At 35.9% G+C, this 72,089-nt stretch overlaps 3 protein-coding genes across 5 annotated transcripts; 1 reads left to right on the forward strand and 2 right to left on the reverse strand.

Annotated features, from left to right (window-relative positions):
- The first annotated feature begins 21,233 nt into the window (after positions 1 to 21,233).
- On the forward strand, positions 21,234 to 30,014 carry LOC107765703 (phosphatidate cytidylyltransferase 1). 3 transcript variants are annotated; one of them, XM_016584376.2, is made up of 13 exons: positions 21,234 to 21,371; positions 22,304 to 22,449; positions 22,780 to 23,033; positions 24,354 to 24,505; positions 24,909 to 25,050; positions 26,042 to 26,198; positions 26,488 to 26,535; positions 26,626 to 26,712; positions 27,911 to 28,039; positions 28,140 to 28,196; positions 29,234 to 29,317; positions 29,402 to 29,508; positions 29,662 to 30,014. In XM_016584376.2, exons 2-12 carry the CDS (start codon positions 22,375 to 22,377, stop codon positions 29,489 to 29,491), a joined length of 1,275 nt encoding a protein of 424 aa, XP_016439862.1. In that variant the 5' UTR covers positions 21,234 to 21,371; positions 22,304 to 22,374; the 3' UTR covers positions 29,492 to 29,508; positions 29,662 to 30,014. The 3 variants fall into 3 exon arrangements, with proteins under 3 accessions (XP_016439862.1, XP_016439863.1, XP_016439861.1); XM_016584377.2 differs by having other exon boundaries at positions 29,689 to 30,014; XM_016584375.2 differs by having other exon boundaries at positions 29,402 to 30,014.
- A 1,873-nt stretch (positions 30,015 to 31,887) lies between these two features.
- Positions 31,888 to 44,307, reverse strand: LOC107765702 (magnesium transporter MRS2-I). Its single transcript, XM_016584374.2, has 11 exons — positions 43,740 to 44,307; positions 42,708 to 42,737; positions 38,031 to 38,181; positions 37,771 to 37,892; positions 36,310 to 36,384; positions 33,644 to 33,868; positions 33,481 to 33,525; positions 32,691 to 32,735; positions 32,577 to 32,606; positions 32,332 to 32,451; positions 31,888 to 32,228 (listed from the first exon to the last, which is right to left on the reverse strand). The coding sequence occupies exons 1-11, from the start codon at positions 43,989 to 43,991 to the stop codon at positions 32,142 to 32,144; spliced, it is 1,182 nt and encodes a 393-aa protein (XP_016439860.2). The 5' UTR covers positions 43,992 to 44,307; the 3' UTR covers positions 31,888 to 32,141.
- An 8,296-nt stretch (positions 44,308 to 52,603) lies between these two features.
- On the reverse strand, positions 52,604 to 58,157 carry LOC107765701 (protein transport protein SEC23 G-like). The gene is made up of 2 exons (XM_016584373.2): positions 57,270 to 58,157; positions 52,604 to 54,406 (listed from the first exon to the last, which is right to left on the reverse strand). Exons 1-2 carry the CDS (start codon positions 57,936 to 57,938, stop codon positions 52,751 to 52,753), a joined length of 2,325 nt encoding a protein of 774 aa, XP_016439859.1. The 5' UTR covers positions 57,939 to 58,157; the 3' UTR covers positions 52,604 to 52,750.
- Between the last annotated feature and the right edge of the window lie 13,932 nt (positions 58,158 to 72,089).

A 72,089-nucleotide genomic window follows, 5' to 3' on the forward strand; every position in this document is an offset into this window, starting at 1 on the left:
TGCTGTCCAATCACAGCCACATGGAAGGTATCAACTTCGGGATGAACCTTACTCCTCACATAACACCTTCGAGGGTTCAGAGAGTGCCAGTCATGCTTCGGAACACTCTTCTACACATGTACCTGAGGCACCAATAGCCACTGTTGATGATAGTCTGTATGATGGCCGAAGGGGTGATACTACAGTTGCCGGCCTTGAGAGGTCGAAGAAAAAAGAGGTCTGGGAGGACCGTTTTGTGAGTCTAGCTACCTTCACTAGATTTCATGGGTGGTGGCAGGTGAGATCGCTCACTCTTGAGTGACAGTTCCAACTTAAAGATATTGGCAAGTATAATCCAGTCGTGTTAAGACCGTTCCGAAAGAGGAAGGGGTGTATGTGGTTCACCCCAGACAGTTGTGGACGCCAAGGAGTATTTGGTCCAGGAGTTCTATGCCAATGTGGCACACATCAATAAAGGGACCAAAGTGACAAAAGCGAGAAATTTAAAGGTGAGATTTGACCAAAAAAACTGAACTCCTATTTGGGGTTTGAGGATGTGGAGCCGGCACAGTACTTGGAGAAGCTGGCATTGGGTGATGCATCTCGCCCATGGCTAGCTAAGCTTCTTGCAGCCTCGGGGCCACCACCACCATGGATCACTGCAGGGGTTCCTATTCAGCGGAACACCCTAAATTTCGAGGTGAAGTGATGGCAAACCTTCGTATGTAGTAGACTAGACCTGTGCCAGAATGAAACCAACCTACCTATTCCACGGGCAATTCTAGTTGCCTCTATTATGGCCGGGTACCCGATCAATGTGGGTGTCATGATGTCGATCAACATGTCAGTGGTCGCTAGGCAAGATGATACCTTATACCCGTATCCCAACACTATCGCTGAGTACCTTACAGATACACGGATAGAGCCCAGAGATTATGACACGAAGGTTCGGGGTAAGGAGCCCTTCTCTTGGTATTCTCTGATGGATGCACACAACCGAAAGAGAAAAGGGTTAGCTGACTACCACCGTATCGGTGGTGGGTACAGAGACAACTTATATGCCATTCACTTCAGTATAGCCTGCTACCAGTGCAGCTGCCATGCCTCCACCTTCAACCTCAGTGCTTCCCACCTCGGTTTTGAAGCCGGTGCCTATGCCATCTGCTCCACTCTCTGCGCTGTGAGTCTCTCAAACACTGGCGAGCCTCAACAACTGGATGCAGACAGCTACTGCAAAGCTGACTGACATATCCATTCATGTTGCAGCACTGTCATCCTTTCCGACACTCCGGTACCCCAGATTCCCCCCCCACAGTTGATGAAACTTTGAAGAAGCTCCTGGAAAATCAAAACACGATTATGGCCACTTTAGTGCAGCATGGGGCAGTGATCGAAGAGTTGGGCAAAGAGTTCAAGAAAATGAGAAAGCGGCAGGCATCTAAGAATTCAGTGGATGAGCTTCGGAGCCGGGTTACAAAGCTTGCAGCAGGCGGAGACATTCCAATTGATATGTTGATAGAGCCGCACCACTCAGGTCTAGCTCCTACAACACCTACAGCACCAGCTGGCCAGTCTGAGGAGCCAGACACTACTGAGGCAGTCCGTCAGATGTTCACCAACCTAGCCACTCCCGGACTTGAGGATGATGAGATCCAACTGGATGAGGCTGAGGTCAGTGCCACTGCTGGGGACACAAAGATTGCCGCAGAGCCATAGGGAGTTTTCTTCACTCTCACCCTTCTCTTACTCTTAGTTTGTTAAGCATTAGGGACAATGCTTAGTTTTATTCGGGGGGGGGGAGGGGTGGAGTTTCGTTGACACATTCTGATGATTCTGTATTTTTTACATTTGGCCTGTAATAAACTTATTACTATTTTTGTCCTCTTTCTCATTATGTATATATTCCCTTTTATCTCTCATTATGTACATTAGTTTAGCCTTCAATAGTTCTTTTGTTTTATAGCTTCTTTATCTTTATGTTTGTCTTCTTTTTGAATTAGTAGTTTCTTTTTGATTTAATAGCTTCTTTTTATGTATTAGTAGATAATAAGCTTTTGGTTTTCTTAATATCACAGTTATTTCCAAAGGCGGTTTCTGTGTGAACCGGGTGGCTCTTCCCAAAGATGGATGGTGTGACAACCTTCTTAAGGGATTGAATCCGTTTTTGGTGTTTAGGTAATAATAGTGGTAGTAATGAATAAAAAAGACCTAATTGAGTCATACCTGAAGAGTCAAACATGCTTCACTTGATACCAACACACTTAACTACACGCCTATAGTTAAAAACAAGGTTTTTGGAAAGCAATAGCTCTAGTTAGTGACCTTGTGACTCTTGTGTTGACTTAAGCTATCATCGAGTGGTTTAACCGAACAATAGTGATTTTTAATCTTGAATATGGTCGTTGTGGGACCTCGACTTTATCCTTTTTAACAATCTAGTTGTGTTGAGAGGTGAGATGTTGTTGTTGCAAGTCCAATTACCCGTGTGAATGGTCTAGAACTTGTCTCGAATGTATTTCTAGGCAAAATTTTAAGTTTTGCTTGGCTTGAGAAGTAATTGTAGGCTCTCCTTGACCCGTTTGAAGTTTTCCATGGCCCACCAATGTTGTTATCCCTAGTCAACCCATTTGTGCCTAAAACCTTTCTCATTTGATAACCATGTTACAAGTCTTTACCCGTTTTGTCGTGACCCTCTCTTGGTACCCGAGCTTTCCTTAACACTCTTGTGAAACAATTGGCTAAAAACGTAAGTTTGGGGGAGAGACGAGGAATTTGAAAGAGGTATCAAGGAACAAAAAGATAAAAGAAACTATGAGAATAAAAGGCAAGAAAAGGGAAGAACAAAAAGAAAAGTGCATAAAGAAAGTGAATGGTGAAGAGTTGAAGGGATTCAAAGAAGAGTAATAAGGAAAAGAATGGAGAAATCAAAGAAGAAGAAAAATAATATCATGATCAAGAAAAAGTGATGTTAAGTCTCTCTAGTTCTCTTAAGGAAAATAAAATGCCTCAAAGAATTGGCAAAGCATGAGCCAAGAAAAGAAAATGGAGTGCTTAAGGAAAGATGAACCCGTTCTATCATACCATATCCAACCTTAGTCCAAAAGCCTTTAGTGCATTCTGAAAAAGCCCTACGTTTCAAGCCGAGTGAGCTTACATTAGTGGTGATCTGCATGATAGGCAAGACTATGGTACTTAAAGTCGTACTTGCGACATTCTTTTGAGAGAGATGAGTTAACATTTCGAAAATCTTTAGATTAAGTGCTAAATTCTTAAGTGAGATAGGCAAGCAGAGAGTAGAGGGGGAGGTTATTGGGATCCATAATGACCTACATAAAAGAGCGAGTTTCTTTGATGAATAAAGTCAACTATTGATGCTCAAGTGTCACATTAGAACTAGAGATGTGGGCCCCGCGGGCGAATTTTTAACTAATTTCGGGATCGTTTCTTAAAAATGTAGTATTTTCTTATAGAAATGATTTCTACAATATTTAGTGATTTTATCGAATTATTTTGGCTAGAATCGAGCCAGACGGAGTTGGATAATCGTGGAAAAGGCCTTATAGTGAATTAAATTGGAGCAAGACGAGGTAAGTCTCTTGTCTAATCTTGTGAGAGGGAAATTATCTCATAGGTGATTAAAATTAAATAATTGTTTCTAATTGTGGGGGGCTACGTATGCACGAGGTGACGAGAGTCCGTGCGTAGCTACTATTAATGCTAAAAGTCCGGGTAGTTTAGGACTCAAAGCATGCCTTACTTGTATAAATTGTATTCTTTGATTTATTTATATTAATTGATATCTATATGAATATATTGTGAATTGTTAGATAAAGATATTAAAGGATGAAAATCTCATAGGCTTGATTGTCTGTTTAAATCAATTAATTATTAAAAGAAATTGTTCTCCTCCCGAATTTACCTTATAATAAATATACTCTCCTTCCAGAGGCACATAAGAAAATGTCCTCCTTTCTTGTGGAGCGGGCCGAATGCCTCGGCATGATAGATGCATCTATAGATCGCGTCGCACGTCCCTCGACAGTGTACACGACACTCTGGATCCGGCCGTACGTCCTCGGCAGAAATCGTGCTTAATAATAATAATAATTACCCGATACTTTAATAATTTATTTCAGCTTGTGAAGCTAAGTAATAAATTGAAAAATCCTTGGAATTTAATGAATTATTATTCTTGCTTGTTTAGGAATTAATTGTTACTCCTGTAAATGAGATTTAATTGATATGAAGTATTTGACATTTTAAATTTGGTATTGAAGCAACGTGTTAAAGATTTTAAAATATTATTTTGCTAAATTATTTATTCCTGAATATTTTTGTAAGATTTTTGTACTCATTGTGATGGGGCCGTAGGCTCTTGATTGTGAAAAAATATTATTGATGATTTATGTTGGCATTAGTCGTGAGCTCTTTATTGTGGAAAATATCGTTGATTTATTTTGGCAAATTAAAATATTTGGGCACTTGAGGTGAAAATTGTGATATATTGTGATATTGATACGCATGCGGTGGTTTAAGGTCTTGTATTGAAACGCATGAGGTGAGATAAGGGTGGCTTGATACGTGTGGCTAGTAGGGGAACTATTAAAAGTCATACAGTGTGATAAGGATGGCTAAAACGCGGGATGCTATTTCGTAAAAAAATATTTTCTTTAAAATTAAATTGTGAAGGCTCCCGCGGTGAGATAAAGAAATGAGATATTGTGAATTTATTTATGATTTGGGACTACGAGGCGGTACCTCGGTAGTGCCTTGTTAATATTGATTTATGGCCTTAGTTGCTTTCGATTAATTATTGTGATTTTCATAAAGTTGAAAGGAATTCTGTTTTGTTTCCACGAGATATTATTTGAAATTATTTGGTGTCATTAAATGTGACATACTATTTGATTCATTTCTATAGTCATTTTATCTTATTAAATTGTTTAAACATTTTTTTTATGACATTATCTATTCTCCAGTAGGGCCTGACTTGACCTCGTCACTGCTCTACCGAGGTTAGACTTGGCACTTACTGGGTACCGCTGTGGTGTACTCATACTACGCTTTTGCACATCTTTTTGTGCAGATCCAGATACATCTTTACAGTCTAGAAGTCAGTGAGTTACCTGCGCACGGAGACTTCGAGGTATATGCGCCAGCGTCCGCAGACTCCGGAGTCCCCTTCTATCATTTTATATTGCTTCCTTATTTTTCTTTAGACCTTGACACATAGAAACATTGAGAATAAATTTTTAGAAGCTTGTAACTTATTTCTACCGGGTTTTGGGAGTTGAAATTATTTGAATTGTAGTTTATTTATTCAGATATTTATGACTATTCCGCATTGATTGACTTACCTAGTCTTAGAGACTAGGTGCCATCACGACCTCCTACGGAGGGAATTTGGGGTCGTCGCAACTTGTTCAAACAGAAGGATCTTAATTTGAGGCAGCGAAGATGGTTCGAGATGCTAAAGGACTATGATATTACTATTTTGTATCATCCCGGGAAGGCCAATGTGGTAGCCGATGCCTTGAGTAGAAAGGCGGTGAGTATGGGTAGCCTTGCTTTCATTCTTGTTGGAGAGAGGTCACTTGCATTATATGTTCAGGCCTTAGCCAACCAGATCGTGAGGTTAGATGTTTCGGAGCCCAGTCAGGTTCTAGCTTGTGTGGTTTCTCGGTCTTCCTTATATGACCGCATCAGAGAGCGACAATATGATGATCCTCATTTGCTTATCCTAAAGAACACAGTTCAGCACGGTGATGCCAAGGAGGTTACTATTGGTGATGATGGGAGAGAAAAAGCCCAAAATCATACATTATCTTTGGCTTTAGACTCAAAGTCATACATATTCTATCACATGAAGCACTAATAGTCCATTTACTTTAACAAAGTGGTGCACTTTTAGTCATAACAGTGAGAAAAAGCCCAAAAACATACATTATCTTTGGCTTTAGACTCAAAGTCATACATATTCTTCTACATGGAGTACTAATAGTCCATTTACTTTAACAAAGTGGTGCACTTTTAGTCATAACACTAAACACATTTTAATTTTTAACAGAAATCTAAGATCTGACAAAATATATGTTCCATTTATTTTCTTCTTTACTGAAAGAATGAAAGATGACCGATTTATCTAGATAGTAAATAATAAATATACATACAATTTACTTACTATTTATATATTTAATATTTATTTACTATACGTAAAATATACATTTACTAAGAAATGTTAAACACCGTTAATTTTTATTTACAATGATTGTTATCTAGATAACCTCAAATGTTATCTAGATAACCTCAAATGTTATCTAGATTTTTTTAATAAATTTTATGTATATTTACTATACGTTGACTCCCCTTAAAATAATAAAATCTAATAAATATATATTTATTTTACGTCAACGTATAGTAAATATTATGTATATAATAAAAAATCTAGATAACATTTGAGGTTATCTAGATAAAAATCATTGCAAATAAAAACTAACGGTGTTTAACATTTCTTAGTAAAATGTATATTTTAAGTATAGTAAGTAAATAGATAAATAGTAAATAAATTCTATGTATATTTACTATTTGCTATCTAGATAAATCTTTCATATTTATTTCTTTCGGTAAACAAGAAAATAAATGGAACAAATATTTTGTCAGATCTTAGATTTCTGTTAAAAATTAAAATGTGTTTAGTATTATGACTAAAAGTGCACCACTTTGTTAAAGTAAATGGACTATTAGTGGTCCATGTGGAAGAATATGTATGACTTTGAGTCTAAAGCCAAAGATAATGTATGTTTTTGGGCTTTTTCTCAGTGTTATGACTAAAAGTGCACTACTTTGTTAAAGTAAATAGACTATTAGTGCTCCATGTGAAAGAATATGTATGACTCTGAGTCTAAAGCCAAAGATAATGTATGGTTTTGGCCTTTTTCTCGATGATGGGATGTTGAGTATGTAGGGTCGGATTTGTGTGCCAAATGTAGATAGACTGCGTGAGATTGATTCTTGAAGAAGCCCATAGTTCGCGGTATTCCATTCATCCGGGTGCCGCTAAGATGTATCAGGACTTGAGACAACACTATTGGTGGATAAGGATGAAGAAATATATAGTGGGGTTTGTAGCTCGGTGTTTAAATTGTCAACAGGTGAAGTACTAAGTTTATCAGAGACCGGGCGAATTGCTTCAGAGACTTGAAATTCTAGAGTGGAAATGGGAGCTTATTACCATGGACTTCGTAGTTGGACTCCCACGGACTTCAAGGAAGTTTGATGTTGTTTGGGTGATTGTGGATCGGTTGACCAAGTCCGCGCATTTTATTCTAGTCGGTACTACTTATTCTTTGGAGTGATTGGCTGAGATCTATATCCGTGAGATTGTTAGTCTACACGGTGTGCCAGTGTCCATCATTTCAGATCGGGGCACGCGGTTTACATCACAGTTTTGGAGAGCAATGCAGCGAGAATTAGGCATACAGGTTTAGTTGAGCACATCATTTCACCCTCACACGGACGGACAATCCGAGCACACTACTCAGACATGGGAAACTATGCTACGCGCTTGTGTTATAGACTTTGGGAGTTCTTGGGATCACTTTCTTCCACTTGCAGAGTTTGCTTACAATAACATCTACCAATCGAGCATTCAGATGGCTCCGTATGAGGATTTGTATGGGAGATGGTGTCGGTCTCCGGTGGGTTGGTTTGAGCCTGGTGTGGCTAGGCTATTGGGTACTGATTTAGTTCAGGATGCTTTGGAAAAGGTTAAATTGATTCAGGATCGACTTTGCACGGTGCAGTCTAGACAGAAGAGTTATACCGACCGGAAGGTTCGCGATGTTGCTTACTTGGTAGGAGAGAAGGCACTACTCCGAGTTTCGCCTATGAAAGGTGTTATGAGATTCGAGAAGAAGGGCAAGTTGAGCTCTATGTATATTGGGTCTTTTGAAATACTTAAGAAGATTTGAGAGATGGCTTATGAACTTGCATTTCCGCCTAGTCTATCGGGTATTCATCAAGTGTTTCATGTATCCATGCTCCGGAAGTATGTCGGAGAACCGTCTAATGTTCTTGATTTCAGTACATTGTAGTTGGATGGTAATTTGACTTATGATGTGGAGTCAGTGGCCATTTTGGACTGGCAGGTTCGATAGTTGAGATCAAAGAACATAACTTTAGTGAAAGTGCAGTGGAGAGGCAGTAAGTCAGAGAAACTACTTGGGAGACTGGCGGGAGATGCGGAGCAAATATCCACATATATTTGAGACTCCGAGTATAATTCTAAACCCGTTCGAGTACGAACGTTTATTTAAGAGGGGGAGAATGTAACGACCCGGTCGGTCGTTTTGAGTATTACAACCCCATTTTTCCCATTTACTGATTATCCTGTGTTCAATTATAATTATGTGACTTGACGGGGAGGTTTCAGAATGAATTGGAACACTTAGTTTCAAGATTTAAATCTTAAGTTAAAATAGTTGACCGGATGTTGACTTATATGTAAACGACTCCGGAATGGAGTTTTGATGATTCCAATAGCTCCATATGGTGATTTGGACTTAGGAGTGTGTCCGAAAAATTATTTTGAAGTCCGTAGTTAAATTAGGCTTGAAATGGCAAAAATAGAAAATTTAAAGTTTGGAAGTATGACCGGGACTTTACTTTTTGATATCGGGGTCGGAATCCAGTTTTAAAATTTTCATAGGTCCGTTATATTATTTATGACTTGTGCAAAATTTTAGGTCAATCGGACTTGATTTGATAGGTTTCGGCATCGAATGTAGAAATTAGAATTTGTTAGTTTTCATTAGGCTTGAATTGGGGTGTGATTCATGGTTTTAGCAATGTTTGAGATGATTTGAGACCTCGACTAAGTTCGTATGATGTTTTGGGACTTATTGGTATAATTGGTTGAGGTCCCGGGGGGCCTCGGGTGAGTTTCGGATTGTTAACGGATCAAATTTAGACTTAGAACAAGCTGGAACTTGCTTCCTACTGATGCAATCGCACCTTCGGAACTTATCTCGCAGGTGCGAGCCTGGATTATGCATAAGTGGATTTGGGGCTTACCTGGGCTAGGTCGCAGGTGCATGAAGCTTTCCGCATCTGCGAGCCCGTATGTGCGAGCCAAGCGCTGCAGATGCGGAGTGAACAGGTGTAGCTAGTTTTGCAGAAGCTGTAGTGTCAACCGTAAAAGCGAGGCCGCAGAAGTGGACCTCTTGTCCACAGAAGTGAAAGAAGCCGCAGAAACGGGGAGGACCTCGCATATGCGAGACCGCATATGCGGTTAACTACTCCGCAAAAGCGGAAACGCTAGTCAGGCTAAAAAAATAGAAGGGTCTGACATTTTTGTCATTTTGGACCTTTCAAACACGGGGTTAGGCGATTTTTGAGCGAGCATTCACGGGAAAACTTAAGGTAAGTCACTTGTGATCATTGTTAGTCAATAATATTGAATTATTATTGATTATTTCGACTAGATTACGTATTTTTGAGGAGAAATTCGATGATTTGGGCCTAGGGATTTGAAAATAAGATTTGAGGATTTGAAGGTCGAGTTGATGTCGGAATTTGGTAAATTTGGTATGGTTGGACTCGTTGTTGAATGGGCGTTCATATTGTATAACTTTTGTCGGGTTCCGAGATGTGGGCCCTACTGACGATTTTTTGAGTTGAATTTCGAATTTTGTTGGAAAATTAGTATTTTCATATGGAATTGATTCCTACAATTTGTGTTGACTAGATTCGAGGCGTTCGGAGGCCGATTCGTGAGCCAAAGGCGTATTGGAATAAAGAATTTCACGGTTTGAGGTAAGTAACACTTCTAAACTTGCTTTCAAGGGTATGAATCCCTGAATTTCGTGTTATATGAACTGTTTAGAGGTGACACACATGCTAGGTGACGGGCGTGTGGGCGTGCACCATAGAAATTATGACTTAAAATAAATTTCGTAGAGTTGCATAATCAAAGAATCATGTCATTATTCACATGTTCCCCACGTGTTAGAGAAATTGAGCTGAGGCTCGTATTAAAGATCATGTTTAAGCTATGTGCCGATATTTTGGGACCCACCGGGTCATGTTGCTGTTGATATTAATTGTTTTAAAATATAAATTTCATACTCAGTCATGTTCATCCATTTGTGAGGATATTTATGGGATCGAGCTGCACGCCACAGCAGGCCATATTGGCTTTATATTTATTATTATATGGATCGGGGTTGCACGTCGCATCAGGCCTTATAGGCTTTATTATTATGGGATCGGACTACACGCAGTAGTAGGCCATATTGGCTTTATATAGCGCTTGGGCTAAAGGAGCCCCTCCGGAGTCTACACCCCCCACGGTGAGCGCAATTGATGTTTATATTTGGGATGGACTTCCCAGGGCATGTAGTTGCCTTATTTATGTACTTATATGAGGCATTGATCTTCCCTGGACTGGATTTGCCCGTAAAATACTGAGTGATTAAATACTCTTAGAGTGTGAGTACGTGAGATTTTCATTATGTTGTATCACATATGGCATGTACATTGGCATGTAGACATAGAGATGTCTTATTCTTCATATCAATAAGATTTGATCTATTTTTCTTATATTGAGTTAATTGCTCAACTTGAAAGCATGCATATATTTTTGTATTGTTATTTTTATATTGGATTGTACTTGTTGAGCTCGTCATACTTTCAGCCCAAAGATTAGTCTTGTTACTTATTGAGTTCATTGAGTCGGTTGTACTCATACTACACTCTGCACTTCAAGTGCAGATCTAAGTACTTCCGGATACGGCGGTTGCTATATTTGTGGATTTATCTGTTGGGGACTATTGAGGTAGCTGCTCGGCATCCGCAGACCTTGACTCTTTTCCCTTCAGTTATTTGTGTTGTTCTTTTTTTTTCAGACAGTATTTTTATCAGTCAGATTGTGTTGTCATTTAGATACTCATGTACCCAGTGACATTGGGTTTTGGGAGTGTATTGTATAAAGATAGTATTTTGTATCAAAAGTTTGTGGGGTTTTACTCTTAAATTTATTTATTGTGTTTTCAAACTTAAAAGAAATTGTGGTTTATCGAGGTTGTCGCCTTGCCTAGTATTAATATAGGCATTATCAGGACATGTGGGATTTTGGATCGTTACAGTGCGATGCCCGAGTCTACGGTGCCATGATCGCAAATGCAATTTTTCTCACTTCTGTGCAGTCGCATATGCGATGTGAAGGTCTGTAGATGCGGTCCTCTACCTGGCTGCCTTGGTTCGCATATGCGAGATTTTTCTCGCAAAAGCGAGCTCACAGATGCGAAAAATTTAGTCCACAGATGCGAAAATACTGGACAGAATACATAAAATCGTGTGTTTGCCATGAGTTTTAAGTCTCGGATTTGGGCGATTTCGAAGGGTTTTTTCATAAGTTCGAACTTGGTAAGTGTTTCTTATCCTATATTGATTATATTTCATGATTTTATATTTATTTACATCATGATTCCGTGAATTTAATACGAGAAAATCAGACTTTTGTAAAATCTTCCAAAAATATAAAATGAAGATTTGAAAGGCAATCCGATATCGGAATTCGATAATTTTTGTATGGTTGAACTTGTATCGGAATGGGTATTTGGATTCTGTAATTTTTCGTTGGGTTCCAAAAAGTGAGCCCCACATTGAATTTTGGTTGACATTTCCGAAAATATCCCAAATTAAGTCTCTTTTGAATTGTGAATAATTTCTAATGCTCAAATTGAATTGTTGGTAAATAAATTGCTAGGTTTGATTGGTTTGGAGAAAACTTCAAAAGGAAAAGTCGTGGTCGAGTGATCACTTGAATTGCGAAGCAAGGTAAGTGTCATGGTTAACCTTGACTTGAGGGAATAGAACCCTTTAACTATGTGTTATGTGAATTCCATGTGTAGCGACGTATAGACGAGGTAACGAGTGTCTATAAGTCATCAAATTGCTTGCTTCAGTGTTTTTACGTATTTCATTAACTATCTGATTTCATGAATTAATTGTTATGTTAATTGATTCTCTTATTTTCATTGACTACTATTTTGACTTGATTTCATGCCTTAATTGTTACCTGCTTATTTGATTTTTGTGACATAATTACTACTTGATAACTAGTATTTTATATATTAAATTGCATATCTCCTCCCTGATTCTACTCTTAATTGTTACTTGCCCATATTTGTTTCTTACATAATTTATAATTATTGTATACCTTGTTGCCTAATAATTTATTAATAATTGTGGTATTTATTGAAGTAGTCTTATGTATAAGTGTTGTTAATTTATATTGTTGGAGCAGGTTGCATGCCGCAACGGAATTTATTTGAAAGATTATATTTTTGGATCGGGTTGCACGCCGCAACAAAATTTATTTTAAGTTTATATTGATGGATCGGGTTACACGCCACAACATAATTTAATTGAAGGATTATATTGTGGGAACGGTTGCACGCCGCAACAGAATGAATAAAAGAAATAATTGGTTATGATTGCTGAATTGACCTCGATTGTTGATATGACTTTCCTCTCTTACCTATATTCCTGTTGTTATTATTATTATTATTATTATTATTACGTACAGATTAATGTAAGCGACCTTCCTTAGCCTCGTCACTACTTCATCGAGATTAGGCCCGGCACTTATAGAGTACATGGGGTCGGTTGTACTCATACTACACTCTGCACTTCTTGTGAAGATACCGGAGTTGGTTCCAGCGGCGTACTGTAGATTTGCTCAGATTCAGCTATCAGAGGAGACTTGAGGTATAGTTGCACAGTGTTTGCAGCTCTAAAGTCCCCTTCTACTTTATCTTAGATGCGTGCTTTCTTTCAGACATCTTTATTTGATGGATCGGGTTACACGCCACAACATAATTTAATTGAAGGATTATATTGTGGGAACGGGTTGCACGCCGCAACAAAATTTATTTTAAGTTTATATTGATGGATCGGGTTACACGCCACAACATAATTTAATTGAAGGATTATATTGTGGGAACGGGTTGCACGCCGCAACAGAATGAATAAAAGAAATAATTGGTTATGATTGCTGAATTGACCTCGATTGTTGATATGACTTTCCTCTCTTACCTATATTCCTGTTGTTATTATTATTATTATTATTATTACGTACAGATTAATGTAAGCGACCTTCCTTAGCCTCGTCACTACTTCATCGAGATTAGGCCCGGCACTTATAGAGTACATGGGGTCGGTTGTACTCATACTACACTCTGCACTTCTTGTGAAGATACCGGAGTTGGTTCCAGCGGCGTACTGTAGATTTGCTCAGATTCAGCTATCAGAGGAGACTTGAGGTATAGTTGCACAGTGTTTGCAGCTCTAAAGTCCCCTTCTACTTTATCTTAGATGCGTGCTTTCTTTCAGACATCTTTATTTTATTCAGACCCTTATTTGTATTATTCTAAAAGCTTGTACACTTGTGACTCCAGTTTTGGGATGGTATTTCGACATCGTTATTATTTTGATTTGTTCACTTTAATTCAGACATTAATCCGGTTGTTTGGCTTCTTTACTATTTGATTAAAATGAATTGTTAAAAAAATGATTAAAATTATTCTAACATTGGCTTGCCTAGCAAGTGAAATGTTAGGCGTCATCACGGCCCCGAAGGTGGGAATTGCGGGTCGTGATACCTAATTCCCAAACCTATTATGCTACTCCTATTGAAACTAAATTATTTCCAGCATGTTCACTAGCAAGATACAAGATATTATAGCGATTATGAGCTCTGTTTTAAAAGGCGTTTCCGGGGCGAGCCCCGGGGTGAGGCGTACCAAACACGCCCGGGGGCGATGGTGTGGGGAGAAAGTCTCAAGAGGCGTACGCTCCGCAATTTGGGGCGTACACACAAGCGTTCGGGGCACGTTTTTTTAGTAAGGAGTAAGCCCCATAGACTTTTTCAAATTAAAATAAAATTTGTTGAATTAGTCCTTCATATAATACCCAAATTTTCAAAAGTCAGTTTGGTAATTACTCAAAAGGTTTAAAAAGGAACTTAAAAGTATTAAATTTAAAAGTAAAGACCTTTTTTATTGATTTAAGCCCTAATTCATGATTTTTTTAATTTTTTATCTTGTCCGCTAGTCTGCTAATATCTCCCAAAAGCAACAAATATTTAATTTTTTTTAGAAATACAAAGAGAACTACATTCTTCTTCATAGCAGCAAATTCAAAGTTCAAATTGTAGGTTAATCATCCTTTTTGTTCCTCCATATAGAAAACTTTATTCTTTGACTCAAATTACTTGTGCTTGTAAGTAACGTATAATAGATTATTTTGATTAGTTTTTTGTAGGGATGGAGCACACATATATATAGTTTTCTTCAATATTTATGCAATTTTACCTGTTTATAAATATTTACTGACATTATATTATTTTATAAAATATTAAAAATTAAATACCTATGGGGCTTACGTCCCACGCCTCGGGGCTTAAGCCCCACTGAGGCATATGTAAAATGCCTCGCCTTACGCCCACGCCTTTTAAAACACTGATTACGAGTAGCAAACTAAAATGTATTGAATATCTTTCGTATGATTTTGATTTTTTCTTTTATAGTTAATCTTCTATAGACTTTATTCTTGAATCCCAACTTAATTAATATTTTTTCACTCGTGTGATTTATATTATTTTTGTATTTGCTTAGTTTCTTTTTCGCTGATGTGGAATAGTTGATGGATCTATACTCTAGCCATCTTTCATATTTTTTTTAATTCATCATCTTTTAAACTGTAAAAATATCTAGAGAGTTTTGCTAAGTCCTATAAAAGAACATATGTTATTGCATTCTATTTTTACTAGTGACTTTTACATGACACTAAAAAAGTTACCGAAAATTTACCGAACAGTACCGATACTGAAGAGAAACCGACATGATTGGGACGATTTCGAAAAGTCTAATTTTGGTTATACATAATAAAATAACCGAAAAATTAGTATGGTATAAATTTTATAATGGGAGCAAAATATATGGAAAAAAATGAGCAAACAATATATCGCAAAGAACATACGGAACTTGTTAAATTAATTTTTTATTTTTGTAATATTATCCTTCTTTTTTTATTAATGTCAATTTACAGCTAACATGTAAGCTGGTGGGACCTATAGGTTCATCAACTAAAATTTTTAATTTAATTTGTCATGGACACTATTTGTGGAAGGCCATTTAACTAATTGTTCAAAATTTGGGGAAGAATTCCCTTACATGGCAAAAGAATTTCAATTATCCATATTAAGGGGAAGTAGCTATGCATAGTCTAAAGACAGCCTTAATGATTTTTCCGTCAAAGCCATGATTATGGAACATCTAGTAGAAAAAAAGTATCTTTACGCAAATATATCCGGTCGAATTTACTATTTACTTTTTTAGTAATATACATTATATATATATATATATATATATATATATATATATAACTTATAATATATATTTATACACATATTATACATTAATTATATATATATATTTATATTATACATCTGCTAACTATTTTTAATTTAAGTGATTGTGTGAGCGACTTTTTAGGTTAATTCTTCTAAAAAGAAAAAAAGAATAAAAGAGCAAACTATAATATCTGTCAAAGGAAAAAAGACAACCCCTTCTCACTTATATATAAAGGACTTGTGAATAAAAATTAAACTAAACTATGTATAACCTTACCCTTACCAAAATTAAAGCAACTCGTTTACTCTTGCTGCTTATACTCTCTACTAGTTCCAAAATCCCTCACTTCCCTCAAAAGAAAAAAAAAGTAGGCCTCAATCCCGAGCAAGTTAGGATCGATTACATTACTGTCCAAAGAAAAGAAACAAGATTTGTTAAGGAGAATGTTGTCTGGTTCGTGACCAATCTGTAAACAGTAATTAGCTAACTGTCAACATTCATCACTTGAATGATCTCGGACCAGGCTTCATTCCCCTCAACTCAATGTTTCTTTTAGAATTTCAAAGGAGTTTTGTCCATTGATTGATATTTAGTTGCATTTTTAGATGCAGTTTTCTTGTTTTGACAGCTAAAGAAGAAGAACTAGAGACAGCAAACTGTTGATACTTATCATCCGTCTTCGAAATCTGCAGGTAAAAATAGGATGAGGAACATAGTTCGTGAGAATTCGTATATAGTCGATCCCAATTTTTTTTTTACGACGGAGGCATAATTATTGTTATTGTTGTTATACTAATAATAACCTAAGTTGTTGTTCTGCATAGGATCTCTGACATGTTTGGAAAATGCTATAAGTAGATAAAGAAAAGATGTCCATTGATTTGTGTTCTCAGCCTTTGAAGTGTGTTGATGTCGCATGCATACAGATAAAATATTTAAACAATATAATCAGGTCTTTTGTAATGTTATTATACGTAAATTTTTACGATAAATATTAATTCATAACCTGATAAAAATGATAAGATTGCGTACAATAGACCCTTGTAGTCCGGCCCTTTTTCGGACCACGCGTATAGCTGGAGGTTAGTGCACCGGGATGCCCTTTAACCCGATAAAAATGATATTTAACCTACTAAAATTTTCTAGCATTAATCTAGATATTAAAATGTCTTCGTTACGTATATGTTTTGAGTCTCTTTAGTCTCATTTTTTGGCTTTCTTTCATAAGATCAAATATTCCAAATGTTGTAATTAACATGTTTTCCATTGGAGAGTTTTGAGAAATATTAATTTCCAAGTCTCTTAATTTATGTTTTTCATCAAATACGTTGAAAAGCATTCATTCGTTTATCGGTTTATGGTGGAAAAAGGGATGAAAAAAGTGAAAGAAAAGAAATGATTAACATAATGAAAACAAAGTTAGGTTACTACGTACCTTTACACAGTGATGATCTGGTTTTTCGGAATCCGATACCTTTTGCCTAAATCTTATATCTTTATTAAAAAATTTAATAAATATCTATAAATATTTAACTATAAATTCAATTATTAATTTGAGATCGCCTTAAAAATCCTAACTTTAAATTCTGAATATGTCTCGGCCTTTACATACAGTTAACAGTTAAATACTAAAGTCCTTCAGGATGAACTTTGCTCGCAGAGAATTGAAGTTATTCTCTCATATTGGACTACTATTTAATTAAAATCATCTTTGAATTTACTTGAATGTATCCTTTTCCATCTTAAAACTTTCATCATTAATTTTTAGCCCCTTTTAAAGATTTTCCACCACTTGTAGGCCAAGTTGGGTCATTTTTGCATGAAAATCAATTACTACCGCGTGGCTTGTTCTTGAAAAATCCTGTTTGAATTTAGAGGTGGATGCAATATTAAAATTCGGTGTATTTAATTCTTAAGGTTCTTAGCCATTAATTCATTTTACTTTTGAAATTACGGTTAAAAAGTTAATACTTGTTATAATCTTAGGTATTTCATATACACACATATTACGTGCATGTTAATATAGCATTCAGTTGCCCCTCAAGCTGGTTGAGTTTCTTGGTGTTGTTAAACCTTTCGCTTTGATTAGGATTTTATCACTACTTATTTCTTCTACTCTGGTTATCCTTACTATTTTTGCTGTCAATATTTTTCTTTATTTTATTATTTTTGTTGTTGCTTTTTTTTTTTCTTTTTAATTTTATATTTTTTTAAACCTATTTTGAAAATATTTCGGAAACAATCTATCTACCTTACACAAAGCATGAATAAGGTCTGCGTATGTCCTACCTTCTCCAAATCCCATTTGTGAAGTCACATTAGGTATGGTATTGTTGTTGTATGTTTTTAAATAATCCATGATTTAGAAGAAATTTTTTCTTGGGGAAAAAGATTTACTTTTAGAGGAGTCAAAAGAATGGAAGAGAGACAACTTGAGTGTGTATGAATAAAAAGCAGTTTCTTTGTAGGATAAAGCCCATCATTAAAATGGAAAATGGATTGTTCAAACACTTTTGAGTACTTCCTTTTCTTTTTAATGAATTCATTATATATACTTGATGGAAATTCTTGAAACGAAAAAGAAGGGGGGAAAAGAAAAAAAACCATTTAGACAGAATAAACATTTTGAAAAAATCTGTGGAAGCTTCAAAGATTTGTTGTGTGTCAAAAACTAAAAAGCTGCATTACTATAGCAATAATGAAAAGTGCAGATTTAAATTTGCACTTTTTACTTTTCCTTTTCTCTTTGTTTTTAGCTTACATTGGCATGATGTGTTTAATGACACTCTACCAAAAAAACAAAAAAAAGTGGCTCATGACACAAACCTAAACACTCTTAATTTATATTAAAAAGGAATTCTTGATTTTTGCAATTTGTCACTTGAAGTTTAGTTAGAGATGATTATTGTTGGAATATGGATAATAGTAGTTGAACTCATGAATATTATGAAGAAGAGCGATTGAAGTTGAAAATGGAAAAGGACATCCATAGTATATAAGTAACGAATTTAAGTTTTATACATTATTAGCATAAAGACTTTTTACACTATTTGTATAGATTAACTTGTTATAATAGATTAAATTATAGTTTTAATATTGTTTTGATAAAAATCATGAATTATTCAAGTGAGTTTAATTTAAAAGACTAGTCAAAGGAATTTTGTTTTTGTTTGAAAGACTAATTCTTTGCTTGACATTGAAATGTTTTTTTTTTTAAATCATAAATCGTCTCCATTATTTTTATGTATATGCTCAATTGACTACATTGCAATAAAAACTTAAATCACTTCTGATGCCAAATCTAGTTATAAAATTGCATGGACTCAACATAAATCAATAAAATGGTTTAAAATATTTGTATTCCCTTGACTTATTACTAAAAGTTTCGTCTATTTATTCCATTGAGAAGTTGTAGTTTAGCATCCCATTTTGTGGTTCCCAATTAAAAGAATTTATTCTAAAGATGTGATTTGTGGGAGAGCACAATCTTAAAGTTCCTATATGAATCTCTAACAATGTGAAATACACTCACTCAATCTACAAATTTATAAGTTATGTCGAGCACATCTGAATCAATAAACTTTCAGTTATCTCGTTAAATTTCTAGCAAAAATCATAAAATACTATTCCCAGTCTTAACATTCTAATCTAATTACAGCAATATATATAGGATCACTTATTTCAAAATAATATGAATTACAAATTTTTATTCTAAATTTATTTCAATAATAAAGTTTTATTTGGGAAAAAAAAAGTCATTAAGCATTAAACAATAAGAGAGACTTATTATATAGTTCCAACAATTTGACACTTCATAGATGTGTTCTGATGTAAATTAATCTTACTTTTGCTTGATTATAAATGAGTCAGAAAAATATTATATTTTGATAACAAAACTAAAAGAAAATTTAAAATAGGAGGAGATAAACGGGTCAGGTTAAATTTTAGAAGGGAAGACTTGACCCGCCCTGCCCCGCCATATTGCAATTTATAAGTTACACATAAAATTTGGTAATTGCGATTTATAGTAGCATTTGTCAATTGCGATTTATAAGCCGCATTTATAAATTGCAATTTACAGGACGTAATTGAAAAATAAAGTCAATTGAGATTATGAGCATTTGTCAATTGCGATTTATAAGCCGCATTTGTTAATTGTGATTATAAGACACATTTGTAATTGCGATTCAAAAGTCGCTTTTGGCAATAGCTATAATATAAGCATCATTTGCTAATTTGGATTTGTATGTCTGTATTTGCCAATTATAATTTATAAGTTGCATTTGTCATAGCGTTTTTATAAGCATCATTTGTTTATGAGATTAAGCTCTTAGCTTTACTAATGATGGAGAAGTCAGATGCCATTTCTATTTAATAAATTAAAATGCTTCCCAATAAACAATTCAACGGGAAAAGCATGGAATTTGTCCCTTGACACGAATAAAAGAAGAAGAGAATAATGTACTACTATAATATAGACACTATAAAAGAGATGGAGAAAGAGGAACGGATAATGCATAAAAAAACAAATCGGTGTGAAAGGATTTTTTTTTAATATTAAAAAAGATAAAAAGCTGATAATTTCTAAACTAAATGATACTAAGAATAAAGTAACATAAAAAGGAAAAGATTGAAAGTTGACAAACTCTAGTTTTGAATTTATAGTGTTTGAAACAAGGCATCTAACAATGAAATTAGTTGTCAATAAAGTTTGAATAAAGATGAGATCCCAACGAGACATTAAAAGGTTGGAAGACCCAAATATTCATTTAAAACTGAACGACCTTTTTACCCTTAATCAAACTCTTTATACCCGCGAAGCCCAAGATCAAAGACTAATAATTAAAATAAAGGGATGAAGTAACTAAGTTCCTTTCAATAAGTTAAAATAGTATGGGCTAGCCAGTTTTCGGATTGGTCATTTAAAAATAGCCGGCGTTTGCCAAGTCATTGAAAAATAGTCATTATTTTGCTGCAACAGAGACCGGCCCAGCATAATATACTGGAGTTCGGTACACTTGTGTATCAACTTCGAGCATATTATGTTGGACCGGTATACTTTGCTGACTCCAGTACTGGAGTTCCAGTATACTTTATTAGAACTCCAGTATTTTGGAGTTCCAGCAAAGTATACTGGAACTCCAAACTCCAGTATAATATGTTGGAGTTCTAGTATACTTTGCTGGAACTCCAGTATATTGGAGTTCCAACAAAATTATACTGAAATTCCAGTATATTATGCTGGAGTATTTTCTGGATTTTGAACAGTATTTTCGTTCAGATTTATCTTTACATGAAAAGTGGCTAAATTTTGATGACTTTTTAAACTGTGGCTATTTTTGAATGACCACTTGTAAATCTGGCTATTTTTTAATTTCTCACTTTCAATAACATTTGACTGATTAGGCCAAATTCGATCATAAAATAAGCAACCCAATTAGAATTAGACTTATGTATGACAATATTTCTATATAACAACACTTCACTATATAAGTCAAGTTTTTTCGGAACCAATATTTATGTTATGTTATAATATATGTTCTCTATAACAACATTTCGCTATAACATCAAAAAATATTCGGAACAAACAAGGTTGTTATAGAGGTTGGTGTGTCCAGAGACTAATCAAAGGACGACACATTATTCCCAAAAATTATTCTATTATAGTTTGCAAACTATTTTTATGCTTTTTGTATTTTATTTTATTTTTTCTTAAATTGCTTAATCCAATTCTAGGTGCAGAAGAAAAATTGGTTCCAGAAATTATTAATTCTAGAGCTTGTTAATTATAAGTTATAATAATACAATAAATAAAGTAAAACTTGGGTGGTCTACATAATTCAATATTTCTGCAAAATTTTGATCTTTTGCTTATTAATACCCAGTATTTAGCCTCCAAATGCAACCAAAAAAGAGCTAAGTGTGAGATGTGCTTTGGTCCTCATTCCTCACTCACAAACTTCCACTCGCCGATAGGTCCGATCTCCTTCTCTATTTTTCCTTCCTTTTATTTATTCTCTCTCTAATTGTCCTATTTATAACTGTATTCAATTCAAGCAAAAAAACCTAGTTTTTTTAAACAATTTTTTGTTAAATATCATTGTGCAAACTATTTAAATTGTTTTTTTTTGTTTCTTAAGATTCAGTTTTTGAAATTCGTCCTTGTGCTTATAGTTAGCTTAATTAGGGTTTGTTAACTTGTTAATACTTTCATTTTGACTCCTTTTTGGACTAATTTATTGTATTAATTCTTGGTTGTATTGGCAGCTTTGCTTTTTTAATACTTATATATGATATATGATTACACTTAGCCTTATGGATAGTTTAAATTGTAAATGATTTAAATAATTTTTGTGTGATACTCTATTTTCTGTTGAATTCATCGACCTTTTCTAAATGCTTTATTTTCTTTTTGACGGTGGTGTCGGGTCAGCTTGCGCGCACCTCGACTATTCCACTAGGTACCTGCTACTTGCCTCTAACACAGGTACCAGGTACCTAGTGTTTTTATTTACCTTTGTTTGTATTTGATGATGGTGATGTCCGGGCCAACTTGGCGGACCTCGATTAGTACACCGGCATGGGCGGAGCCAGGTGCAGAAGGGGTACATTCGAACCCCCTTCACTGGAAACTCACACTATATATACTAGGTCAAAATTATTTTTTATGTATATATAGTAAATGTTGAATCCCCTTGACTTCTTTGTGTTTACTTCTTTATATTTTGAATCCCTTACTGAAATTCCTGGCTTCGCCATTGTCCACTAGGTACCTGTTTCCCAACCATGTACCCAATATCCTTGTCCATTAAGACTTAGGCAAATGGGAATAAATCACCTAGTGTTTTTTTGCCTCCGCTGAGATTTGAACCTGAGTCCTCATGTTTTTATTGTTTATTTATGTTCAGGTGGTTTTAGGTATTCATGTGTTCTTTGTAAGTTGAATTATTAGTGGGGGTAAGGACTTGATAAAGAAAGTATGCAAAACGATAGCAATTCCAGTGCCCCAGGAACGCCTTCAGGACGGATACGTCGTCGTAGAGGATCAAATGAGGTGACTTCACTTTTCTTATATTGGTTCTTTTAATGATTTGTGCTATCTTTACTTTTATGTTTTCGCTATGAGATTTTTGGCTATTTGTTTGAGAATGAACAAGTACATTAATGAACAGATAGATAAGTAAATTAGAATTGAGATGCTTTAGTGTCACCATTTGGGATTGGAATTTTGTAAATGTTCGGAGTCCGGATATTTCTTGATAATCGAGAATTCCGCTGCTTTTTAGTTTTGAAACACGGTAGATAATGAGTTGCCCCTCTACACTTCTCCTCTTAAATACTAAATTTTCTTAAATGTTCTTCGCCCCTCTTCCGGAAATTACAGGTTCCTCCAGAAGTTGTCAAAGCAAATGGAAACCATTTACTTGTTAACGATCGATCCAAGTACAAATCAATGCTGATCCGTGCATATTCATCTGTGTGGATGATCGGGGGCTTTGCTTTCATCATTTACATGGGCCATCTTTATATTTGGGCCATGGTAGTAGTTATCCAAATCTTTATGGCAAAAGAATTGTTCAATCTACTTAGAAGAGCACATGAAGACCGGCAGCTTCCTGGTTTCAGGCTATTGAATTGGTGAGTAAAATCAGTTTGATGTTATTTGATGTTAGCTTGCCTGCTTGCTTTTTCTCATCTTATATGTGCCATATCAAGTGTGCATGTTAGACTTATTTTAGGAGATCTGACAGTGGATAGGGTTCATGTCTTACCCAAGTTTTAATTAAAATTGTCATTTTCTTAAGATATTTGCTGAAACTATAGTATATAGTGTAGGGTAACTGTGCAGAATCTTTTGGATCTTAATACATTTGCTTTTCATTTATTCAAACTATATGACATAAGTTTGAACCATGCAAGTATTTGATCCTCTGTTTTAAGTCATTTAGACTATATGATCTAGAACTGTTTAGAGGCATTAGCTACTATAAGGTGCAGCAGAATCCTGCCTCTATATCTGACAAATGCTATGAATGACAATTATCTGTGTCGAGCCCTTTGAAGTTCATTTTCATTATATTAGAGCATGTGTTGTCCGGTTCTACTTTCTTGGTGGATATGTCAAATTAACTTTTGTTGAATGTGCATAAATTACAATATTGAAAATATAATTAAGTACATAAAAGTGTGTCATCTCTAATAATTTAAACTTTTAGATGGATTGATCACACATTTTAACATGGTATCAGAGCAGATAAAGGTCACCGGTTCAGTTCTCTCTGCCACCATTATTTAAAAGAACTTCCACATGTTTGTTCTTGAAAAAAATCAAGCATGCACGTGAGGGATATGTTGAAGATATAATTAAGTAAATAAAAGTGCCATCTTTTAACAGTTTAAACTTCTAGATGGGTTGCTCACATACCTTAATATGGTGTAAGAGCAAACAGAGTCATGGGTTCAGTTTTCACTGCCACCATTATAAAAAATAACTTCCATGCATTTGAAAAAATCAAGACTGCTCGTGAGGGGATGCGTTGAAGATATTATTAAGTAAATAAAACTGTGCTCTCTCTAGCAACTTAAACTTTTAGATCAATTGGTCACACACTTAAACATTCAACATACAGTATTGGTGCAATGTGATTACTGACAAGTTCTTGTATAAAATATGATTACAAGAGGAAAATATTGGTGCTACGCGACTACAAGAGGAAAATGACATTGACTAACTAAATTATTGGAGTATGAAAATGTCGTTTGTTTGGTTTATACTCCCTTTGTCCATAATGAATTGCGCAACTTTGTTTTTGGTTGCAACATATTATCCATTTGATATACAGTTGAATATTGTAGCTGACTCTATCCTGAAGCTTGGCACTAATTATCATATTGGCATGATGTCAAGGTGTTGTCGACCATTCTTCTGACTTTGCTAGATTCCAACTTTGTTTCCAGGCACTTCTTCTTCACAGCAATGCTGTTCGTATATGGCCGCATGCTAAGCCAGAGGCTTGTCAACACAGTTACGTTAGACAAAGTCCTGTACAAGCTTGTCAGCAAATTTGTTAAGTATCACATGGTCACGTGTTATTTCTTCTATATCGCAGGTTTGTTCTATCTGTTTAAGCATGTCCTTTCGTGCAGTGTTTAAATGTCGAATGGATTTCACAGTTTAACAATACCCAAGACGTGAAATAACAAGTTCTTAAATCTTTAGTATACTGCTGTCCTGGGGTGCCATTTTTCATGCCTTGGGTTGTTATAATACATGCTCATCTTCTGCTGATTGTTGAGCAATTTTAAATGTCGAAAGGATTTCGCAGTGTTTAAATGTCGAAAGGATTTCGCAGTTTAACAATACCCAAGACGTGAAATAACAAGTTCTTTAATCTTTAGTATACTGCTGTCCTGGGGTGCCATTTTTCATGCCTTGGGTTGTTATAATACATGCTCATCTTCTGCTGATTGTTGAGCAATTTTACTGAAGTGCTCCCTCTCCTTTGGAATCAGGTTTCATGTGGTTCATTCTAACACTGAAGAAGAAGATGTACAAGTATCAATTTAGCCAGTATGCATGGACACATATGATTCTAATTGTGGTGTTTACGCAATCCGCTTTCACTGTTGCCAATATTTTTGAGGGAATTTTCTGGTAAGACACCTTCAGTTTCGTAGATATTATTATATTTTCTTCCTCCATCCACCATAGGTAATAGTGGTTTGGGATGAACTTAAATGGAGTGACATGAATAGTGTATATTCATATAGCCAACCACAACTTGCTTCAAATTGAGGCGTACTTGTTGCATCCACCTCAAATAGAGAAAGAAATTGTTTTATTCACTGATAAATCAAGCTACCATAACTACCCTAGTCTACCGGCCCTTTCCTCTCTTGTACTTATTGGGGGATTTCTATCTGCTTTGTCTTGGAAACTAATCATTGTGTCCAAGCTTCAAGTATTATTCTCTTTCATGTTGGTGAATGTATCTAGTAGAAATGCTTGGAGGGTATCTTTTAGTTCTTGGGGAACATAATATTTTTTGCCTGACCCATTTTGAATTGGCAAGTTTTACGCTGTTTGCCAACCTACCACAACTCTCCTCCTCTATTCGATCTTGGAACCGGCAATGTGAGCCATCTTACACAGGCGGAGTATGGTGAGTAAAGGTGTTAAAAAGGGATGGGGTAGATCTAAAATCACATGGAAAGAAGTTGTCTCGAAAAAACTGTAAATTCTTGAAATCAATGCAGACTTGGCTAAAGATAGGGCGCAATGGAAGAAAAGATCCGCATAAACCAGTATTTACTAGTTGGGAATAAGTTTTAATCTTGTTAGAGAACTTCTAATATTATTGTTATTGTTAGTACTATTATTTATGCATATTTAACTTAAATTTTATTTGGTATGATGGTGACATGAATTGAGCTTAAATGGAGGATTCATATAGTCGATCCAAACTTTTTGGGGATTGAGTAGTATTTTTTTGTTGTTATTGCTTTACCTATTGTCCCATGTTTGTATTACTCTCCTCTTTTTTGTTTTATTTATCTTCTTTTTCTTTCTCCTTTTTTGTTAAATTGAACATGAAACAAATTCAACATGGATGTAGAACTTCAAATAGAGATTCATTGTAATGCAGGTTCCTGCTTCCAGCTTCTCTCATCGTGATCAATGATATAGCTGCTTATTTTTTCGGATTCTTCTTCGGACGAACTCCTTTGATCAAATTGTCACCTAAGAAAACTTGGGAAGGCTTCATTGGAGCATCTGTTACAACCATTATCTCTGCCTTTCTGGTAACTGTTATTTGGTGCAAAAGCAAATTCTCATTAAAGTGTAGTGCACATTGGTCTTTCCTTCAGTTTGGAATGTTTGCATGATGGGGCTATTTTCTTTATCCTATTCTTATGTGGTTATGCCACCTTCTCATGTCAGACTCGTTAAAATTCTCATGCTTAAATTGTGTTGCTTTTATGTATGTTTATAGCAATACACTGAATGATTTTTCTTCTGAACAGTGTTTGAGAAGGGTATATATGGTTTTCTTTTTGTAGATTTTCTAATCATTGTTTGTTGTTTTCTCAGCTTGCGAATATGTTTGGTCGTTTCCAGTGGCTGACATGCCCTAGAAAGGTAATATATCTTGGTAAAGTTTCTCCCAATTGGCTTGGGAGACTAGCTGCACAGTTTCTAAAAGCGTAACTTCCATATTTTGTGATGCAGGACCTATCGACTGGTTGGCTTGATTGTGATCCTGGCCCACTGTTTAAACCAGAATATTTTACTTTACCAGAATGGTTTCCTGCATGGGTAACTTTTCTGTCAGCCCTGGAAACTTAAAGTTGCATTTATGTGTGCTCTTGCCAATACTATTACAGACCTGTTCTATCGCAGAAGCTTTTCTTTTAATCATCTCGAGCGTGCGTTTGCTTTGCTCATCTCTGTCACTCTTTAGGAGGCATCCACCTTTTTTCCCTTTTCCTCATGAGTTTGTTCTCGAAACTAGATATGAATCTGCAATAAGATGTGTTTGTGATTATGTGTGTGCGCGCACGTACACATTACACATATATATACTATGCATTATTTTGAATTGCTGTTAATTGCTTAAGCGATGAGTTCCATTGTTCTAGAAGGTGTTTTTGCTTTAACTAATTTATGAATCTACTTTGACTAATGTTCCAAAATCAATATTTCTATATCTGATAAGCAATAAATATTTTAGGATATTCTTTAAAAAAAATTAAAATATTTAACTGAGAGTAGATCAGAATTCAAATCCCAATAGAGACAAAATGTTATGTTTTTCCAGTCTGCCTAAACTTTGGTTGGCAGAGTTACGGGGTACTTGTGTTGGTGGGAAGATAGCAGGAGAGCTGTCAAAATGGGCTAGCCCAGCCCTCACAGGCTATGGAATTTGATGGGCTAGGAAGGGCCGGCCCCACTTTCAAAAGGGCCTTAAAATAGCCAGCCTAACCCAGCCCTAAGCGGGCTGCAGGCTAGGATGGGCCAACCTTTCATTTATTTCAATTCTTTTTTTTTGGGTAAGGATTTTTTAAAATCAAAATTCAAACCTAAAATTCTATGAATTTGTTAACATTTCTAACATATGATGATGTGCAAGTAAGTAAAAATTGCAAAAGCATAAATTCTTACAAGACAAAACCATGAAACAACTATGTTTGCTTAACTCAATTGTGTGTTCTGGAGTTCTGTTGGTTTTAGCAATGGTTGATATGGTTTTAGGAGAATTATTTTTGGGCTTTTCTTAGATTGCTTTTGCTTTGTTTAAAAGAAAACTGTTTTACAACCCAACAAATGGAGTAGGCATAATAACTTTATGAATGATTTGAAAGTATTCACGAGATATTAATGCGATTAATATAATTTTGATACTTCCAATACTCTATTTGAGATTATCAAGTGATTTGTACTGAATTAGAAATGTTAGATTTTTTCAGTCAATAGCATAATAAACTGAAGTTATCTTTGATTCTTATTTCTGCAGTTTCTTTCGAGAGAGATCGCTGTTTTGCCTGTACAATGGCATGCTTTATTGCTTGGATTGTTTGCATCTATTATAGCTCCTTTTGGAGGCTTTTTTGCTAGTGGCTTTAAGAGAGCCTTCAAGATCAAGGTACGATATTCACTATTGTTGTCTTAATTTCTAGATGCCTTACTAGGTCCTTTACTGTTGCCAATGAATAATATAATATATATCTTTCTATTCGCTGTAGGATTTTGGTGATAGTATACCTGGACATGGCGGTATGACAGATAGAATGGACTGTCAGGTGAGCTACCATTAAATATGGGTTCTGAACTATTGTATGGAAAGGTATTATTGACATTAAAGGATCCTTTTTGGCAGATTGACATGTCTGGGCTATAAAATTGTCCTCCACTATTCTCTTGCCCTGACTTCATGAAATAATGTACAATATAAGTTAATTGAAGAAAAATTTAGTCCTGTCCAAGAAAAAGGGTCGCGAATCTTGGAAACATGCAATTCTAGTTTGATGGATCCATAGATGGAGAGTTGCTTGGCTTCCATTTCAATCATCTTCCTGAACTGTTAAATTCGAAAATTTGACTTTTATTTAAAATACTTGATAAATTTTCAATTCTTGCAGTAATATTTTTTCCTCATTTCCACTTGTCCCCTATACTAGGAATTAGGATAGCCAAATTGTTACTTGGTGATTTAATATGCTGACTGATATAAATATTGCAAAATCCAGTGTCAAGCCTTTTCATTATGATGCTGAACCTTTTTTAGGAGAGGAAGGCATCTTTTACATGTTTGTCTTTATGTGGAAGCTGGTGTGGACACATTATGTGTTGAACAGAAGCAAAGCCTCAGTATGGTTGGCGTAATACCCCTTAAACAATAAAACATGTTGACGTGGGGAGGAATGCATTTACTAGTTATATCATCCGTAATTGCTTGTATCCCAAGCTCTCTCATGTTCATTGATCTTGAAACCAAATAAATATTCATTTCTCATTAGGTCTATTTATCAATAGAAAGACCTGGATAACGTAATGGATCTATAAAGAACCGACACTTGAAGGGTTTAAGTGTGTAACCAATGGAAGGTGCTTACCCTGTTCCCGACAAAATAATAATTTAGCAGGTTCAGCCTAAGAGATGATGCATACTGATTTCGACCTCTTACATTGTTACTAGATTTATTATTTTCAGTATTCTGTCTTGTGCTTCACCGTTCCCTCTTGCATAACGTCCCTCCCTCAGCAGTTTTGCTTTGTAGTTCTAATCTGAATTGCTGAGATAGTGAATCTCTTTTCGTGACGAGTTATATTTGTGCAGATGGTGATGGCTGTGTTTGCATATATCTATCATCAGTCCTTTGTTGTGCCACAGAACTTGTCAATTGAGATGATCTTGGATCAGGTAAGTTTCTCAAGTTCACATACCAACAATATCTCGATGAAATATAAATCTTAATGCTAAATGTTCTTTTATGCAATGATGTAGATAATACTGAACCTCACATTCGAGGAGCAGCTAGCTGTGTACGGTAAACTCGGGCAGATTATCCAGGAGAGAACGTTTGGAGAATCTTGAGTATTTCAGATAATCATGTACGAGTGATGTAGCCTTTAGATAAGAATATCTTGTATATCTTCTCTCTTTTTGTTTTTCCCTTAGAACTTAGCGTTCCCACTGGCCTTAACTTTTCGCAAGCTGTACAGTGCTTGTTTCTCTTTTCTCATTTAGTTGTTTCAATAGTTCAGTGAATCTATATCTTCCCCAAATAATAGGCATGATGAAGAATCATTTGTGAAAATTCCTGCGCCGATCAGGAAAGCGAGACGATCCAAACCTAATTGATCTTGTTTCTGTGAGGATTGACAAGGCTAAACCTGCTGGTTGAAGAGAGCACGGATCATCCGAAAGGGGAAGTTTCATTTCAAGTCATCTACGATGACGTTTTAAAGTTTGCTTTAACGGAAGGAAATGCAATGCATGTTTGAGTGTTGAGTTTGAATTGATGGTAAAATTTCCCTGGATTACTCACAGGAGTTTGGTTGTAATTGGCACTTTTTGCGTAGTGTCATTGTTTATCAAAAAGTTCCACAATTTTCAAGGTTTTTCTTTCGGACTTAGTTCGATACGTTGGCATTGTGTTTACTGATATAATCTTTGCATACTTGGTGCAATGTTTAGTTAGTATCCTTGTATTATTTTATACAAAGATTGAATGAGAGATAATAATGTGAATTAGAAAAATGTGGACACGAAAAGCATCTAAAGATGAAAGTATCTTTGAATAGGCAATCCCAACAAAATCCATGTATTATTATTTATTGGGTGAAAATCTATGTATTATTGCTCAATATATGACAATCACTATACATATTATGCAGACAATCTCTCTGTTATTATTCATGCGATGTAAAGAAATAAGTACTATTTCTTGGATTTTTCTTAGAAGGTATAAACGAGCAATAAATGATCAAAGATGTCACAATTCAAACACGAGTGCCACTCATTTGAATTTTAGTGGCCGCAAGTTATAGGTTCACTTTAGATGAGCCAGTAGGCTACAGCCGCACCTGACTTGGAGTTTTATGATTTAACTTTGTTTTTTTCAAAATCACTTAAATGCTAACAAAAATTAAGGAGATATTGGAACATTAAAACAAATTGCCCTTTCTCTAAGATTTATCACTACTTACACTGTTGTGATAAATGCAAAGCAACTATTTCCTCTATTTCTTTTCGAAAAACACGATATAAAAAAAAATTGCCAAAATCATAACTGAATCAACGTTATTTATCTTTTTCCAAAAAAAAAAAACTTAATTAACACGTTAACACACCATATTCAAGGGAGATGTCATGGTGTATGTTATTCTCCGATGACATAGTTCTGATTGATGAGTCGAGAACCAATGTTAACGAGAGGTTGGAGGTATGGAGACAGACTCTTGAGTTTAAGGGTTTCAAGCTGAGTAGGACGAAGACGGAATACCTAGAGTGTAAGTTCAACACTGAGCCGAGGGAAGTGGGCATGGAAGTGAGGCTTGAATCACATGTCATCCCAAGTAGTGACAATTTCAAGTACCTTGGGTCGGTTATCCAGAGGGGGGTGAGATCGGCGAGGATGTCACACACCGTATTGGGGTGGGGTGGATGAAGTGGAGGTCCGCATTTGGGGTCCTGTGTGACAAGAGAGTGCCACCGATACTTAAAGGTAAGTTTTACAAAGCGGTGGTTAGACCGGCCATGACGTATGGGGCTGAGTGTTGGTCTGTTAAGAACTCACATATCCAGGAGATGAAAGTAGCAGAAATGAGGATGTTGAAGTGGATGTGCAGGCACACTAGGATGGATAAGATTAGGAATGAAGATATTCGGGAGAAGGTGAGTGTGGCTCCCATTGATGACAAGATGCGGGAAGCGAGACTCAGATGGTTCGGACACATACAAAGGAGAAGCCTAGATGCTCCGGTAAGGAGGTGTGAGTAGGCTGGCTTTGGAGGGAACGAGAAAAGGTAGAGGATGGCCTAAGAAGTATTGGGGAGAGATGATCAGGCAGGACATGGCGAGACTTCAGATTTCCAAGGACATGACCCTTGATAAGAAATTGTGGAGGTCGAGTAATAGGGTTGTAGATTAGGAGGTAGTTGAGTCTTTCCTTACTTCATACCTTTGCGAGGCTAGACTAGTAGGGTTTTTGTCTGAGTCCATTAGTGGCAATGTTACGTCTTACTACTCTTTCATTTTCCATAGTGCCGGATCTATGTACTGTCTATCGCTTTTGCTTTGCATCTACTTTCTCACTTTCATGATGTTATTTTTCCTATGGTTTTTATTGGTGGTACTGATATTGTCTCTTTTCGTTTTCTTGAGCCGATGGTCTTTCGGAAACCACCTCTACTCGCTCGGGGTAGGGGTAAGGTCTACGTACACACTAAACCTCCCCGGACTCGTTGTTGTAGAGCTTTTGGCTGTGATTAACACAAGTACAATTGTGAAGCTTTCATATACTACAAGAATATGACAGAGTAAGTCCTGCAGTAGATCTCAAGCTTGTTTATCCAATAACAGTGAAGAAATGTCATGATATTGGAAAATATTATGGCCATTAACAGCTTGGATGCAGTATAGTTCCTTTCAGATGGGCCATCAAATGTATCCGCATTGTGTTCTAGACATGGGCAAAAGCTTTTTTTTGCTCGCCATCGCATGTGCCTTCACTCGATAGACCTCATGATCCAACAAGCCCTTTGAAACGAGCGTAAGAGATTATAAATATGAAAAGCACGGCAGAGATGATAGCACTAATGATTACCACCTGCACAGAAGCATTAAACCATCCATCAACCAAATAGCGTCTGTTTTTCAACCAGGTATAGTACTCAGACAATCATACTGACGCCACAAAGTTTCAAACTTACCCATTTAAACATGTAACCATGACCATTATTCCAAGAATATGGGATGTTCATCCCAAAAATCGCAGCAATCAAAGAGTAGATAGACATACACACAGTTCCGGAACTGAGAAAAAGTTCTAACTGCAGCCAACATGACAAAAGCACATATGAGCATAGAGACAACTCTAATCGTGAGATTCAACGAGATTGAAAAGAGATAAAATGAAAGATAGGTAGGGGATTTAGATATTTCCAAAGGAGAGCACCTGGATGAGCTGATTTCGATGATTGTCCAGCTGAAATAAGAAGCATAAGTTTTACATCATTATGTATTCAGATGAATTACATCAAACTGAAAATTATCTTGGCATTTTAACTACCTGAATATTTATGTAATCTTCTGTGTTATCAATATATTCTCGTAGCTGCAAATTAAAATAGACAAATGTTAGCTGGAAAATGAAGATAAAGAACACTCAACATGTCACTCAAAACTGAAAATTTCCAAAGAACAAAATCTAAAAGATCACGGCATCTCCACCCATCTAGTAGACATGACAGAAAGGCCATTATTTGGAACAAATGCTAAGAAGTACAGGAAACTGAAAGGAGAGGCATAATATTGAATGAAGGGATTCAATGAAAGCAACAACCACTAGTCCACATAGAGATCCCATTACCCAGACGATGGAAGGTCTCCTCCCTATTCACAAGAATCACAACCCTCTCACAATTACTTCATTTTTCAACATTTGCTTAAGTCAGAATAATTTGACCTGATTTGTTGTGTATCTTAAGACTCTTTGTATCTTAAGACTCACGAAAGAAAAGGTAAAAGAAAGCAATAGCAATTCAGGGTTCATAAAGAAGGAATATCTATATCTAAACATAAGGAGGCTTGATGGCTCCCTCCGACAATCTGCACTATTCAGTCGTTAACAATGGAACTTCAGAGGCAAGCATACTACTACCACTAAAGACTCTAATAACCATCTGAAGTAATGACGTATCTCTACTATATAGCACATTGACCAAATTTATAGCACATTGACCAAATTTAAAGAAGACTGTCAAACATAAAATCCACAAAAACACACAAGGGACTAAAGGTTCTAAAAGGCTTTGCCAGCTTAATATATCCAACTCCACAAGAGGGCAAAACTTGCATACCGTAGTTAGTTTATTAAATGTGCTATCAATTTGCCCGAAGTAAGCCTGCAAGAAAGAAAAACACTTCCTTGTAAGTAGGGCTCAAAATGCTTTCTTTTTTCAACTTTTCCTTCTCCTAGGTATAACAAATGATGCCAAAATGATGCCATTAGAAGAAGTTTACCTCCAATAACATTTCAAGCTCTTCGACATCATTCTCATCCCCGCGAAATGTTGCAATACTAGCTCTACTAGCCCTGGATATCTTTGAGCCAATGGTAGGTGAAGCAAAAAACCAACTGGCTGCACCTGATCCACTTACAGGTGATGCACCGGCCAATTTTCTTGACAAATAAAGGTCAGCCATATCATCATCATCATCCAGTAGTTGCTCAAGCTCATCTCTCACCTGCAATTAAGTACACAAAGAAGCAACCATAATGAGTTGATGACAGTTCAGTGCACAGCGGACCAAAGGATTGCAAGGGCAGGTGGGAGCGTTGATACTACATTGCTCATCTATTCTGCCGGTTGTTTAGACATATACATAGTCTGTCTAAACAACTGTATAATCAACTTGTGTTTTTTAAACTATGTGATTTCCTTTTCTTTTAAAGGTTGTTTAAACAACCACGGATTGTTTATCATAAACAACCTGCTATTTTTAAACAATCATGTGGTTTCTTTTTTGAGTTGTTTATGAAACGCTTGAGGATTTCCTATTTCTTTTTGGGTGGAATTTTGGGTTTTATATTTAGGGGCCTTTGTATAAATAAACGAACTTTTAGAGATTTTAGTTTTCCTTGAAATCAATGCAGACTTAGCTAAAGATAGGGCACAATGGAAGAGAAAAATCAATATAGGTGATACCTACTAGTTGTGAATAGGTTCTAGACTTGGTGGAGAACTTCTATTATATATTTATCTTTTTTACTTACTTTTATTTTATTTTGGTAATGATGATGATGAGTCGAGCTAAATGAAAGAAATGAGGATTCATATCGCCTGACCCCAACTTGCTTGGGACTGAGGCGCAGTTGTTATTGTTATTATTGTTTTTAGTTTTAAATGAGATCAAACCTCATTAACCACTAATCCAAAAAAAGTTCTTTTTACCTAAAGTTTAAATCTTAAGTCCATTTACCTTTAAAAGAGGACTCAATAGACCCTTTAAATTGAAGGACCCACGCACTCTAACAGGTCTTCAATAGTAAAAAGAATATGATAAAGATATGTACATTAGATTCAACAGAGAACTATAATATTGACGAGACAAAACACTTTGGAGTATGCAAGGAGCGTAATAATCCAACTGCAATAAAATCATTCCATTACAGATATTATTGTTAATAAGAGTAGAAATCAAGGGCACGCGTAAGTTGAAGCTATTCGCATAGTATATCAAAATGGAGTAGAGCCCCAAGGCTTTGGTTCGGGCAAAAAATAGTACAGCATGAGAAGTGTTGTCAGCGCATTTCACGAGTTTAAAAAACTTAGTGGTAACACCACGTCTGGCATTTCAGTGGAGAAGAGGACGAATCCCATTATCCACCAAGTTTTGAGGATGAAACAGCAAATTTCTTGGTCATCAAAACAATATATCAAAATGGAGAAAAAGGAAGAATGTTTCATATAATGGGTCACGATTCTAATATCTACATGTTAATCATGTATGAGCATTGAACTTCTTATTGCTAAATTTAAGATGATTACCAAGTTATTATTTTCCCCCTTTTCCTGGTGCGGAGGTGGCAGCTTCTAGACAACGATCTATCTCCAAGAAATTTGGATATCCTAGCCGCATATATTTATATGGAAAAAAAGGCTGGATTCAGCGGTCATGAAGAGACATTTTTAATGAAATAAAGCTATATTATAAAATGTTTCGAGTTTAAAAAACTTAGTGGTAACACCACGTCTGGCATTTCAGTGAAGAAGAGCGACGAATCCCATTATCCACCAAGTTTTGAGGATGAAACAGCAGATTTCTTGGTCATCAAAACAATATATCAAAATGGAGAAAAAGGAAGAATGTTTCATATAATGGGTCACGATTCTAATATCTACATGTTAATCACGTATGAGCATTGAACTTCTTATTGCTAAATTTAAGATGATTACCAAGTTATTATTTCCCCCCTTTTCCTGGTGTGGAGGTTGCAGCTTCTAGACAACGATCTATCTCCAAGAAATTTGGATATCCTAGCCGCATATATTTATATGGAAAAAAAGGCTGGATTCAGCGGTCATGAAGAGACATTTTTAATGAAATAAAGCTATTTTATAAAATGTTTCGAGTTTAAAAAACTTAGTGGTAACACCACGTCTAGCATTTCAGTGGAGAAGAGCGACGAATCCCATTATCCACCAAGTTTTGAGGATGAAACAGCAGATTTCTTGGTCATCAAAACAATATATCAAAATGGAGAAAAAGGAAGAATGTTTCATATAATGGGTCACGATTCTAATATCTACATGTTAATCATGTATGAGCATTGAACTTCTTATTGCTAAATTTAAGATGATTACCAAGTTATTATTTTCCCCCTTTTCCTGGTGCGGAGGTGGCAGCTTCTAGACAACGATCTATCTCCAAGAAATTTGGATATCCTAGCCGCATATATTTATATGGAAAAAAAGGCTGGATTCAGTGGTCATGAAGAGACATTTTTAATGAAATAAAGCTATATTATAAAATGTCTCTTTTAACAAAATATCCTCAAAAATCCAAAGACAAAAAAGTTCAAAGGATTTAAATATTTTTCAGCCAGTTAAAACACACTAACAAAAATGATAACGTAAACAAGAAAGTTAACGCCAATGTCACTTAAATAATAGGTAAGACATAACCTTTTGTACGCGAGCAGTCAACCGTGTCATTTGACTCTTTAATTTCCGCACTCTATCCAGATTACGGCTACTAATCTGCATTAAACATTATTTGGGAAAAATTACCCCATGAAAGACAGATAAAACTCTAGCAATTAACCTTCTAAAGATTGCAGACGCAGAGACATCATCATATATGTGCATGCAGGAGATTAAGGGTGAGGATCAAGAAAAGGGAACCACGTAACAAAAAGAATCTCAAGATTCTTAACATGAAAAGAAACATTTCAAACTTTCAAATGCAGTACAAAACCAAACTTGTTGATGTTAGTAGCTGGCGTCTAAGCTATCCCATGGATCCAAACAAAACTTTACAAGGACAAACCGCAGGAAACGGACACAATGTCCAAGATGCCAAAAAACACCAAAAGGCACTGAATTTAGATATACCAAAAACTAAGAAAACAATATATATTCTTTTTTTTTTTTGAGATGGTAACATGAAAACAATATATATTCTACTTTTTTTTATAAGTAGAAATTATATGTATTCGTCCGATGGGAAACGATATTTGAGCAAGAAAGAGCTCTTTCTGTAAGTTTCGTGGAATACCTTCCATAGAAATACACAGAGGTGGGGGGGGGGGGGGTAAAATAAAAAAAGACGTATACTAGTCTGTGATGAGGTAGTATGGCCTGTCCTCCTATATTATCCTTTAAGAAGTAAATATGACCATGTTTTACTCCAAAAACTATCAAAAGTTTTCTGTGATATAACATGCATATGAAGGATACTCATTCTATAATTAACACTAGCGGAAAGAAGTAAGAAGTAATGAAAATTTTCTTTGGGCATAGTTCAATCGTTCCTCATTTCAGAAGAAGTACAAGAGAGTCCAAAGAATATTTCATATGGCAAGGAATTTACAAAAACAAAAATAACTACAATTGCTACTGTATAAAAAGGAATTACCTTTATATTATTTACTGTTAATAATAAAGTGTTATCTGGGGTAGAGACAGTCCAACACTTTATGGTGTCTCGTTTTCTTTACCTTATAATTCCTAGTTGAATTTTATGGTGTCTTGTCTTCTTGAGAAGATAACAATGGCCAAAATCAAAAAGATAGGGTAACAAAAAGAAAAAAAGAAAAAGAAAAAGCAGACCAAGAAATAGGATCTTGGTTCACATAGACAACTAAAAAACTTGAAAGTTGAAATAGAAAGTTTCCAAGCATACACATGCACAAATAGACATGTAAATTATCTTTTTGTTAATGTGTATACGGTGAAAAGTTAGGGATTGTGAGTCATCAATAAAAATATAACTAGAAATTTAGGATAAACGAGGAAAAAAAGAAAAGATAAGAATATTTACTAAAGGATTTTCCCACTAGGGATGGAAGACCTATGTCCTTTAGCATACTGTAGCGCAAATGTAGCAATGTAAACCCTAAACAGATTAATATTTCATACACAGACCTTTGATGTTAGCATGTCTAAAGCAGGGTAAACAGCAGTTTCCAATTCTAATGTGCGAGCAGCAAGGTAACTACAGATGGCTTCCAAAGCAACCTCTAGAGCTCGGAATTCAAATGGAGACTCTGCATTGTGTTTGGCACAAGAAAAAGAGTCAGCATAATCACCAAAAGAACGTGAATAATATACAAAGAAATGAGAAGCATGAGCTCGAGAATCAAATATGAGAAATTCACAAGAACAGAAGATGATAAGACGAAAACCATCTTCTTCAGTTGTTTCAATATCATGCTGAACATTCATATCTTTTTCCTCTCTCTGATCTTCACGATTTGCATTCATTGGTTTCAGCCGCCTTCTAAGTTCCTCAACAACAGGAGTAACATTTTCGTCCAATGGATCTCGAAGAAGAACCTGTCCACTAGAACATTTAGAAATAGTCTTGTATGTGGGGCTGATTCAATAAAAGAAAGTTACTCATTGTTTACAAGTTGGTGTGAATATCCACAATAACCAGATCTAACTGCCCAGATGGAATTTCAATGACCCAGCAATAGTAAAGATGTATGTAATTTTTATACAACAACAATAACAACATACCCAGTGCGGTCCCACTACTGAAGTGGGGAAAGATGTATCTATTTTTTATGAAGATAGTAAAGATGTATGTACGTGCCTCGCCCTTTTTATAAGAGTATGCATTCTCCTCACCGGAGAGTGGGAGGGGTCTCAGACCATTTCCCGTTCATGATGGAGTTGTATCAGGGGTCGGCACTTAGCCCTTTTTTATTTGCCCTGACAATGGACGTACTCACTCGCCACATCCAAGGGGAGGTGCCGTGGTGCATGTTATTTGCAGACGACATTCTTTTGATTGATGAGACGCGAGACGGTGTTAACGCGAGGTTAGAGGTGTGGAGACAGACCCTGAAGTCTAAAGGTTTCAAGATGAGCAGAACCAAGATAAAATACTTGGAGTGTAAGTTTAGTGGTGCTACTCAGGGAGCGGAAGGAGAGGTGAGACTGGATTCACAAGTCATCCCTAGGAGAGAAAGTTTTAAGTACCTTGGGTCTATTATACAGGGGGATGGGGAGATTGATGAAGATTTCACACATCGGATTGGGGCGGGATGGATGAAATGGAAACTTGCTTCTGATGTTTTGTGTGACAAGAAGGTAACACCAAAACTTAAAGGTATATTTTATAGAATGGTGGTCAGACCAGCTATGTTGTATGGGGCTAAGTGTTGGCCAGTCAAGAGCTCTCACGTCCAGAAGATGAAGGTAGCAGGGATGAGGATGCTGAGATGGATGTGCGGGCACACCAGGTTAGATAGGGTTAGGAATAAAGTTATTCGGGACAAGGTGGGTGTGACCCCTATTAAGGAAAAGATACGGGAAGCACGACTTAGATGGTTTGGACATGTGAGGAGGAGAAGCACAGACGCCCCGGTAAGGAGGTGTGAGAGGTTGATATTGGAGAGCCTTAGGAGAGGTAGAGGTAGGCCGAAGAAGAGTTGGGGTGACGTGATTAGGCATGACATGACGCAGCTACAGCTGACCGAGGACATGACCCTTGATAGGAAGATGTGGAGGTCGAGGATTAGGATAATAGGTTAGATAGTCTAGATTATTCATACCGGTAGTATTAGTGTTAGTACGTACTCTCGCATTTGGTTGGTATTAGGTTTCTTTGAATACCTGTCGTTTTTTTCCATTTCGATCATCTTACTATCTTGTTATGTACGCTGCTTTTACATGGTTTTTCGGTGTTGTAACGTCTTGTTTTCTTGTTATTATTGTGGAACCTATGCTTTCCTGAGCCGAGGGTATATTGGAAACAACCTCTCTACCTCCAAAAGGTAGGGAGAGGTAAGGTCTGCGTACACACTACCCTACCCAGACCCTACTATGTGGGATTATATTGTTGTTGCTGCATTCTCCTCACCAAAAAAATAAGAAAATTGGGAGCCAAGGTCAAATCAGAATGGTAGGACTGAATCTGACTCATTTTGTCTAATTACAGAGATTAATTTTGTTTATCCCAAATAGATTTCACTCATGTGGCTAAGAATTAAAGGCCAGTGTACTCATTCATGTTGAGTTGAATTCAGAAAAATATAGTATAAGCAGGAATTCTAGTCCTACTTGGGATCAAGGTTAATCTAGATTATGATGAAAAAAAAAAAACAGTTCTTGTCTTCCCTGGATTGGCCAAGACCTGAATTAAGACTAATATAGAATCACTCAGTTCAAAGTATGTTTAGATCCGAAAGTAGCAACTAGGGTTCTAAAGATGACTGAAGTTGCTTCCACCCAGTGTTTTGGATAGCGTGGGGCGACAAATAGCGACGAGGGCCCGCTTCACTAAGGCGCGCAGCGAAGCGCTCGCCTTTTTTATGTGAAGCGACAATTTATACAAAAACATAAAATATTATATACATATAACTAAAAACTCAATAACAATAATATATTAATAAGAAGAAGAAAAACAGAGCAAAACAAAAGGCTACTGCCTCTGGAAAACAGCAAAGAAAGAAGAAGAAAAATGAAGAAACTAACAGCAAAGAAAGAAGAAGAAAAACAGAGCAAAAAAAAAGGCTACTGCCTCTGGAAATCAGCAAAGAAAGAAGAAGATAAATGAAGAAAGAAGAAAGAGCTGATCATTGAATGATTGAAGAAAGAAGAAAGAAGAAGAAAAAGAAAAAAGAAGAAGAAGTAGCTGCTGAAATAGAGGAAGAAGAAAGTAGAAGAAAAAAGGAGAAGAAGAAGAAAAGAAAAGAAAGTAACATACCTGGTGATGATGGCTGATGATGGAAGAAGAAAAAGAAGAAGATCGAAGGTCGCTGAAGGAGAAGAAGAAGGTCGCTGCTCGTTGCTGAAGGAGAAAAGTGAAACCCAAGCCCTAATTTTGTGTTTTAATATTAATGCTGCCTTTTCTTCCGTTTTATTCAAAAAGCGACGCCTCGCAGCGCCTCTCGCTACACATGCAGAGGCGCTCGCCTTTTCTTCCTCGCAACGCAACAGACCAAAATAGCGATGTTGTCTCAGCTCACGTCGCTACACGCTATTAGCGCTGTAGCGCTCGCTATTTACAACACTGCTTCCACCAAATATAGATTAGGGAGCTAGCCTAATCAATATGTAAGTATCATAAAAAGTGTTCAGAAGCAAGGCAAAAAATGATCTTGGTCTTCCAATATATCCTTGAAGAACCTAAAGGATTTAACTTTAAAACCTAATAATCCATTAGAATCAACCTTCAATATTTCAAAGCAGACTTTTTGTTGAATATCTACCTCTCTAATTAAATGTTGGAAAGTCTACTTTACGGTCTTGAAAAGGAAAGCTAAGCTGTCATACTTTTTCAGGGTTTAGTGGAACATGAGATAAAAATCATTTTTCTAGGAATAACTCTATTGGTATTCCTCTATGGTGGACTGGACCAGCATGTATATGACCAAATTCTGGAAATGAAAAAAGAGGACATTTGGAAAGAAACAACAGAAATGGATGATATAGTTTTGAGCTCAAATGAACATTTTAATCAATTTCAGACTTTGACCAAGATTTTTCAAGTAGGGATTATTTTAGTCGCAGCACAAAATCCCAACTGCTTATCTGAGTTTTGGAAAGCATAGATTGTCCCAAACTCATGTAAACAAGGATGGTTGCAGCAAGATGCTAGCCAGTACAAAAATAATAGTCTACTTATGATGAATTACCTGAACTTCCTATGTATGAGCTTCCAAACACATAGCCCATCCTAAAATCCATATAAAGGATGAGGGTTGCTGTGGCTTAATGAATCGAATTGTGATGAATTTCATGAATTCTGAATTAACTGAAATATCGGCATCCAGGTTTAGTGTTAAATGAGCAACAGGTTCCATAACATTGTGGGGCCTGGAAGGACAAAGTATAAGCAAGGGTTCCCACACCATGAATGGCTGTGGGTGAATAAGTCCCACAATATAGACACCTGGGTGTGATGCTACATAAAAGGGCTCCACATCTTATTGGACATATGAGATAATGAACTACCACAAGAGTCATATTCAAGTAGATAGTTCAGCATAGGCGCGTTGATAGGAAAGTAACCACAATTAGTGGATGCGTAAAATAGGAGGAGAGACTAAGTTGACAAGGACAACTTTACAATCTTCTTACTGCAATGATATACAACACTTCCGTTACACTTGTAGAATTAGGTCTAATAAAGTAAACATGCCATAAAAATATGAGGGTTAGAGAGCATGTGGTCTAGATGGTATAAAAAATATCGATAGTATCCAATAGAGATTTACAAGTTAAGACCAGTCAAGGTGATATTCTCAATGAAAGATTTCAGCATGTCATTCACGAAGACCTAAACACATTCAGAAGCTAAATCCTGCAACAACTTATACAAAATGCTTGTAAAAGCATCCTGCTATCCTTTTTTCCTAAATAGAATACAGTTACATGTCCTTGTATTATTTTTTAAAAGTACATGTCCTAGTATTATTGAACGGGATCCAAGAGGAAAACGGAAAAGGTAGCATTTTCTTTTACTTCATACACAAATAAAAGTGAGCCTATCCATCTGGACGATAAAAGATGATACACAAATTGTCGTTATCCAGTCTTTGTCCCCTTGTGATGTCCCAACTCCTAACTTGAAATGATGAAAGTCAAACATAAGATTTTGCAACACACAACAAATGCTATCGTCTCAGTAATGAGAAACTGCTAGCACAACTATCATTCAACAAATTGACGGTATACTAGAATAGTTAAACCTCAAGTGAATTGGCAAGATCAGTGACTGCATCCTCACTTCGAAAACAAACAAAATGTAGTTCCATAGACTCCATAAATACAATTATTAGAAATTTAACTAACTTTGTAAAAGAGAAGTGCAGAAAACAAGAAGCTTTACCAAAAAGAACATAAATTACCTCTTCAGATGTAATAATAGCCTTGATATGCTGCCCTTAATCACAATAGAATAAAAGATGCAACGATCAGTAAACAAGATACTTGAAAATGAAAAATGAAAGTCAAAGTTAAAATGTCAACCAACAAGCAAACTGGGAAAAAGCAGCTATAAATCGGTTTCCATCTTTTATTACAAAGGAGAAGTTAATTTACTACAATTACTTATGGAAACAAAAAGGAAACAAATTTCAAAAACTTTAGCATATTATCTCCTAATACAGAGTACACATTCCAACAACTACGTCTCAGTGACAAAACTGAGGACGGCTTTATAATTCTCAATATTCATTTTGCTGCATTTCAACCCGTTTCATTCAAACAACAACTAAGCCTCAGTCTCAAACAAGTTCAGGTCAGCTAATCACTGCCCACAGCTAATCACTGCCCACATTACTCAATTTAAACCAACGCATGCCAATATAATGCAAATACAAATAAAAAGTGTTAGACGCTCCGTATATTTTCTAAATGTATAAATCTCCGAACGGTAATAATACTCAATAATTAGAGATAAGTTCAAATCCAAGCAGAGGCAAAAAAAATACTAGATGATTTCATTTCATTTGTCTAAACCTTGGTAGGTAGAGCTACCCAATACCTATGCGGGTGGAAGGTAGCAGCTACTCAATGGAATATGACCCGAACACCACAGTCATAAAGAAAATACTCAATAATTCGAGATAAGTTAACATCCCATCGGAAGCAAAACATACTGTAGGATATTTCTTCTCATCTGCCTAAGTCTTGGTAGGCATACTTTCTCGCTATTTGTGCTGCTGGTAGGAGGCAACAGGCATCCTTAGTTTTGACAGGTGAATTCCGACATAGAATTTTAGAAAAAATTAAAGAAAATTTACATGTTTGTAAACTACATAAAAAGTTTTATAAGTCACAATAATTAACAATTAAAACTATTTTGCCACATAAATTGGGATGGAGGGAGTATTAGGCAAATAATTCCAGATTACCAATAAGAAAAAAAAACAAATCACCTCCAAATTGAGAACAATAGCTCTTTCACGTCCCAGAATAGTGGAAGGGTAAGATAGTAGCGGATCGAGAATGCGAAGATCACGAGCGTGAATGTGCACGCGATGCATGATCGCATACTTATCAACATCTAAAACAGTCTCCAAACCGGAAGCATCCATCAGAAGCCAACTCCGTGACCCGGTACCTTTCTTCTTCAACCCGACTACTTGACCCGGATCCATCACCGGCACCACTTCTCGACCCATCACCATTAACCATTACCTAAAAAACCTCAATTTCAATACTCTATAAATTTACTTAACATATGCATATGCCAAATATTTTTTTTGTTTTTTGTAATTTGTATGTGTATGATATGAATGTGTATTAAATACTTTGTTCTGTTGTTTTTTCTTTACAAACCCTAATTGAATGAACTGATTAGGGTTTTTTAGAGTATGAGGAAAATCTATAAGGATCACATCGCTATATATGCAGAGAGAGAAAGAGGAGAATCTGTATTTTGATGAATGAGGAAAACTGAGAAGAAGCTTTATTTTTGCTGTTCTATTGTTTACCTCTTTTTGTAAAAAAGCAAATTCCTTTTTGTTAGTATTTGAATTTCGTTTTCGGGCCAGAAAATGGCAAAACTTGTCCCTATTGTTTTGGTAGATTTAATATAGCTGCCTAAATATACTCTTGAGCGATTTAACTCCATTATGTTTATCAAAAGTTAACGTTTTGATCTCCATTAAATATTTTATAAATTCTAGTTATTAGATCTATAGCTTATTTGGTCAAGTTTCTTTTTGGCCAAAAACACAAACTCTAATAAAGTTTGAGGTGTTTGGCCAAACTTTTAGAAAGAAAAAAAAGTATTTTGAGTAGTAGCAGAAGCAGCTTTTGAGAAGTAGAAAAAATAGATTCTTCCCAAAGCACTTTTTCGAAAAGCACTTTAAGAAAGTTACACTTAAAAATATTTTTTAAAAGCTTGACCAAATACTAATTACTGCTCAAAAATATATTTTAAATTAAATTCTCACCAAAATTATTTTTTTAAAAAGTATTTTTGAGAAAAGAACTTCTCAAAATAAACTGATTTTAGAAACTTGGCCAAACAAGCTATTAGTATAATTAATCTAGTTTATGTGGTTGAGGTGATTACGGGTTATCCTGACTAAACGACAAATATATATATATATATATAATCTCATTACACCAATAACTATAGACACAAAAAATAGCAGAAATTACACCTAAAAAAAAACTATGTCAAACACCATCTATAGACCAACAATAGCAAAAATTGCAGTATATTGCACCTCCAAATGATGAAATCCCATTTTTTTTAATAGTTTCCGTTAAATCTAATAAGTAGAGTTTGTTAAATATTTGACGGAGGACAAACTAAAAGGACCAAAATTGTTCATATGTATATTTAAGGGACTATTTTAGACACACTTCTAAATATAAAGGACCATTTTGTCATTTTCTCAAAGTTCTTATAAGATATTCAAATGGGCCCGACTTCTTTTATCAATTTTCATTTGGTACCACAGATTTTGTAGGGAGGGTATTTAAGGACTTAGATTCTGTCTTTACTTAGGTCAATAATCATCATTAATAAATAAGTAATCAACAGGGTGAGGTCAAACTAGAATAGGTTTCAACTTAATTGTACAAGTATTTCATTTCAAATGAATGTCTTGACTTATCATTTTGTCGTTTTTTCTCATAATTGACTCCTAATTGAACTGCATATCTTGTCCTTTTCTTATTTTGTTGACTATTAATTTGGTTGTCTCGCTATTTTAAAGTTTTTATAATCCCTTTAGAATGTCTCCACCCAAGAATTAACTTGATGTTATGAAAATAATTATATTGTGAATGTTTATTTATTACTCCGCTGTAGATAATGTTCCTGAAGAAGATTATCCATTTAGTATACTGTTGAAGTTTATCTACAAGCAACTGATGCGGGCAGGTTGCAAGCAGCTCAATGAAATAATTTGCAGCAACTTCTTATTAAACAGGCAGGTTGCAAGCAGCTCATGCTGACAGTTTACAAGCAGCTAAAGAAAAGTCTTGCAGTTGCTTCCTGAAAAGCCTCGCAGCTGCTTCCTTTCTTCTATAAATAGATGAGTTTTCAGTTCATTATGGACATAAGTTTGAAGTTTGAATAATATATCAGTTTCTCTCTATACTTGTCTTTACTTTTTAGTTTTTATTTTATAATACGTTATCAGCACTAGACTCTGCCATCTCGGGCAAATACTTTGAAAGTATCACAGGTACGAACTTTCTTTTTCTAAATAATGTCAAATTTTTCTAAACTTGAATTTGTAGCCTTGCATATATCGGGCAAAAGCTACATGTCTTGGGTGCTTGATGCCGAAATTCATCTTGATGCGATGGGTCTGACAGACACCATTAAGGACAAAAATCAGGCATCAAACCAAGACCGTGCCAAAGCAATGATATTCCTACGCCATCACCTTGATGAGGGCCTGAAAATGGAATATCTTACTGTTAAAGATCCAGTCATACTGTGGGATAATTTGACAGATAGATATGACCACCTGAAGATGGTCGTTCTTTCACAGGCACGTTATGATTGGACTCATCTAAGGCTACAAGATTTTAAATCTATCAGTGAGTATAATTCTGCTATGTTCAGAATTATTTTCCAATTGAAACTATGTGGTGATAATACTACTGATCATGATATATTGGAGAAAACTTTCACCACTTTTCATGCATCGAATATGCTCCTGCAGCAGCAATATCGAAAAATGGGATTCAAGAAATATTCTGAACTTATCTCACATCTTCTTGTAACCGAGCAACATAATGGGCTATTAATGAAAAACCATGAAAGTCGACCTACTGGTTCTTATCCATTCCCTGAAGTAAATGAGACGAACTTCCACCAAGCTAAGCGTGGAAGAGGACGTGGCCCCATTCGTGGTCATGGCTGTGGTCGGAGAAGAAACTCTAATCGTGGTAATAATAATGCGCCAAAGAACCCTCCTCACCACCAGCAGTAAAAAAGGAAGGAACAAAAACATAAAGCGGTGCAAGCAGCAAAGTCAGAAAATGCATGCTATAGATGTGGAGGAAAAGGGCACTGGTCACGTACATGTCGTACGCGAAAGCACCTGGTTGAGCTGTATCAAGCCTCCCTGAAGAAGACAGAGAAAAATGCCGAAGCAAATTTTATTTCTGAAGATAATCTAGACTTCATGCATTTGGATGTAGCTGATTACTTTGTACTCCCAGAAGGAGAAACAAGTCATGTGATCGGTAGTGAATCTGTAGAGATGTAAATATTTTAATTTTTGTTGTTTGTAGTAGATAGTATGGTTATGTAATAGTTGTACATAAATAAAAGTTATGCTTTGATAATAATGTTTACTATCATATTTATTTTGCTTATGTCATTTTGAAGAATATGGATAATCCTCAAATTATGTTTGGATCAAAGTCCAATCATGAAGATATTTGTGTAATTGATAGTGAAACAACTCATGCCATATTCAAAGATCAGAAATACTTTTCTTATTTGCATAAGGAAAAAATAAATATTTCTACAATTTTTGGTAATATAAGTTTGATTGAAGGCTCCGAAAAAGCTATTATTCTCCTCCAAGTCCCGAAGAAACTTGTTGAGTTTTATGAATATCCGCCGAAATGGATATCATGTTGAGACGATAGATGAAATGAATATGGAATATCTTTGTATTACAAAGAATGTTTATGGCCAGAAGTGCATTGTAGAAAAGTTACCAACTTTATCTTCTGGCTTATACTATTCAAAGATTAGTATAGTTAAAGCACACTCTATCGTAAACCGGAAGTTTACTGATTCAAATACTTTTGTGCTTTGCCATGGCGGTTTGGGCCATCCTGGATCAATAATGATGAGGCGAATTACTGAAAATTCGAGTGGGCATCCATTAAAGAACCTGAAGATTCTTACAAATGATGAATTTTCTTGTGATACTTGTTACCAAGGCAAAACGATCACTAAGGTTGACATTGAATCCCCTGCCTTTTTAGAACGTATACATGGGGATATATGTGGACTTATTCACCCACCAAGTGGGTTGTTTAGATATTTTATGGTCCTAATAGATGCATCTTCAAGATGGTCTCATGCGTGCCTACTATCATCTCGCAACCTGGCGTTTGCAAAGCTATTAGCCCAAATAATTCGATTAAGGACACAATTCCCAGATTATCCTATAAAGGCTATTCGCCTTGATAATGCTGGAGAATTCTCATCTCAAGCTTTTGATGATTATTGTCTATCCGTTGGGATAAAAGTTGAAAAGCTACAAGGTGTTCATACTCAAAATGGCCTTGCAGAGTCATTTATTAAATATCTGCAATTGATAGTAAGACCACTACTTATGAAAATAAAATTGCTCACTACTGTTTGGGCCATACTATCTTGCATGCAGCATCACTTATCTATCTCAGACCGACACATTATAATAAATATTCTCCGTCACAATTAGTTTTTGGTCATGAACCAAATATTGTCCATCTACGAATTTTTAGATGTGGTTACAACTTATCTGTACGGGTCACTTGATAATGAGATTTACAAGAAAATGCCTGAAGCATATTCGAAATCTCGAAAAATGTATTCAATCAGATTACAAAGATCTTTGTACGGTTTAAAGCAATCTGGGCGCATATGGTATAATCGCCTTAGTGAATATTTATTGAAAGAGGGTTACATAAATGATGTTATTTGTCCATGTATTTTTATAAAGAAAATGGCATTAGAATTTGTTATACTTGCTGTTTATGTTGATGACATAAATCTTGTTAGAACTCCAGAAGAGCTCCAAAAGGCAATTGAATATCTTAAGAAAGAATTTGAGATGAAAGATCTTGGAAAGACAAAACTTTGTCTTGGACTGCAAATTGAACATTTAGCAAACAGGATCTTTATGCATCAATATATACAGAAAGGGTCTTAAAACGCTTTTACATGGACAAAGCGCACCCATTGAGTACACCAATGGTTGTTCGATCACTTGAAGTGAATAAGGACCCGTTACGACTTCCAGAAGAGGATGAAGAACTCCTTGGTCCTAAAACACCTTATCTCAGTGCAATTGGTGCACTTATGTATCTCGCTAATGCTACAAGGCCTGACATAGTATTTTCTGTTAATTTACTAGCAAGATATAGTTCTTCTCCTACTCGGAGACATTGGAATGGGATTAAGTATATTTTGCGATATTTAAAGGGAACTCTTGATATGGGTTTGTTTTATGCTAACAAAGGTAGTGCAGATCTTGTTGGTTATACAGATACAGGTTATTTATCTGATCCCCATAAAGCTCGATCTCAAACCGGGTACGTATTTACATGTGGAGGTACTGTCATATCATGGTGCTCCACAAAGTAGTCAATTGTTGCTACTTCTTCAAATCATGCTGAGATAATAGTTATTCATGAGGCAAGTAGGGAATGCGTATGGTTGAGATTAGTGATTCATTTTATTCAAGAAAAATATGGTTTGGAGTGTGATAAAAGATCCACAATTTTATACGAAGACAATGCTGCATGCATAGCCCAATTGAAGGGAGAATTTATAAAAGGAGATAGAACGAAACACATTTTACCAAAATTATTCTACACACACGATCTTCAGAAAAATGGTGATATTAATGTGCAACAAATCCGTTCAAGTGACAATCCGACAGATTTATGCACTAAATCTTTGCCAACTTCAACTTTTGAGAAGATGGTATACAAGATTGGAATGCGGAGACTCAAATATTTGAAACAAGGTTTTCATCAGGGGGAGTAAAATACACGATGTACTCATTTTTTTCTTACTAAGATTTTTTCCCACAGGGTTTTCCTTATAAGGTTTTTAATGAGGCAGTTAGAAATGCGTATTACTAAATATGTATACACTTTTTCCTTCACTAGGATTTTTTCCACTGAGTTTTTCCTAGTAAGGTTTTAACGAGGTACAATACCTTTTAATGAATATCCAAGGAGGGAGTGTTATGAAAATAATTATATTGTGGATGTCCATTTATTACTCCGCTATAGATAATCTTCCTGAAAAAAATTATCCATTTAGTACTCTGTTAAAATTTATCTACAAGCAGCTGATGCAGGCAGGTTGCAAGCAGCTCAATGAAATGATTTGCAGCAGCTTCTTATTAAACAGGCAGGTTACAAGCAGCTCATGCAGACAGCTTACAAGCAGCTAAAGAAAAGCCTTGTAGTTGATTCCTGAAAAGCCTCGCAGCTGCTTCCTTTCTTCTATAAATAGAAGAGTTTTCAGTTCATTATGGACATAAGTTTGAAGTTTGAATAATATATCAGTTTCTCTCTATACTTGTCTTTACTTTACAGTTTTTATTTTATAACACTTGAGTTATTTTTGCTTTACCGTGTACTAGTCCACTTTAATCTTTTTCTTAATTTATGGTTTGAGATGACAATAAATATATATTTTTTGTTAGCTTCAATTTTTATTTTGGGATTCTGAGAAATTTAAATTTGTACCGCATAATTGATAAATATGAAATGATGTAACTTTTTTTTTATTCCCTTCCTCCGAGAGCTCCCCACCTTGCTCTTGGGGTGACTCGAACTCACAACCTATTAGTTGGAAGTGGAGGGTGCTCACCACTAGAGTAAACCACTCTTGTATAAAATGATGTAACTTATAATTATATGTAGTTAGGTATTTACTAATGAATTCAGATATTTACTGTGATTTAGGGGTGTAAATAGGTCGGGTTGGTTCGGATTTTCTAATTACCAAACCAAATCAATTGTATCGAGTTATTAAATCTAAATACCAAACCAAACCAATAAAAATCGAGTTTTTTAATCTCGGTTTTTCTCGAATTTTCAGGTTTTTTCGATTTTTTCATAAAGTTTTAATAGCATAAAATGTAAAATTTGTGCTCCAAATATTTCTTTAATCCTAGTAAGGCAGAACTATATAAGGTGTTTTTCAATAAAATAACACAAATATGATATGAATCATGGCATTGTACTAAAATATTCAACAATAAAAATAATAAAATTGCATAAAAATATTATTAATAAGCCATAATGAAAACAAACATAATTTAAAATTACGACTAATAAGTACTACTATTATTTACATGACTAACCACTAAAAGAAAAATAAGTTATACATTTTATCTAAACCATGAAAAAGCTAAAAAATAAATATCCAACGCTATTTTCATTCATAGTACAATTGAATTGAATGTTTTATTAGCATTAGTATTGATTTGATTTTGGTTTAGGGATTATTTGAGTTAAACATTTATGAACTATAAAACTTATTGGAGCATCCCAAAATTATAAGCCCAAACTTGAAATAATATGTTAAAAGATAAAATTATGAAAAAACTTAAGAAATATTTATAAACTACACTACAATAAATATTTTTATGTATTAAATATATTTAAAACTTCTATACATATAATATCGGGTTGGTTTTGTTTCGGTTTGACTTTTTTTAGTTAAAACCAAACCAAACCAAATATGGTCGGATTTTTTTTCCAATACCAAACCATAGTCGTTTTTTTTCTCGGTTTGACGCGGATTATCGGGTTGGTGCGATTTGTCGGTTTCATTTTTACACTAATGTGATTTGTGATTCCTAGACTAGAGAAAAGCTGTTATATTAGGATTATTAAAAGAGCTCCCAGGTTGGAGGCTTAGTATAGAATGATTTTTTTAGGAAGTGGTATTTTTCGGCGTGAAATTCAGATTTGTCCAACCTCAAGCGGGTACCGAACTAAATGAGAAACAAAAAATAATCGTATTGACTTAAAAATCCTTTTATTGGTTTTGGTAAATCAAACAAAAGCTTTCGAAAAAAATATCAAATAAATATCAATATCCATCTCTTTTCATGTTATCAAGATGAATAAGGAATATGCTTAAGACTAAATAAGCATTTACGTGAACCACTAACCTAAGATTCTCTCTACTACAAATATATTCTTTTCTTCTTTTGACAGAACTCTTACATCAACCAATTTGTAAGCATTGTTATAACGCTAATGACAATCACATTTTTCAACATAGATTTGAAACTAACATCTCAAGGTCAGTGTCACATTAATTAGTTATGAACGTACTAAGAATTTTAGAAAAATAGGTACTCAAAGTGTAACCTAATGGTTAATGAGTGGAAGTAAAGATCGAACACTAACAAAGACAAAAACGTAAGGTGATTTCTTTTCATTTGTCTAAGTTTTGGTAGGCAGAGTTATCCGTACATATGTTGGTAGTAAGGTATAAAGTACACGATAAAATAGTCGAGGTGCATGCAAGCTGACCCGAATATCATCGACAAAAAAAGAAATAGAACTTTAATCTTTGTTCCATATTATTTTGACTAATATATTGACATGTTATGATAGAACGAGTAGAGAGTGTAATTAACGCATGATTTAACCTGAATTTTTTTTTATTAATCAACATATTAATAAAAACACTTGAAACCATTTGGTACCATACAATAATACAAAGTCGACAGAAATGAAGTCTGTCAATTATTTGAAGGTTTTTATTATTTCCCACCCGGTGACTGATACATGGACCAAGGCTCCGACTAATCTAAATTCTCACCGCGTAAGGGGTGGATTATTTGGAGTTGACATACAATATAATAAACTTTTCCACAGTATAAATATACTACTCTATCCGTTCCAATTTATATGGCGGTGTTCATCTTGACACGGATCTCTCCCTCCTCCCCTCTTCTATTACTCCCTCTGTCCCAAATATTTGTGTGGCCAAGAAAATTTTAGGTCCGCTTCTAAGGTTAGTGAGAAAAACTACAAATGATATTAGAACTTCTCGTACGCAAGGCAGTGGGAAATGCTACTTTTCTTTTCACCAAAAGAAAAAAAAACATCAAAATGCCGAAGATACATTTTACATTGGTTCTAACTTCTAATGTACAACATTGCTTCTGTATAACTACTTGAACAACTAACTATCTCTATACAACACTCAAAATCAACCCTGCACTGCTAAAGCTTGCAAGTGCTCAATAAAAACTTGTAGGCTCAGTTCTTCCGTAAATATAAGCTCTTTGCCTTCTGTGTATGTTGAGTTGTGTGTAACTGATGGATTCAACTTGGCAAGGAGAAACCTCGCCTGACTACTATGCTGATCACACTTTATAAGCTTTGGCACAGGAATCCTCTCCGATACCAGTTGCTCTGCATCAATCTCTGGAGCTTCTAACAGTTTGCGGAAACTGTCGTGGCTTGGATCCTTCTCATAGCCAAGTTTACGCCATTGTACAATCTTAGAGCCATAATGAATAACCACATAGAAGTAGGAGTCAAAGAGCAAGATAACATCCGGAGAGACGGAGCAGATGTCCAAAAGAACTGGAATAGGGGGACCCTCGAATGAATACTGGAAAAGGGTTGGCTGGACCATAATAAGTGAGCCAACTACCCCCTCACGGTTCAACAACAGACGGAAAAAAGCAGTCTCGTCTGGAGTGCTGTTGAAGACATCAATAAACTGAGACCTCCTTAAATAATACATGAACTGTGGGAAAAGAGATAAATTAGTCGCAAGACGAAACGATGAGGTGTCTTCCTGGATATAATCCCCAAACTTTGAAGCAAAACGTATCAAACATTTATCTAGCCACCGCACAACATCTTTAGAAAAATTGCTCTCTGCTCTATGAATGGCAAGCCTAGCCATCACTGAAGCTGCTGCTTCTTGATCAAAGCCAGCAGCAATTTCCGGAGAGTGGTTCCCAACCCACCTTCTTGCAGCAGTGGTCACCCTCTTCCGAATTCCTGTGCTTCCATATCTATAGTGTGTTATGAACTGTATGAAAAATGCAGAGCTAGGCTGGGCTTTCTGTTCATCCCCTACTTCAAAAAAGAAGGCAATGCACGTCTTGTTAGTAAGTGCCCCCAATTTCCATGTATAGGTACCTCCCTCGCCAATTTCCTTGTCACTGACAGAACCATTCTTCTTCTGAAGAGAAACACATGGACCAAGGGCCCCACAAATTTTAACATCCTTTGTTGTTACTATCTCTATAGTTGCATCAAGGCACATTTTCAAATTACCAGCCTCGTCATGGCTAAATATGTGACGTAAACACTTTCTGAACTGGTCCGAGTCAAATGACTCTGTTAACATCATGAATCCCCCTGAGCTTTCAACTGGAGCTCTAAGCTCAGCTGCTCCAATTTGATCCAATGAACAAGCAAAGAGATCAAGTGCAATGGATGAATTAGACAATCTTCTTGATATTTGCTTATAGAATTCACTGGACTTCTTGTAGTAAGCAGCATAACTATTACCAATGTCTCGATGATTCCTCATGGCATTACCAAGATCAGAGCTTACGATCATCCCTGGGCCAATTGTTGCTGGCCCTGAGGTGAAGAGCATGATACGCGAACCTGCAGAGACCAAGCATCCTTCTAATAGTCCAACAGCAACTGATACTGCTACTCCAGTAGCCCGAAAAGGTCTATGCCCTTGCATAACCTGCGCTGATGATTGGATATCTTCAATGGCTGATGTGATGCTGAACTCCCCTTCTGATAGTGGTATTAGGAATCCCTGTTTTGGAGCCATAGGTACTTTTCCTGCTTGGTACTTCACATGATGAATACCCAGGAGTTGCTTGGTCTGATGATAAAGAAAAATGCAGGGCAAAGTGAGCAAATTGAAATTTAGTGCACAACAAGTTTCTAGAAATTGCTGTTCGGACACTTATCTTCTTTCTATTTTGTTGGTGGGTGCGTGTGTGTTGGGGGGGGGGGGCTACTGAACAATTTGCAAAGAGGTAACTTACTTTAATTTGATTGGTTAAGCTGCTTCAAGCGATATCCCAATGCTATTCCTTTTCTTTATGGTTTAGATATTGATCAGTAAAATTGGTCATCCAGAAACACTAAGCGCTACAGAACCTTTTTAAACTAATGTGAGTTTGGGCAACAAACAATTACGCTAAGAATTTTGGCATCTAATGCCTGAACTACCTAGCCCCTTTTTTACAAGTATAATTTATTGATAATGGTGAAGTCGAAGAGGTAGACCAAAAAGTAGAGAATCTACCGTAGATATGATTCTCTACGAAAGACACCCAATCTTCTATACAAAGGAACCTCATGGGTGCTCAAAAGGTCAATTTGTTTACCAGGAGCCGATTCCTCATGTGTACAAATTCAAACTTTTTCCCTTCAAAAATTCTCCTACTTCTTTCTGTCCATACTACCCACATAAGTTCTAATAGTGCATCCTTCACCATACCCGGCATAATCCACTGTATTTCGAACCATCTTAAAAGCTCCACCAGAAACGGATGCTACCTGCCAATGCAGTAAAGAGATGATACATGTCATCTCCAAAGTGTTTGCACATGAAGCAATAGCTAGCATATGTAATCCTCCTCTTGCTCAAGTTTTTGGCTGGCATAATCACCCCTAGCTGTCGACCAAGCAAAGAAAACACATCTCTAAACTAACTAACCCCTTAAAAGAACATTTTTGGTAGCAACCTTTGAACTTACAAAAAAGAAGTAACTGATCCATTGCATTAGTTGTCACTAAGCAGAATTAAGTCCAAGGGTGCAGTAGGAATATTGTTTTCCCGTGTTGTTGTCTTTTTCCTCACCTACGGACCAACATTGCTAAGCATCAGTCTAGAACATGAAATGCATTGCTTCTCCATCCTTTTTCCCATGATTCGGTTTTTACCTTTTTGTGCTTTCTCTTACTTTATTTCTTCAACTCCTTTTACTCTTGTTAGGCGTTGCTTCTCTGGCCGATTTTTCTTTGTACCAATGCAGAAGAAGAGAATACGAGAAAGATGGATAAGTTGCTGGGAAAAAAGTTTTTGCTAGCCTGCGAAGGTGGGGGCGTCGTGCTGGCTGTCAAGAAAAGAGGACTGCAAGAAATATGAAAAAGAATAGGGTGGAGGCCAAGGAAGAGAAAGAGTTGTAGGGTAATAGTAAAGAGGATGATGAAGGAGCATATACTCATTAAAATAGGGTGGAAGAAACAAGAATAAAGTGGGGGAAAGCAGAAAATAACGAGAAAGCAACACGAAATGAAATTAGAACGCGGGGCTACGGAAAAAATGAAGAGAGTAAACAAAGTCTAAAGAAAAGAAGACAAAAAAATAAGAAAAAGAGAAAGGGGAAAAGCTAATGGAGTAGCTGACTTGGTGCTCTGAAATGCTGAGCATGACAAGAAGAAGAGAATATGAGAAACTGAATCTCAAACAATTCTCACAGAGTTGACATTGATCTTAGCTAAAAACTGACGGAAGGGATTAGTTGCTACCTATTAAATGTTGAGGTGGTTATATATCATGAAAGATGGTGTATGGGGTAACTTGCCAAATTTGCAACTGTTATAAGGGGATCTGCAGCACTTTAATGGCCCAACATAATATTTACTTATGTTAGGCACATATTCATTAGTTAGCACGAAGTTTCAAACTAGAATTAAGGCATAGATATGTTATAGCGATGAGATCCCTAATCAAAATGACCCCAATAAAAAGTTGTAGAAGGAGAAGCTATAAATACATCTCAATCTACTAAATGCGTAGCCTTGTTGGCTACAAGGCTACCTAAGACACCAAAGCACTTCCTCTTAAGCTACCTACCTCTTGTGTGTCTCTCATCACAACATATATTTGTTCCTTTCAAATTGATTACCACTGTTTGACTATAAAGTTTATTATCTGTTGATCATGTGCACTATACAAATTGGAGTAAACAGGCCCAGCTGATGATACTTGTTATAATGGTAAATATCATGTTTTATATGAATAGAAAGTGGAGCGTATATTCATCTGCAGAACTAGGAACTTCAAAATGACGACCCTCCAACTTTCCTTTGACGCTTCTTTGCTGATGGAAGAAAAAAGATTAAAAACTTAGTGCGTAGTATTCTTATTCTCCTTAAAAGTATAGTGCATGTCCTAAACATACCCAAAGGTTTCTCTTTTTTCCCCTTTCACAAATTCCTAGAACCACAAAGGCTCATTCCTTGTATATTTATCATTTCTTACTGAAAGAAATGATCAGCATGTTCCCTACTTCATCAAGGTTCGATCAGAGAGCTACTACTCAAAAGCAAGCTTGCAACATGCATAACAGCACTAACACAAAAAATTCTCTTGTTGTTTTTTGATGCATAAAACATTTGGGAGGCTTACACTTTTTAAATTGTGTTATTCTTGCTATAATTACACGATATCTTATACTTCAACAGTATTATTCATTTCACAAAAACAGGTCAGTAGTGATAAATCGGACATATTAGTAAATTGTACTGGATAACCCCATTAGCAAAGACTTGGATAATAATTCTCATTCAGGATTTAAGTTCTATGCACTGACAGTAAGATTCTTTAAACCATCAAGTAAGATTAACCTACAATAATAGGTAACTCTTTCTTTCAAGCATGATATGATAACCTAATAAACAGAGTGGGAACTTCTTATAAACAATTAAATTACAATCTTTACACTGTTTACCTGCTCCGAAGAAAGCTCACGCTCACCGTGAAACATCACAACCCTACAGCACTCTCCAAAGCCGAGATCATGAACTCTAACCATTGAATCAAAAACCACCAACCCAACCAATGCAGTTTCAGGCAATTGAGCAATTACATGAAGTAGCTCATTTTTCACCACCCTAAGCTCCTCATCACAAGTACAAGCATCCACAACAAACACAAATGCCGGGCCAAGCCCATAACCCGCCCAATCCAAGCCCGAAAATGAAGGCATTTTCGATAACATCGACACATTCCCAAAATTAGAGCTCGAATTCGGGTTTTGGGTCAAACCCTTTTTACCCAAATGATATTCAACAGTACTATACGTCGGAAAAAGCTCAGCTGGCACATTATTTTCGTTAATTCCGAGATACGATCTCGGGAACGGGTTTTTCCGGTAACAAAACGGGCAATTCCAGATTCGCGAAGCGTAATCAACACGGGCGTAAGGGTTTAAAACGGCGCCGCATTGAGAGCAAGTAACGGGATCGTAATTAAGTATAGGGAGTTCGTTAAATTGCATTAACGGATTGCACATAATTGATAAAGGGATAATTAGGGCTGAGGATTCGGATTTTGAAATTGGCCATGAATTCCATGACCACCGGAGACCTTCAATTGCCTCCAGTTCCACGAAATCCATGGGAAAATGGAATTAATTTAGGGATATATTGAAATTTGAAGGGAAAATTTAGGGTAGTTAGTTTACATAATTTAGGGTTTTAAGAGAGATTCCGTCGGACGGCCAACGGAGAAAGGAAAAAGGTGGGCCGCCGAGTGAAGGAATGAATTTAACGGGGAAAAAGAAAGATTCTTCTGATAGTGAAAGTGTGTGAACACGTCATAAAGTCACGTGACAGATGTTTTTAGGACTAGACTAGATTTTAGGTAGCTTTTGTTTTGTTCGAATCCTCTAAAAGTATTACTGAATATATATTATTTATAATGATAGTGTTTGAATTAAATTTTACATACTAATTTTATCAAAATCTGCTATTACCCATCGGCAGGGTGTCAATAGATATTTAAAAATAGATTAAACCAACCATACCGAATCGCTTATTAGATTTATTTTAATAAAATCGTATGTTTCTATATAAATTTATAACTGTAAGTTTTTAATTTTATAACTTCGACTAGCGACTTTACCAAAATAGAAATTTTCTTTGATCATCACTTTTAAAATAGTAAAATTATCTAGAGAGTTTGGCTAAAGTCCTATGTAAGTACACATTATCGCATTCTAACTTCGACTAGCGACTCTAGCATGATATTTTTAAAAAATACCGAAAAATTAACTGAAATAATTTGGACAGTTTTGAAAAATCTAATTTTGATTATACAAAATGGAATAACCGAAAATTTAATATGGTACAAATTTTATAAAAAACCTAGCTGAACCGAACTATTGACATCCTACTCATCAGTATAAGTACATATTAATTACTTTTGAAGAATCTCACACAACAACATTCTTTAAGAATCCGAGCAGCATGGGTGATTCACTTGTGATATTTGTGATGCTCGAACTCATAAAAATGTCGGTGTGTTGTTCAAATTCTTTAAAAATATTATTGGGTATGTATCGATACTTTTAGAAGATGTCAATATGTATGTGTTGCTCGAATTTTGTGAAGTATCACTTAATATGTGCTAGTACTATTGGAAGATCCAACGCGTATATTGCAAATATTTTTTAAAAATTCGAGCAGCATAGGTAAACTTTGTTTAAGAAATATTTCAACTTACAAATTGGTATTTGTTTATGTGGTGGAGAGCAAATTTGAATTTTAACTTGAATTTGTTCTTCATTTTGTTGATTGAATATGTACTTCAAGTAAAAAAATTGTCATTAACACTGCTTAGTTAGGTTAAGGTGAAAAAAGAGAAGGATTTGAACTCCTGGTTAACAATAGCTACTTGTCTCCGATTGATCAGAGGCGGATGTAGAATTTAAGGTTTATGGGTGTGAGATTCCAATTCTTTTAAGTTATCGGGTTCTAAATTAATAATTTATACATATTCAATAAATTTAATAAGACAAATACAAGATTTAGACTAAAGTTGTTGGGTTCGACCTATCCGTAACGAATTTTAGTAGATCGATTTTTTTTTTTATGTTGTTCTTTCCGGTAGGAATTTTAGTTGTATCTTAGTAATAGTGTGGTTGATCATTCGAGAAAACCAGCTAAGCATTATTGGCATTGTCAGCATTTGCTGTTTCACAATGAATCATTTTGTATTTGAATTTTCTTTTTTACATTAGTTGCTATGACAAGACCTAGCTTTTCCTTTTTCAACTCACAAATCTTCAATATTTGCAGACTTTCTTTTTCTAAGTTACAACTTTCCAAACACAACAAATACCTTTCTCTTTTTCTTCCAACTTTAATTTCAAATTATTTTTTCTCACCTTTACTTCAATGGTTGTCCAAATACACGAAAAATTTATTTTGGTGCTACCTAACAATTTCCAAATTAAAACCTAGAGAAAATTTTCCACCTTTCTAGTTTGCTAAGATTGTATTTACTTGTAAGTTGTAACACTGTATCATAATTGGCTTGGTCAGTCTTTATCATTTCTCGATGGATCGTTTTATATTTGAAATTTTAATTTATTTTTATAAAGACTTGCTTTCTAATTTTCCAACTTTAATTCACAAATCTTCAACTTTCCCATCTTTTTGTTTTAAAGCTACAACTTTCCAAATACAACAGTACTTTACAAACCTAATACCAATTTTGATTTTTCTAACCTTAACTTCAATGTCCAAACAGTGTTAAGCTTAGACTTGTGGTGATAACCATTTCCAAATTGAGCATTAGATGTGATTCTCTCTATTTTGTGAATCACAATTAAACCATCAGATTTGGATGTAACATATAGACCTCTACTAAACAACTCATCAAATTAAAGTTTATAATACAGTCTTCTGTAAATATAATTAAATCATACAACATGTTGATACAAAATAATAATTTCTGAAAAAAGAATGTAAATTTATCACATTCTTATGAAACACTACTACCGTTACCTAAATTTGATAATGTATAACGTATAATAACCCAATTAATTACATTTGATTTATAGCTGATGTGTGTGGGGATGTGAAAATTTGTGAAAATAAGAAAACAACAATAACAATAACAACATATATAATGTATTTCTACAAGTGAGGTTTAGAGAGGGTAGAATACACAAAGACCTTATCCCTACCTTTTGTAGGTAGAGAAGCTATTTCTGGTTGACCCTCTGCTCAAGAAACGCATAATCACAATATTAATGACAAAGAAATACGGAAAGAGAAGCAGTAACAACAGCCAGAAAATAATAGAACCAGAGCAAACAAAACAACGGATAGTAAAAAAGATCTAAAGTTAGAAAATACGAGAATAATACTAGTACTCCAGATAAGAAAGGAAAATGTTAGGTTGGAAAGAGAAGTTGTGGAAACAGGAAGCATATTGGAAAGCAATATATATTGGAGGAAACAAAATATAAACAATGAACAACAATAAATTCATTGAGACACATCATCATTAAAAAGAAACACATTAAACTATATTCATATTCATTATATCGAAATTTCTATTTAAAGACTTAACCAATTGGTTGAAGGATTTGTTACATTCATTTCGAGTACAGATTTTGATTCTTTTGCACCTATCTCTAATTGTAACTCATCAATTTTCTGAGTCAAATCTTTTTCGAGTTCGTCAATCTCTTGCATCAGCTTCTCGAGTCTTTCCAAATTAGTTGGGTTGAAAATTTCCAATGTAGATTTTCCTTTTTCCTCCTCATTTGTTGCCTTCTTTTCCTTCTTTTTCATTTTATCCTTTTTTCCACAAACTTCAAGCTTTTCATGTGTTGTCTCACGGCTTGACATGTTGTAAAATGGTTGTTTTGCTGGTAAAAATCGCTCAACGACCGATTCTACATTGGGATTACCAAATAAAAACGGTTCAGCAGTAATTGAAAAAATTATAATTGCTATATCAATTCCACATAAGGTGGAAAGATCCATCGCTCTTTTACTAAGAGCTTTTTGCTTATTGGAAAGCGCTACTTTTTCAACACGCTTATCTTTGAGAAATTTCTTCTCGGATTTGTTTTTCATTTGATAGGTCATTCTTGTCATGATTAGCAACAAGATATGACAAGATACAAGTTTCAGTACAGACTCGAGGAGAAATATTTAAATTTATAGCGCAACCTCAGCTTTCAAGTTTTGTTAGTTACAAAGACCTACCCGGTAATTTAAATAAGATTAATTTCTCCCCTCTACTTTATTAATTTAACTAAAATGCCTAACTTTTGGAAGATAGTATATGTGATTATGACATTATTAAGAATATTGATGTTAAAAAACAAAAAAAATGAAATAAAATAATTCCACAAAGAGATTATTTTTCATGCTGAAAATGGAGAAAGACGTTCGATATATTATTTACTCAAATCTGTAAGGAGTATTAAAGGGTAGTAATAAAGTAAGAGTGTCCAATTTTTATCCCTCTAGCATGTTCCAAATGATAAAAAAGGAATTTTAATCTTATATTATTTTCTACTTTGTTACAAATTTAATGAAACTTACCCTTTATTTTTATGTATTTTTAATTTATTATAAAGAAAAATAGTAAAATAGCAGTTACCAATGAAAAAAATTAGAAAGAAACAATTGTTGCATGGAATTGGTGATATTGCAACCAATAAAAAGGAAAAAGAAAAGATTAAAAGAAAGGGGAGGTCAGTATATTTTCAAAAATAGAAGGGAGGTAAGTGTAATTGCATAAAATTAGAGGAAAGCAACAAGTAAGGAAAAGTTTGAAACAAACCCGTATTGTAGATTACCTTAATCTTCTTCCTTTGAATTGATTGCTAAGGATTTCCTTAACTTTATTTAAAAAAGAATGAAAAAAAATAATAATACATATTTTCAAGTAATGTCATTTAACCACTTACTAATATTCTTTTCCTTGATGCTAATTGCTTTATCAATAGGATCTGAAATTTTGAATGGGCAAATCCTTCATCTGCAACAAATGATGCAGATTTTTCTACCTGATTTCTGATTATGTAATATTTATTATATTTTATGGGAAAAGGTCCAAATATATTCCTAACGTTTTAAATTTATTTTATATATGCACTTCGTTTACCTCCGGCTCGTAGGAGCTCCCACTAACGATTTTACACCATCGAAATAATTAATCCATGTAGGATATATTTGGACCTTTTTAATTATTCAAAAATATATTTTGACCTTTGCAATTGTACGGGGCCATGTTTCAAATTATAGTAGAAGGTATATATAAATTAATTTGATAGTTTGGGGCTAATTTAAATCCTTTATTTATGTCAGAATCAACCTGGACAATAATTAGAGATAGGAAGGGGTAAATATGAGATAGAATTAGCAGAGTTTTTATGGATCGAAAGATAAACAGAGGATAAATATAAGATAAATCTAATATTTTATGAATAAATTTGAACTTTTTAGCCAAAGAGATAACATCAATTGAGAAATTTGAGAAATCACATGCATTAAATATATTTATGATATGGAATGCAAAATTTTGTCATATGCCAATCCATAGTCTCAAAATATACAATTTGATTCATGTAATTTATAACATGATTAATTTAGTAACTGATTTGGTGTAACAATTACAACCATTATTAAAACATGTCAAGATTAAAAAAAAAAAAGACATCAAAACATGTTTTAAAAAGCTTTGACAAAGACAAGAACAATAGTGTTGTTTTCACGGACAAAGTAAGTTTCCAATAAGATTTTGTAAATAAAAGAGGATCTATATTTTATTTTCTTGTAGCCATAACAAAAACTAAAAGCCGAGATTTTTTTTTTATATACTCACTTGGACTCTTCATTTTTTTCATTAATTTATTAAAATTATGTTGTGCTTTTTTAGGATTTAAGTTGTATTAGTGAATTGTAGAAATTATAATATGTGATAGCAAATTAGTTATTACTACTACTAATAATAGTAACAATAATTATTCATCACTCCAAATAAGTTGGGATTCATTTTTTCCTTTTAATCTCAATTCATATAAGCATCGTACCAAATAAAATAAAATAAAAATTAGTTACATGAATCACGTAATTTTGTAAAGCTACAACTCTTCAAATACAACAATACTTTGCAAACTTTTTGTCACGACCCAAAATTCATTAATGGTCATGATGGCACCTAACACCGCTGCCAGGCAAGCCAACAATAATTGATTAACTCGATTATTCATTTTAGTATTTTGAAATCAAAATTTTCCTTCAATAAATAATCAGAAATAAAATTCACAGAGTAAATGATAATATTTTCCCAATTACCATACTGAAAAACTCATAAGTAACCCCCAAACCTGGTATCACAAGTGCATGAGCATCAACTAGGAAGTAAAATAAAATACAGCATCTGTCCGGAATACGAATTAGACAGGAAAAATACAAATAACCCTGGAGGAGACTCTGCTGGCTACGGATCGTAACCTTAAATGCAGCTCGCGGCAAGTCCCGCATTATTCGTGCCTCCATGCCCAAAGGACCACCAAACATAAAAGTATCTGCACAAAAATGTGCAGCAAGTGTAGTATGAGTACGTAAATCAACGTGTACCCAGTAAGTGTCTAGCCTAACCCCGGAGGAGTAGTGATGAGGGGTCGACATCAACACTCACTAGTGGTCCAATAATATCAGGTATAGTAAAGAGGTGAACAAATATGAGGCACAGTAAATAAATAAAATAAATAAGTATAAATACGTGGTACAATTGTAACAACCCGACCAATTATTTTGCTCTCTAGAACCCTGTTCCCTTAAATAAGACTTTTCGTACATGCTTTTACTGATTTATGACTTGCGGGGATGATTAGTTCGGGATTTGGAAGAGTTTGGGATGGAATCGGATCACTTGATTCCTTAAGGGTTGGCTTGAAAGGCTGTAACGACCCGACTGGTCGTTTTGAACATTTGCACTTCGCTCGGTTATTTGAGGGCATGAGTAGCTCCGTATGATGTACTTTGACTTGTGTGAATCGTCGGTTTTGGGTTGCAGGTATTTCAGAATCGAATTGGAAGAAAGAATTTCATTATTGAAGCTTTAAATTGGGAGAGTTGACCAAAATTTGACTCTTTAGCATTTAAAGAATTTCATTGTTGAAGCTTTAAATTGGGAGAGTTGATCAAAATTTGACTCTTTAGCATTTGACCTTGGATTGAAATTCTGATAGTTCAATTAGCTTCGTTAGGTGATTTTGGACTGAGGAGCATGATCGGAATGTAATTTGGAGGCTCGTGGTAGATTTAGACTTGAATTGGCGAAAGTTGGAAATTCGGCAATTTCGGTCGGCAGTGAAAAAATTGATATCGGGGTCGGAATAGAATTCCGGAAGTTGGGTAGGTTCGTAGTATTATTTGTGACGTGTGTACAAAATTTGAGGTCATTCGGACGTGGTTTGGTTAGTTTCGACATCGGTTGCCGAATTTGAAAATTTAGAAGTTCTTAGGCTTGAATCCGAGGGTAATTTGGTGTTTGGATATTGTTTTGAGTGATTCGAAGGTTTGACCAAGTTTGTATGTTGATATATGACTTGTTGGTATTTTTGGTTGAGGTCCCGAGGGCTTCCGGATGATTCCGGGTGATTAACAGATTTATCGAAGTTGGAAAATGCAGCTGAAGCTGCTGCTACTGCTATTTCCGCACCTGCGGAAGGAGGAGTCGCAGGTGCGTTTGGGGAAACCGCAGATGCGGAGAGGAGGATTTTGGGTTGACTTCGCAGATGCGAAGAGTAACATGCAGGTGCGCAAGCGCAGGCGCACGCTTTGGGCCGCAGATGCGGAATATGGGCTCTTTAGTGAGTTCCGCACCTGCGATGGAAATTTTCGCAGGTGTTGCATCGCAGAAGCGGAAAAAGAGGCCGCAGGTGCGATTGTGCTGGGCAGAAAAGCCCCAGCTCGTGGTTTTGTCTTCATTTTCAATTTTTGGATTTGAGAAACTCAGGAGAGGCGAGTTTTTCCGAAGGTTTTCAAGGAGCAACGTTGGGGTAAGTGATTCTAACCCATAGTGGTATAAATTTTGTGAATCTATGGTTTTGTTCATCATTTAATTAGTAGGATTTTGGAGTGAAAGTAGGGGGTTAGGGCTCGGAATTCGTTAGAGTTTAATTTAAGGATTCGAGGGACCAAACGATGTCGGATTTTGATGAATTTGGTATAGTTAGACTCGTGAGTGAATGAGCTTTCTAGTTTTGTAAATTTTGTCGGATTTCGAGACGTAGGCCCGGGGGCCGGATTTGAACCAATTTCGGGTTTTGGTCTAATTTGATAGTTTTTCTTGTGGAATTCATTCCATTAGCGTATATTGATGGTATTGTACTGATTATAAATAGATTCAGAGCATTTGGAGGCCGAGTCCAGAGGCAAGAGCATTGCAGGGTAGAGATTTGACCGGTTTGAGATAAGTAACGATTATAAATCTAGTCCTGAGGGTACGAAACCCCGGATTTTGTATCATTCTACTATTTTTAGTGACGCACATGCTAGGTGACGGGCGTGTGGGCGTGTACTATTGGGGATTGTGACTTGGTCCGCCCCGTAGCAACTGTAAAATTGCATACTTTGTTGAAACTATATGATACTTATATGTTTTAGAAAGAATTTGTCTAAATTGGGCTGAATGCCATGTTTGGTCCTTGTGCCAGTGCTGTTTGGACCCTTAGGGGCTTTTTCTTACTATCCTCTCATTGTTTTCGATTGAAAATCTAAACTCAGTCATGTTTATACTTGTTTATCGTATAACTCAGTTTTATGACTCTATTTTCATGCATATAAATATTTTGGGCCGAATGCCCTGTTTTACTGAAATGCCCGAGTGTCTTGAGAGGTTTATGACTGAGTGAGGCCGAGGGCCTGATTTATGAGGATATTTATGGGATCGGGCTGCACGCCACAACATATTGATATCGGCCGAGGGCCTGATTGTGAGGATGAGTGTGGATCGGGCCTGCCCGCCTATAACATACTTTATTATTATAGCACGTGAGTTGTCCATGCAGCACGTGAGTTGTCCGTACAGATTATAGCGCTTGGGCTGAAGGAGCCCCTCCGGAGTCTATACACACCCCAGTGAGCGCAGGTACCTACTGAGTGCGAGTGCCGAGTGCTGAGTGACTGGGAGGCATAAGTGATTGTGAGGTATGCCCGAGTGGCAAGAGTGATTGTGAGGTATGCTCGAGTGGCACAGGTGACTGTGAGGTTTGCCCGAGGGGCTGTTTATGATTCATCATTTTGCTCACATTTGCATTTTTCCTCTATTGAAAATTGTTGAAAAATATCTTTAAATGATTTTACTGGAACTGGGTTTAAACGAGATGTTTTGATTCAAATCCTGATTTTAAAAGTATGAGATATTCTACTGAGATTTTCCTGATATGAACGTTATATGCTCGATTGCTCGTCACTACTGCTCAGTCTTTATTTATTGTTATTACTTACTGAATTGGCGTACTCACGTTACTCCCTTCACCTTGTGTGTAGATCCAGGTGTAGCTAGACACGGTAGCGGTTGTTGATTATTCTAGTTGCAGATTTTTCCTCGGAGATAGCAAGGTAGCTGCTTGGCGATCGCAGCCCCTGCTCTTCTCCCTCTTATCTTCCTCTAGTTGTATTTAGCTATTTTCCAGACTGAGTTAGTCTTGATATTGTTAGACAGATTGTAGTAGATGCTCATGACTAGTGACACCCCGATATTGGGGTTTTCCTTCCGCACTATTATTTTGATTTGATCTCCTTCACGAAGGTTTTTATGTAAATAACATTGAAATTATCTTTGAAATGAAAATATCGGTTTGTTTTGGAAATGAGTCGGCTTGCCTAGTTCCACGATAGGCGCCATCACGATAGGGGTTAGTTTGGGTTGTGATAGATTGGTATCAAAGCCTAGGTTACATAGGTCTCACGAGTCATGAGCGGGTTTAGTAGAGTCTTGCGGATCGGTACGGAGACGTCTGTACTTATCTTCGAGAGGCTGCAGAACCCTTAGGAAAATTTCACTTTCTTGTATTCTATCGTGCGAAATTAATTCATCTTGAGGCATAACTCTTTGAATTCCCTCCACGCATCTCGTATGAGCACATGAGCGCTCAGTATCAGTTGTACATTGCCAGCTTATGATTCTATGAACAAGGTTGATATGTGTATTATGTGTTTGTGGTGGTGGGCCGGTCTGGAGGACTTGAGGCCACGGTTAGACCGCAGCTTAGGCTCGGTAGCTTCAGTTGTAACCTATACATTTGGACTCATAGGTCCGATAATGTCTCTACGAGTGGAATTTGTGGCCCGATGAGCTGAGGAATGGCTTTGTGGTGAGTATGATGTAACTGTGGGAGGTGTTAATACGATGTAAATGTGATGAAAAGTGTTTTCTTGAAATGTAAAGGAAGGCCATTGGGTGCTTGATTTTCGTTTTGATGTGACGTACGGCCTCGAGTGTTAATGTTTTGAAGGATCTTTTATGTTATTAAATTTTGGGGAAAATTAAATTCTCATGTCAGTCAATGAGTTTGGGCTCAAGAAGAGTAAGTGATTGTGTAGTAATTTTGGTTGCGAATGGGTATATCTGATGTTGATGTCTCGAGAAAGATGATCTTCGAAGAGACTTAGAGTCGGTAGCATTCTAATGGTTCTGGGATGATAGAGATGCATTTCGAGTTGATGCAGCAATTGGGCAGCAAGGAATGAGGGAAGACATGACGGGAAGCATTTCGCGGTGGTTAAAGTACTTGCGGGTCAAGTAGGAGAAGTAGAGGTTGAGAAGTTTCTTAAAGGAGATAATTTAACCAAAGTAAGAGTGGCAGATTAGCATATGAATTCACTGGTAAGGTAGTTGTGCACCTTGAGAAAGTGTAGAATGGTTTGGAATCGTGCTAGTATGTGATTTGGCCGGTAGACTCTAATTGGAGTGATGGTTACTGTACAAAGGATAAAGAGTAAAGAAAACTCCCTCTGTGGTCTCTGTCTGCATGGGGTCAGGCTCACCAATGGGGACCTCGGACTGCATAGGATCATCAACTCCCTCTGGGTCCTCCAACTGTATCTCCAGGTCCTCTGACTGGGGCACCACAAATCCTCTCACCGACTCTCTGTCAGCCTCCTGCTCTGATGCCTGTGTTGTCTATGCTGGAGGGGCAGTCTCCTCCATAAGCAGGTCCAGTGGAATATCTCCGGTAGAAGTGAACTTCTCTACCTCCTTCTTCAGCAGCTCCACTGACTCTTTTGAAGCTTGAGTCTTCTTCATCTTTTTGACCTGCTTGCCCAGCTCCTTGATCACCTTCCAATGAGTATCTAATGTCTCCAGGATTTTCTTTTGGTTGTCCAGGAGCTTCTTCTGGTTGTCCAGAAGCTCCTTCAATGAATCCTCCACTGATGGAGGTACCTGAAGCTGTGCTGGGGCTGCCTGTGCTGCGACTGCACTGGATAAGACATACAAATTTGATGTGCAACCAGTTGTTGACGCTGGATAGCGTCTGAGAGACCCGCAGTGAAGTCTGAGGATATGCGGAAGATGAGGGAACAAATAATGGGCCTGTAACATATGGCCTAGATGAGGGAGGTGGCATAGCAGCCGAAGAACCCTCCGGTGTGGAAGACTCGGAACCAGTGGCCACTACCCTTGGCTCTTCAGACTGGCCAGTGGATGTAGTGGCTTTGCCTTTGGACTTCGGGTTGTCTGCTCCCTGAAGGCTGTACCAAGAGAAGGGCCTTTTCAGCTTCACCTTCGTATCAAAGTGTCTCCCCTCAACCTCCTGGGCCTCTAGGTACATAGTGATGAAATTGGGGTAAGGGTAGGAACTTTTTTCCTTCCCGGTTGCCTTAGATATGTTCTGGGCCATGAGGTTCCCCACATGTATTGGGTACCTCGCCATGATGGACGCTATGAGGATTGCCCCGGAGAGTGGAATGTCACTGTCATGCTGGCATAGGGGTGGCATGTGGGCCGGTTAGGACCGGGACCGGCCCAGGACCGCAAGCCCACATGGGCGATTAGCCTAAACGGTCCTAACCGGATAGGACCGGGACCGTGGGGTGGTGGGCCGGGTAGTGGGCCGGTCTCATATGGGAGGCCCGCGAGACCAGGACCATTTACGATCAGGACCGGCTCAGAAGTGGGCCGGTTCAAGCGGTCCTAAACGGGCCCAACGGATAATTTTAAAAATAAAAAAATTTGACCGTTTGGCCATTTAAAAACTAGCCGTTTGGTCTGCCGGCTATTTTGCAAAATAGCCATTTAACCCCCCAAATTTTGTTTTAACCCCAAGCTTTTTATAATTACACTTTTTCCCTATTTTCAACTATAAATACACCCTCATTCTTTCATTTTTCTCACAAAATCATCAATCTCTCTAATATTCTTCTATAATTGCTTACTTAGTTGTTACAATTTGTGCAAAATTGTGAATTTGGTGAATTGAAGTCTTCAAGTCTTCAACGATAATTATTTTTCAACAAGTTGTTCGTCAATTCGGTAAACTCGTTCCAACTCTTAAGTTTTCATATTATAGTTTTGTTTGTTTTATTTACTTTGCTTGATTAATTAAGATGGCTTATTCCCTAAAACAAATGTTTAGTAAAAATAAGGGAAAATCCAAGAGTGGTGAATCTAGTGGCCAATCTGTTCCTCCTCCACTTCCCCCGGCTCCCCGGCCGAAACCTGTTACCCGTCCTACACCTGCTATTCTTGATAGCGATAATAGTTTATTATAATTTACCGAGAGTCAATTTTGCCATAATATTACACCCGGTGAACAATTAAACCATGAATATATGAATGCTCTTTATGGTAATCCAACTATTGATGAAAATGATGATGAAGAAATAGATTTTGATGAAACGCAACCGGATGACGATACACCTACTAGTCCTGCTCCTGAAGTTAACCCAACTAATAATAATCCAAATGATCCCCCGTCTGACCCTCCTGTTACTGCCCCTACTTTTTCTAGACAACCTTCTAAATGGGCAGAAACATCTCTTGTTTGGCCATTTTTTACTCAACTAAGAGAAAAAAATAGGGCTAAGTGTAAAACTTGTGGCAAAAAGTTAGTTTTTAAATATGTTGGAAGTCGGGGGGGAGAGGGAAGGGGGAGGGGACAGGAAGTTTGACTAGACACATATTGCTACACCCTCAAGATAAAGCTAGATATTTTCGTATGAAAGCTTTGGCCGAGGGGACAAGTGCACCTAGTCAGGCTGACCTTAGTACCAGGTCAAATCAATTTCAACCGGGAATTAATACTGTTATCGGTAGTATTTTATATTATGATCCAAAAAAAGATTGGGAAGAATTGGCAAAAATGGTTACTGTTATGTGCTTACCATATAGTTTTCCTTCTAACCCTCACTTTGTGCATTATATTAGAAAAGTTTATAATCCTACTTATAAAGGTTTTCCTCGCACAACCGTAAAGAGTGATATTTGTAAATATAAATATGAATATGAACAATATTTGCGCTATTTATTTACTCATATAAATTATCGTGTTGCTATTACAACTGATATTGGTAGAAGTGGTAATGACTGTGATTACCTTACTTTTACCAGTCATTGAATTGATGAGGATTGGATAATGCAAAAGCGCATTATTGCTTATAGAATAATTAATTCACATCACACAAGGCAGTTTATTTCTAGCACGATTACGGATATTTGTAGATATTTTTGCATTAGTGATAAAATAATGTCAGTTTCAATGGATAATGCTACTAGTAACACAAATGATGTAGCCTTGCTTACCACTACACTAAGTCCTGCATTTAGTAACATTTTTCATGTTAGATGTATTTGTCATATTTACCATTTAATTGTGGGTGATGGTATGCGAATTTTAAATGTTGAAATTAAAAAGGTTAAAATGGCTCTTAATTGGCTTTTTTATTCAAACCGTAGAAATAGACTTAGAGAATATTTTAAAAGATGCGATGAATTTGGCCTAAGAGAAAGAAAGGTTCCTAAACCTTGTCCAACTAGATGGAATTACATGTATGAAAGTTTAGTTGTTGCATATAAATATAGAAACCCCATAAACTCAACGTTTAATGCTCATGTAAGTGATGATGATGAGCACCTTACAAATGCGGATTGGGCTAATGTTAAAATGCTTGTAGAATTTTTAGAAAAATTTCATATTGCTACAAATGAATTTTCTGGGCAATATTATCCTACTATTTCTAACTGTTTAGTTTATATTGCAGAACTTGCAAATTTGTTTGATCATTTTTCAGAGGGCGAGGAAATTTATCAACTTGCTATTGATTCCATGAGAAAAAAATTTAAAAAATATTTTTTCCCTATTCCTCCTATTTATGGTGTTGCTGCATTGTTAAATCCTACTATGAAATTAGGAGGTCCTCAATTTTGGTATGAAACTGTTTATAATGGTTTAGCACTTGAAGATGAGGAATTGTCTACACTTGCGGACGCAATAGCCTCAATTAAAATAAATGTTCAAACTATTTATAATGCTTATCAAGTTGCATTAGATTATGCTAGACCAAATATTCTAACTCCTTCTTCTTCTAGTTCTCAATCATCTAAAAGAACTGCGGGAGTAAGAACACTTAGTGCTTCGGCAGGGTTCAGGGGTTCTCAAGGTTCTAGTACTAGTGATTTTTCACAGCTAAATGAGCTTGAAGTTTATTTGTCACAGAGAATTGAGGAAGTGAATCCCGACAGCTCCTTTAATATTTTGGAATGGTGGAAGGACAAAGAAAAATACTTT

The sequence above is a fragment of the Nicotiana tabacum genome, chromosome 14 (genome assembly GCF_000715075.1).
Source record: "Nicotiana tabacum cultivar K326 chromosome 14, ASM71507v2, whole genome shotgun sequence".
Taxonomy (NCBI): Eukaryota; Viridiplantae; Streptophyta; class Magnoliopsida; order Solanales; family Solanaceae; genus Nicotiana; species Nicotiana tabacum.

Coding starts and splice junctions, on each gene's coding strand:
- LOC107765703 (XM_016584375.2), top strand. CDS start 22,375: ATGCAAAACGATAGCAATTCCAGTGCCCCAGGAACGCCTTCAGGACGG. Junction 25,051..26,041: donor ATTTTTGAGGGAATTTTCTG/GTAAGACACCTT, acceptor ATTGTAATGCAG/GTTCCTGCTTCCAGCTTCTC. Junction 26,199..26,487: donor CCATTATCTCTGCCTTTCTG/GTAACTGTTATT, acceptor TTGTTTTCTCAG/CTTGCGAATATGTTTGGTCG.
- LOC107765702 (XM_016584374.2), bottom strand. CDS start 43,991: ATGGTGATGGGTCGAGAAGTGGTGCCGGTGATGGATCCGGGTCAAGTA. Junction 42,738..43,739: donor CTATTGTTCTCAATTTGGAG/GTGATTTGTTTT, acceptor GATTAAGGGCAG/CATATCAAGGCTATTATTAC. Junction 32,229..32,331: donor ATGGTTACATGTTTAAATGG/GTAAGTTTGAAA, acceptor GCTTCTGTGCAG/GTGGTAATCATTAGTGCTAT.
- LOC107765701 (XM_016584373.2), bottom strand. CDS start 57,938: ATGGATTTCGTGGAACTGGAGGCAATTGAAGGTCTCCGGTGGTCATGG. Junction 54,407..57,269: donor GTGAGCTTTCTTCGGAGCAG/GTAAACAGTGTA, acceptor CTTTATCATCAG/ACCAAGCAACTCCTGGGTAT.